At 39.7% G+C, this 71,012-nt stretch overlaps 6 protein-coding genes across 9 annotated transcripts; 3 read left to right on the top strand and 3 right to left on the bottom strand.

The window, feature by feature from the left end:
• Positions 1–5,618: 5,618 nt before the first annotated feature.
• LOC137803747 (zona pellucida sperm-binding protein 4-like) lies at positions 5,619–7,441 on the top strand. The gene is given in 9 exon segments (XM_068602463.1): positions 5,619–5,763; positions 5,865–6,049; positions 6,137–6,234; positions 6,320–6,456; positions 6,459–6,479; positions 6,555–6,747; positions 6,933–7,080; positions 7,163–7,238; positions 7,320–7,441. Coding segments are annotated over 9 exon segments (1,095 nt in total). The 3' UTR covers positions 7,412–7,441.
• A 4,517-nt stretch (positions 7,442–11,958) lies between these two features.
• LOC137803942 (uncharacterized) lies at positions 11,959–23,432 on the top strand. Its single transcript, XM_068602809.1, has 20 exons — positions 11,959–12,122; positions 14,017–14,175; positions 14,264–14,370; positions 14,451–14,559; positions 14,948–15,064; positions 15,144–15,205; positions 17,516–17,668; positions 17,747–17,938; positions 18,042–18,141; positions 18,240–18,381; positions 18,500–18,683; positions 18,784–18,883; positions 19,659–19,783; positions 19,878–19,909; positions 20,343–20,455; positions 21,202–21,347; positions 21,425–21,519; positions 21,591–21,669; positions 21,758–21,866; positions 22,403–23,432. Exons 1-20 carry the CDS (start codon positions 12,053–12,055, stop codon positions 22,474–22,476), a joined length of 2,268 nt encoding a protein of 755 aa, XP_068458910.1. The 5' UTR covers positions 11,959–12,052; the 3' UTR covers positions 22,477–23,432.
• LOC137803941 (kelch domain-containing protein 10-like) lies at positions 23,019–29,992 on the bottom strand. 2 transcript variants are annotated; one of them, XM_068602807.1, is made up of 10 exons: positions 29,767–29,992; positions 28,748–28,849; positions 28,261–28,482; positions 27,169–27,323; positions 26,888–27,036; positions 26,084–26,168; positions 25,939–26,005; positions 25,809–25,856; positions 25,579–25,718; positions 23,019–25,155 (listed from the first exon to the last, which is right to left on the bottom strand). In XM_068602807.1, the coding sequence occupies exons 1-10, from the start codon at positions 29,849–29,851 to the stop codon at positions 24,946–24,948; spliced, it is 1,263 nt and encodes a 420-aa protein (XP_068458908.1). In that variant the 5' UTR covers positions 29,852–29,992; the 3' UTR covers positions 23,019–24,945. The 2 variants fall into 2 exon arrangements, with proteins under 2 accessions (XP_068458908.1, XP_068458909.1); XM_068602808.1 differs by having other exon boundaries at positions 28,757–28,849.
• Positions 29,993–33,153: 3,161 nt separating this feature from the next.
• Positions 33,154–42,798, top strand: LOC137804111 (ubiquitin-conjugating enzyme E2 H-like). The gene is made up of 7 exons (XM_068603132.1): positions 33,154–33,455; positions 36,801–36,877; positions 36,998–37,072; positions 37,170–37,209; positions 37,526–37,578; positions 39,857–39,985; positions 40,725–42,798. Exons 1-7 carry the CDS (start codon positions 33,403–33,405, stop codon positions 40,847–40,849), a joined length of 552 nt encoding a protein of 183 aa, XP_068459233.1. The 5' UTR covers positions 33,154–33,402; the 3' UTR covers positions 40,850–42,798.
• Positions 42,799–52,506: 9,708 nt separating this feature from the next.
• LOC137803873 (putative adenosylhomocysteinase 3) lies at positions 52,507–60,080 on the bottom strand. Of its 3 annotated transcripts, none has more exons than XM_068602690.1 (16): positions 59,817–60,080; positions 56,303–56,414; positions 55,704–55,841; positions 55,394–55,494; positions 55,211–55,313; positions 55,035–55,129; positions 54,344–54,450; positions 54,140–54,256; positions 53,998–54,061; positions 53,801–53,889; positions 53,621–53,691; positions 53,439–53,533; positions 53,250–53,348; positions 52,935–53,003; positions 52,740–52,818; positions 52,507–52,631 (listed from the first exon to the last, which is right to left on the bottom strand). In XM_068602690.1, the coding sequence occupies exons 1-16, from the start codon at positions 60,078–60,080 to the stop codon at positions 52,507–52,509; spliced, it is 1,728 nt and encodes a 575-aa protein (XP_068458791.1). The 3 variants fall into 3 exon arrangements, with proteins under 3 accessions (XP_068458791.1, XP_068458792.1, XP_068458793.1); XM_068602691.1 differs by lacking the exon at positions 59,817–60,080 and adding an exon at positions 58,717–58,791; XM_068602692.1 differs by lacking the exon at positions 59,817–60,080 and adding an exon at positions 58,771–58,791.
• A 3,679-nt stretch (positions 60,081–63,759) lies between these two features.
• Positions 63,760–67,545, bottom strand: LOC137804226 (muscarinic acetylcholine receptor M2-like). Its single transcript, XM_068603342.1, has 3 exons — positions 67,375–67,545; positions 66,349–67,191; positions 63,760–64,071 (listed from the first exon to the last, which is right to left on the bottom strand). Exons 1-3 carry the CDS (start codon positions 67,543–67,545, stop codon positions 63,760–63,762), a joined length of 1,326 nt encoding a protein of 441 aa, XP_068459443.1.
• Between the last annotated feature and the right edge of the window lie 3,467 nt (positions 67,546–71,012).

The following is a 71,012-nucleotide window of genomic DNA, read 5'->3' as shown; positions in this document are numbered from 1 at the left end:
GTATTGTTATCAGAACAATATAACAGCACTCTGGAGCAACAGCAAGTTAACATACATACACACACACACACACACACATATATATAGATATAGTTTTTGAACAGGTACTGTTCAGTAGTAAGGGTCCCTGTTCGGGATAACCCACTCCTTCTTTTGTCCATGTTCAGTCTGTTGCTTACCTTAAAGATGTATGTTAAAGACCAGCAACTGATTAACTTTATACAAAAGCAATAAGTGCTTTTCATATTTATATAGTTTTTCTTCCTCAGTGAGAAAAGTCCAGTCTGTGTTGTCTTGAACAAGTGCACTGAACATCTTGTGATGTGAGGAAAGTTCTCCTCTTTGAGAGAAGAGTAAAGATCCAGAAGTGATGCTGCTTTAAAGTGCTCTGCATGGATCAGACCGCGGGGTCAGCAGCTTTGCTCATGCGCGATTAACTTTCAATCTGGACGCGGAGCCTGCCGGTACATATATATGCAGTGTATTTGCCCGCCTATGAATGCGTGTGAAGCGGCTCGCGGCAGCACCGCTGCTTGTTGAGAACAGAAGTTACAGAACAATACGTGCTTTCACGTCAGACTCACTTCGTCACGCTGCGTGTCGGCGAGGCTACTGAAGCGTGTCCGCTCGCATTTACATGAATCACATTCAAAGTCAAAGCAGTATCGCTGCAATGCGTTCACGGCGTTTATCTTATTTATTTTTCATGTTTGATTGACCTCACACAGGCAGGACTGGGAGAGCTGTAAGACGCTCAGATCTGAACTACGCCGTCTGGAGAGATTTAAAGCGATTAGTCCCTCCCAATGCAAAAAAAAAATCATGCAAAAAAAACCAACATGCTGTTAACGCATGATTAAATAGTTAATGCCGTTAAAGGATTGCAAGATTAATCTCCCGTCAACGTGTTATCGTGCCCAGCCCTAATATATACATATATATATATATACACACACAATGATATGTGTGTGTGTGTGTGTGTGTGTGTGTGTGTGTGTGAAACCAGAGCAAAAAAGCAGGGTTGTCATATTTTGTTTGACTGTAAAAATACTTTATCAAGTCTGCTGCTGTTCCACTTGCAGAAAGACCATCCTGTGTCCTCCCGTCCCTGGACTCCCAAGGACGAAATGGCCTGAGAGTGCGACCCAAGTCTCTAAATTGCCCGTTTCCCTCACTTGCGTCTTTTCCTTGCGTCTTAGCTCCCCACTAGGGATGCATAGAGAGACGCAAGGAAACCAAGCTAGGAGAGAGGACACAAGGAAGTTTTCTATTTTAAACATTCCAATAAAAATGCACTTAAAATATTGATAAAAAATGATAGTATGTTTTAAGTTGATTAAGTGGTTTTAAATTACTGTCACAGTGTTATTTACATTTTACTCTAGGACTAATTATTACTCTTCATGAGTGTTAGACCTACTTGACACTTAAGTGTTGTTTTAACTAACTCTTGCCATTTTTAAAAACATATTGACCCCTGTATTTACTCCCTATTAGTGTACTTTGTATCCAACACTTACTTAATTTCAATAGACTCGTATTTAACTCTTCAACCGAATAACTTTGAAGTGTTTTGCATTTTCTCACTTTACCATGTTCAGGTAACACTTAAAACAATAAAATAAAAGAATGTCTGCAGGGGGGAAAAACAACAAGCACCAGTAAATCCATGTCTTAATAACAAAGTATTGAAAATAAAAGCATTTTAGTTTAGTTTGCATACAATGTTCATTTATGTTTATGAGGTACCAGTGTAACTCCATCTGTCAGATCTTTTGTCCAGACAATACGTCTCCACCAGGTTTCTTACTGACAGATTTTCTGTGCTGACTGTCAGACAGCAATACAACGCTCACGTTACTTAAAAAAAACAATAATTCAGTTAAACTGGACATAAAAAGAAACGATTGCATGGAGTAACTGATTCCATCCATTTTCGACCGCTTATCCGGGGTCGGGTTGCGGTGGCAGCAGGTCCAGCAGGCCAACCCAGGCTCCCCTCTAACCCGGAACATGTTCCAGCCCATTCTGAGGGACCACGAGGCGTTCCTAGGTAAGCCGGGAGATATAATCCCACAAGCGAGTTCTGGGTCTTCCCAGGGTCCTCCTACCAGTTGGACGTGCCTTGAAAATCCTTTAATGAGAGGCATCCAGCAGGCATCCGAATTAGATGTCGAAACCTCCTTAGCTGACTTTTTTCTTTGTTTCACCGTGGCTTAGAGGTGTGACCCTCATCATGTATAAAGTAGGGCTGTGACTGTTTCATTAAACCTTGTGTCACAGACTGCTCTGAGTGGCTGTTGCATATTTTTCCTTCTTGCAAGAATAAACGGCCGAAAGACAATCGTGATTTAAAGACTCCATTCCTCCTTAGCAGATCAACAGAGAAAATCCTCCAATACAACAGTCATTACCCACATCAAAAAGACAATCCCAGACGCCGTAGACCCGTTGCAGTTTGCATATCGCCAGAACCGGTCCACAGACAATGCAGTCAACATCGTCATCCACACAACCCTCACACACTTAGAGGGCATAACACACAAACTCTCTGTAAAACCCCTCACTCTTGGTCTGACACCTGCCCTCTGCAACTGTGTGCTGAACTTTCTATCAGAAAGACCCCAATCAGTCAGATGGCGACCGCACATCTGACACAAGAACTGTTAGCCCAGGGACCCCCCCCCAGGGCTGTGTACTGTCCCTTGCTGTACTCTCTCTTCCCATACGACTGTGTGGCCTCCCAGGAAAACACCTGCATCATCAAGTTTGCAGGTGATACGGCAGCCATTGAAACGATCACTGGTGGGGCTGAGACGGCGTACAGAAGAGAGGTGGAGTAACTTGTGGCCTGGTGTCAAGGTAATAATCTCTCCATGAACGCAGGCAAGATAAAGGAGATGATTATCGATCCAAGGAGGAAGAGGGTGCAACACATACCACTTTACATTGGTGGGACAGAGGTGGAAAGGGTGAAAACCTTTAACGTTTATCTGAACACACATCAGCGAGGACCACATTTGGTCTCACAACACACTTCAGATCATCAAAAAGGCACAGCAGCGACTGTATTTCCTAAGAAGGTTGAAGAAATGTGGCATGCCACCTAGGATTCCCAGCAACTTCTACAGATGAATGGTGGAGAGCGTCCTTACCAGCTTAATCACAGTCTGGCATGCAAACTGCACTGCCCAGGACAGGAAGGCACTCCAGCGTGTAATAAAAACTGCACTAGATCTCAGCAGCAGCCTTTCGCTCTCTTAAAGATATTTACTCCATCAGAGTAAACAGGAGGGCACACTGCATCATCAAAGACACAAAACACCACCAACACAGACTCTTCCCACTCTTGCTACCAGGCAAACATTACAGGAGTCAGAAGTCCAGAACTACGAGACTGACAAACAGTGTCTAGGCAGGCCATCAGGCTGGTGAACAGCTCACGTATACATCCCTGAACTGTACGCCTGCTGCTGTGACTTTGTCATGACCACACTGTACATTTGTAGCTGTACATAGTGAACTTTATAGACTGTTTGTGCAATACTGTCATCACATTCTGTGCCTTATTCTTGTGCAATACCTTTACCATATTTTGTGACTTCTTTTTTTATTTTTACCTTTTAGTGTAAGTTGGTTTGTAGGAGGACACAGCCAAATAAGCTAAAAGAAGTAACTTTGTCGTATGTGCTAAAATATCTTGAATATTTACCAAGAGTTTGTGGCCATAGGTGAGGGTTGGAACGTAGACATCCAGTAAATGGATAGCTTTGCCTTTTGGCTCAGCTCCCTCTTAACCAAGATGGGCGATATAGCGCCTGTTTTACTGTTGCAGCCGCCCCGATCCATCAGCCGATCTCCCGCTCCACCTTACCCTCACTCGTGAACAAGAACCCGCATTACCCGCAAGAACTCCTGCGCTTGGGGCAGGCATTTTGTCCCTCTTGAAGGGAGCAATCCACTGGTTTCCGGCAGAGCACCATAGCCTCATTTTGGAGGTGCTAACTCTCATGACTGCTGCTTCACACTCGGCTGAAAAACGCCCCAGTGAATGCTGGAGGTCACGGTCAGAAGAGGCAAACAGGACCACAGCACATTACATATGATATGGAAACATCCAAATGGACTCTGTGATCGCTGCCTGGCGCCTACAAGTGTACAACATGTGATCACCACCTGTACTAGGTACAGCTCAGAAAGGAGGGACATGAAATGGAAGGACAAGCAATTGAAGGAAGAGAGCTAAGGAATGTACTAGAGTGGAGATCAAGTAAGATGGGAAGTTTTTGCAAGCAACAGGACTGATTGGGAAATTGTAGGAGTTTGGAACCGGAAGATGGCAGTAATGCAACAGAAAGGATGCAAGCTGCCGTTAAAAACCACAGAAGAAGAATAAGAAGGATTCAGTTTAACAAAAAGGCAGGGTGGACTCTGATCCAAATATCGTGAAAATCAGTTCATGAAGAAAAGCTGCATGCAAAGTAGTCAGGGGAGGTCACGCGAGACAGCCTGTACAGTACCAATGTGAATAATAATAATAAACTGCTTGAGAACTACAATTCAAATGTGTTTCCCTCATTGTACACGAGACTCATCGGAGTAACGAAGTGTTACACTCATTTATGGAAACAATTATATTTTTGTTTATGCACATTCAATTAATGTAATTAATAAATTAATTCTAGTATAATAATTTGGTAGCAAAAGTTACAATAGTCACATAATACTGTATGTATGTATTATGTTGTACGTCATACAGTCTTACTAGATTTTGCATGTATTGATGTATTTTGGCTTGCAATCAACTTCAGAGCATGTTTAAAATTTACTTTTTATACTTTACTTTTTTATTTTTGTTTAAAATAATGTGTTTGTAATAGCACAGCGGAAAGGTATACATATGAACAGACCTATTGGGCTGAAGTTCATATTATGGCAACCTCTGTTACAGATACAGAAAAGAAAAGATCAATATATTTGCCATTGTGCACGAGCAAAATAAACATTTGGTGACAAACAACTCTTGAGGTCACGAAGACCTTTAAAGAAAGGTTTTTGTGACCGAAATAATGGATGTCATCCAACCTAGTGAACTGATCTAATAGGACACACATGTCTGATCTTGAGAAGTTGCCAAAAAGCTTATCAAATTATCCCCAAAATAATAACATGACATAATACACCCCTGAAGCTTTTCAGTGGCTATTAAAAAGACTGGATGTTGTAATTGGTGGTTATTCTGCGTCAAAGGAGGGTTTTAAAAAAACATCAAGCCTAGTCAGGTATATAAATGTGGCAGCATCTACAACACAAGTTGTACACTTGTGGACTTTCCGGTTCAAACTGCTGTTGAACCATGGAAAAGCACTGGAGTGTCACCTTTTTTAGGAGCACTAGCGCTGCTAGCAAGCTTAGCTGGGACAGAGGTAGAAGCTCAAAGTGTAGGGTAGATGCCTACAAAGAGCCGTCCAGCACTGGGCCCTCCAGCACTCTGGCCTCCGAAGTCACCACTGAGCCCTGGAGGGCCGTGGACAGTTCCAAAAATTCCTCAATTGGCATTCGATTTTCAGCAGCAACAGAACCCTTAAATTCCACAGAGACCTCACATTTCCAACTCAATGTTGTCAAAGCCTCCTCTTGCCGAGAGTTGTGAAGTGTCAAAAAGCACGAGAATCCCTTGTGGACTTCCTGACATCACTGCTGATGGATGCAAAGACAAAAACTGCTGTTTTGATGGCCGAAAGTGCTACGATGGAAAGGCAGGTGAGTTTTGAAAAGAATGTCATGCAATAGACCGTAATGGAGGATGTAAAAAAAGGTGTTTTACATATTTAACCTGTCAATGCTTGTTTTTATGCCACCAGTGACCGTTCAGTGCACCAAAGACGGCCATTTCATTGTTGTAGTAGCAAGAGATGCCACGCTGCCCAACATTGACCTTGATTCAATCTCACTGTTGAGCAACGATCAAGGCTGTTCAGATGTTGACTCTAATTCAGACTTTGCCATCTATTACTTTCCCGTTACTTCGTGTGGCACCGTTGTTTTGGTAAGACCTTGAGTTTATCAACTTTTTCACCGGTTAAAAAAAGGCAAGTTTTTACCCCATAATGTCTTTTTCTTTTACATTTTGTAGGAGGAGCCTGGTGTTATAATCTATGAGAACAAAATGTTCTCCTCATATGAAGTGGACACCAGGTGTCGTGGAGCCATTACCAGGTACAGTCACTATGAGTAGGTGATGCTTTTTTATGAATATTTCGTAATATTTAAATAACAGATCTGACCAAGCAACATAATGCCAGTTTTCTCTTTTTAGATTATTCTTCCAGGCTAGGTACATTGGCACCACTGTTCAAACTGTGGTTGCAGAAGTATTACCGTTATCAACTCCTCCTCTACCAGTTGCTGCTCTGGGACCCATCAGAGTGGAACTGAGGTTGGGTAATGGACAATGCATGTCAAAGGTTGTAATGAAGGTAAGTGAATGTCGGCTTGGCAGCGCTGCTGTGTTTGTAGATGGCTGTCATACTAACTGGTCCCTGCTCTCACAGTGGACGTGGCCTATACCTCGTGCTACGCGGAGGCTGACTATCCTGTGACCAAAGTACTGAGGGAACCTGTGTACGTGGAGGTTCAACTCATGGAAAAGACTGATCCCAACCTTGTTCTGACTCTTGGTCGCTGTTGGGCGACCACAGGCCCCAACCCTCACAGTCTGCCCCAGTGGGACATTCTGAAAGACGGGTAACTAAAACACCAATTTAACACTCTTGTTCTGTTTAAAACAACATGTTCAACCATTTTTATCAGAGTTTACACTTCTGCTCATCCGGATAAGTGAAAGAGAAATGACTGCTATGAAATCACTGGCTTCCCTATTTAATTGAATTACAGAGGAGTTGCTTTGATGCCATTTTCTTTTCATCCAGGTGTCCATACAGGAATGATAACTACTTGTCCTCACTGGTTCCAGTCGGCCCCTCCTCTGGTCTGGACTTACCCAGTCACTACAGACGTTTCTTGTTCAAAATGTTTACCTTTGTTGACCCCAATTCAATGCAACCTATGAAGGAACAGGTAATAATTTAATCCACTGATGATAAACTGATTCAACAACATATGTGTGTACTGCTCTACTTACATGCTTTTCTTTGTTCAGGTGTACATTCACTGCAGTACAGCTGTGTGCACTCCTGCAGCGGGCTACTCCTGTGAACCAACATGCTACAGAAAAAGTAAGAGATGAATTTATAATCTGCAGAATTAAAGGAGCAAAATGCACATAAATCTGACCATGTTTGTTTGTCTGTTTGTAGGGAGAGATGTCACGGCTGTGGACCAGACACATCCTGAGCCGATGGTTGTGGTTTCTGTAGGACCAGTGAGCATGGTTGCCTCTGTGGAGTAAAACGCTGTCAAACTCAAGAATTTATCCAAGATCCTGAAGTAAAATATTGCATATGACATACTGTGTATTGTAATGATTGCAAAAAGACTATAAACGTGTGCTTCGGAAGAATGAAATAATATTTTATGGTTCTTCTGAAACAAAATACAACAAACGTTTCTATCGATAGATACCTGTCTTTTAAAAAATTTAAAAAAAATTAAATTAAAAAAAGTTAAAAAATTTCTCCTTGGAGATTAATAAAGTACTTTTCATTTTCATTCATTTCACCTCTATTTTCGTATGATGCACATAAATACAGAATATGTTTTTGTTTATGCATGAATTCCAGCCAAATCATTTGGTAACAAAAGAAACTGTAAGTGCTGTTAAAAAATATTTACTTCTCCCATCACACACTCAGAGCAGCCACGAATACAGCTCCATGAATCAGAAAGCTACCACACAGTGAGGTATAATGATAATAAACGATAAGAACGGTGGTATTGACATCAGTAAAATAGCATTAGCTCTAGTGTGAGGTTGGTTAACAAATTAATTCAAAATCAACTGAGCTATATTTACAAAACATTTTTGTCCTTTGCATTCTACAATTGCCAGTGTAAAGATAATTGTATATTCTAACTTGTATTGTATTGTCCTATCTAAGTGGAGCTGTATATCAATCCTTGTTGTATATCAATGTCTTTCATTCCTATTGTGCAATAAACAAACCTGGAAAATGACGGCGACGGCTATGTTTGAAGAGAGTGGTGTGCACTAACCTCATTAAAGAAAATGGTGTCAAAGACCAGGTAAACTCCGCCTGAAGAATCCAATGTCACGTTCATGAATAATAATTACTGAGAAAATGGCTGTCCACAACTGAATGAATGGGTTAATAAATGTGGGTTTTTCTGTGGTAGCACTTAGTAATTAGGACAAATAGAAAAAGTACAGGAAAATTAAATCAAATAAAGATTAAACAATTGGACATCATAGAAAGTCACAAAAGGTATTTGAAAATCTGGACAGATGAAGCAGAATATAAGGAAAGGAAGAAAAAGACAAAGTAGAACAGAAAAAAACTTCCCTCTGTGTACATGATGGTTTACGATCTTGATGCATGTCCTCCTCCATATGCACTTCCACCCCCTCAAGTACAATAACCAGATGCACCTCCACCTAAACAGCTGATGCCAAACTCAGAAGTGCTTACCAACCGCTGACAGCGATGCATAGACACATGATTTTTGCGTTGATCGCTACACTTACAACAGCTTTCTAACTGAGAATTGACATGTCATAGATAATGCCATGCTAACAACAACAACAACAACCTAAAGAGCCAAACTCCATGCAACACTCAACGAGCACAGCGGCCTGCCTTTGCCAGCAAACAGAGGTGATGAACTATTTTATAACTGTAGGGACATGCACCAAATATTCCACCGAACCATTTAAAAGGTTGCCAAAAACCACTCTTGGAAATCACTTTTCTCGTAGACTCAGGGCACATTTCGTTGTGACAAAGAAAGTGTACTCTAGTGTGTAGCCGCACTGCATTTCTGCTTGAATTCTGTGTGAGCGCTGTCTATGATTTTTTTCACAGGGAAGATTTATTTATTAGCTTTATTTGCTTACTCTAAATGCTTTACGATGCCGTAAAGCATTTAGAGTAAGCAAATAAAGCTAATAAATAAATAATAACTGTAATAACTGAAACTCTTGTGTGGGTGTATATGTGAGCTAATTACTGCAGTTTGACACACATACACAAATAATACACAAATTCTTCAACACTTTCAACAGCTATTTTTCCATTGAATTTTCAGCAGGAAATTAATTTTTGAGTTTTGCATATTTTCTTATGCCTATATACTCTGCTTCCTCTTTCCACATTTTCATACAGCCTATGGAATTTTCAATTATTTCCAACTATTTAACCTTTATTTCCTTTTTCTATCTTATTTCCTTAAAACATTTTTGTAACTTTTCTATTTGATTTAAACTAAAACATCCTTCCACAGGAAAACCACATTAATTAAATCGTTGGCAACTCACTTCCCCATATTAATTTTTCATGAATGTGACATAAATGATATAATGTGTCATGATTTTTTAAATAATATTCGGGGGTATGATTTGATGAGCCTTTTGGAGATGTCAAAGATTAGTTGTATTGGTGAGACAAGGGAATTAAATTGCCGGTCAAATCAGTCCACTGGGTGATTGACAGTTTGACATTAAAGTATTTGACAATCTAGGTCACAAAAACCTTTCAAAAAGGTCTCTGTGACCTCAAGCTTTATTTGACACCAAATGTTTACTTTGCTTGCGCACTATTCAGTCAGACATCTCCGATTTGGTTTAGTTAGCAGTTGGGTGACATGCACTAAAAGCACACACGTCTGCCCATAATTTGTCGGCAAAAAAAGGAGAATAACAGGGAGAGCACCATTCTTTCCTTAAGTAGATATTAATCCACTATACGTTGCTGTATAAATATTCAGAATGTTGAATACAGCTTGTTTAATTAGGGAGGCTTGCCAACACAAACCTCTCCAAAAAGTATTGGGTTAATAGGTTAATTTTAAAATCAGGTGTTGGTAAAAATTTTAACCAAGCTGAAATCAAATGTGTTAACAAATCTTCTTGAAAAGTAATATTTAATATTTTTTACTTCAGAGGCCTTCATCAAAAAGGTTACAACTATTCTAAACTTAAAGAACGTGTCATATAAAAGAGTCAAAGTCAACAGGAATGTCTGTTACTCATCAACATCTATCTGAAGTTTGCCAACATTAGCCTCCTCAGTGTAAAAAAAATCATTTCATTTAAAAACCATTTACAAATTGACAAAGTCATACAAAACTCCGGCGCCTTCCTGTGCTAAATCGTATCTTCCCAGGAGAGAGGAAGACAGACTGCCGCATTACAAAGATGCAGCATCAACAAAGCAGGTAGGAAGAAAGGAAGCCATCCCTGAAGACAAAATTGGGTAAAGTCATAACCTACTGTGTCTGTGTCAAGACCAACTTGTGAAATATTCGGCTGCAACTAACAATTATTTTAATAATCAATTGATTGGTTAATTATTTTTTGGATTAATCGGATAAAAAGAATGTTTTTCTCAACAAAAAAAAACATTTGCAACCTTGTATTAGAAAAACAGAACTGACAGTGCAAATGAACCATACAAACAATCTTAACAATAAAGAATTTATAAAAAACAAAGAAATGCAAATCAGAAAACTTAACAGGAACGTCAGAACGCATGCAGACGCTCATACACACACACACTCACAGACACACACAATCACAGACACACACACTCACAGACGCTCATGCACACACACTCACAGATGCACAAACTCACAGATGCACACAGTCACAGACACACATTCACAGACACACACATTCACAGACGCACACACACATTCACAGAAGCACACTCTCACAGACAGTTGTTGTTGCAGCCCTACAGCTAATGCAAATATTAATTTTCATTATCAGAGAAAAATGTCAAGTTCAAAAGTCACGAAAAGCATGAAAATGGGGGAAAACTAAAGAATCCGTTATATAATTTAAAAAAAATATTTCAGTTAATGAGCTGCTCTTTAAGAAAAACGGAAATCCAGGTGCATAAAAGTCCCCTCATGTCAAAATCTTGGTTTTAAATTTGTTTGTTTCTGCTTTTATTTTGAAATTCCCTGCCTCCCGTTTCCTGTGGTTGTTTTGACTTCCTCTCCTTGTGATTTTCCTTAATTTATTTCTGTGATTAGTCTTATTAGCCTTTCTCTGTTCCTTTGTGTTTCTTCCACCAATCAACTTTTTGCCTGCCCTTCAGTCTGCTCACCTGTGTCTTGTGTATTTATATTCCTGTCTTTTGTCTGCTATGTTTATATCACGCATACACAATTACCTGGCACAGTTTTGTGTTTTGCCTGTATTGGTTTGACTATTGCATTTTCCGTTACACATTTTTAGACTGTCCTACTTTGTAAGTTTTCGACATTTGTTTATTAAAATTACTGTTTAGCATCTTTCTGTTCATCGTGTCTATCTGCATTTGGGTCCAAACGCTGCTGCCGTTTTGACCGAGCGTGACACATTATCCACATTTACGCGAAATAAAAATCCACAAATTCACAAAACCACCATGTTGCCACCAAATGAAACGTTAGGGTTTGGTATGAGGTTAAATCATTCTTGTTGAATGAAACAGCCGGATGGGGACCAAAATGGATTAGTTTAGCCTTACCCAAGACATGTTCTCTTTCTAAACCTACACGTTGGTTAGTTGCCTAAAAGCTAACATTGTTTTTGGCAGAAAGCAAACTCCTCTAATGTGCAAATTTGGTCAGAATCACACTTCACAAAATAATCAACTAAATTTGAATAAATGGTGCATACTTACTATGCACCATTGCTTCCCTCCACTTCTGTAATCTTTATGCATGACTTATTTTACAGCACCGTGTGATTTACGTTCGAGTTTAAGGCCGGTTTTTTCCCCTATTGGAGGAACTACATTTCCCATAATTCCAAGCGGTCTAAGCCTAAATCCGTGCGTCTCCTTAACATGAACGCAGTGAAAGGGACGTTGAGACGAGAAGGGAGTGTTGTAAGACTTAACGGTGAGGTGTTTTACTGAAGGAGATGTCTCTCTCAGCCGCACACAGCTCGTGTACGAGCAGCCGCAGGAGGAGGCCGGCGGAACAGACGCAAGGTGAGCGGCTGAGGCTCATATTTAGCTTTTGCTATTAAAAAAAACTTTATTTGTAACAAACAGACTGTGTCCGTAACAGCGCTATGGATGTATTCTCCATTTTATATAAGACACCATCGGCTGTTGTGCTTCTTCAGCCCACCGTGATATCATTACATGAATCAAAAGAGTAAACACGGTCAGTTCGGTGCTCTGTTGCATGTCGGTCACGTCGTATTGATTACACGCTGCGTGTGCGAGCGTGTTGGCGCGCGCATGTACCGTCTCTATTTGTGTCAGCGAAATTCCCATGTTGAAAAGTGCATATAAAGTAATCCGAGATTTAATTTAGTGTCTTTTGCTGCTATAAGAAGAACTGTAGTTGTCTATACTGGGCCTGCAACTAATGATTATTTACATAAATCAGAGTTTTTATTTTATGAAAAATGTGGAAAATAGGGATATACCAAGTTTCCCAGATTACAATATGACATGTTTGATAAAATCAACTGTAAAACAACCCAAATACATACCTTGTACAATAATATAGAAAAAAGAAAAGCAAAAAATCCATTTCGCTGTAGAACCAAGGAAGGTTTGACACTTGATTGATACATGACAAAAATGATTATCAAAATAGTCTAATGTGTCTGTATATGTGAATTACCCTTGGTGGGTAAATTAATTATATCTTGCATTAACACATTTTCTGTAAACCTTAATGTGTTCTTCTTCTTCACTGATGACACAACTATGAGTAATGATTTAAAAACCTGCAAACAACCTCTTCTGTCAGTGCACAATCATTAACACGATCACTAATACTACTTATTTATTTATTTTTACTATGTTTGGGCTTCAGGAAGCAAATACCAAAACAGAAAGAGGAAATACAACAAGACTCAAAAGTTTTGAGCAGTTAAAAGGAGAAGTAAAGAATATTGTGTTTCTTTTGTCTCATGATGTGTCATGAGACAAGAAAGCACAATATTGGCTGCACTCTGTCTGCACTTATTCATTCATCAAGTTACTGTCTTTTAAGAATGAATCAATGGAAGGGCATTTTAACCCTTTTTTCCATTATTAGAGTCATGCCTCTGGTTTCCCTGCAGAACAAATTCAGCTATTGTCAGGCTGTCTGAGGCAGTTATCAGTTCAAAGATAACATTTCTGCCCCTGAGACGTGTGTCTGTGTCTGTAATGCAGTGCAGGTAGTCAGCATCAAGTCACTAGATGTGGATGTATTTCTCAGAGACAGACTTTTTCGATTCATTATAGCAGTTTAGATTTCTCAAGTCTTATCTTTCTTATTTAATGTGGCTTGCTAGTTCAGGGGTATAATTTTCGTTTAGGTGTGAGTGCCCTATACGTCTTAAACCAGGTCATATTGTATCCTAAGTCCCCCTCCACTAAACGTTTGCTGTTGGTGGAGGGGGAAGTTAATATGTGTACAAATGAGCAGGAATAACACCGATGTGGCGTGGAAAACTGACCGACATTTTTTATAGATTATGGATTTTTAAATGAGACCAATGTAATATTAGGAGTTTTTAACGAGATGAATGCGGAAAAGCAATATCACAAACAAATTATTGATCAAAGCAGAATCTCTTTGCAAGTCTTATAACATGTCAGAATGGGATCTTTCAATGAACTGCCATCGTGCAATTCTATATGAACATAACATAAACATAAGACTGTATGATTGAGCAACATACTAAAAAGCCACAGGTTAAAGCTCAATTTTGCCAACATGTATTGTACATTCACTTTTATGCCAATATAATAGATAAAAATCCATTTTCACTAATTAAAAATAATTCATTCATGTTGAAAAGAATTTTTACCACTGACTTTGTGACTACAGTAAACATCTTTTAGTTATGTGTAATTAGTTTTTCGCCTGGTATTGCAGATCTTCTGTGGGAACATGAGCCCCTGGTCGGTCACAATCATGAACAGATTCATGGCCAACTACGCGACGATCCACAACCTAATTCTACAAACACTCTGTCTTCACATCAGTCAATATGTCCTGCACTTTCCACGACAAAATGCATGCCTGAACATGCATGTGAGTACTGACTTATTTAGATTTTTTTTACAACAATAGTGATATGTTTTCAAACATTTATTTGCCATCTTATGGCTTGTCAATTTAGGTCAAAACCATCATGCCTGCGATGATAGCTGGGAGGAGATCCAAAGCAAGAGAACCATTAGAGCGGAGAACGAAGTGGAAGCCAATAAACTGGTTAACAACTACAGGGTAAGTATCTCAAGCAGTTTGAGTGCAGCACAACAGGTAGAAGGGCCTATCCCTCTAACTCTGTATTTGGTGTCTGTCAGTTTGGTTTCAGAAAATGGAAGAGTCACGTAACGGAGCGTCCATTTGAAGTCAGGTCGGAGGTTGTGAAAGAGCTCTACTCGGAACTGAACGTCATTAAACCACATGCAGGTACAGTAGTGTGTTAAGTTTGTGTTGGAAGATCGTTTTGATTTATCCCAACTTGGGAAAAGATTGATAAGACGATCAAAGCACCAATAGTTCAGACACATGACACATGATAAATCACAATTAATTCCCCATTTTAAAAAAAAAACTGTGTTCACAAGGCAAGAGTGATCAGTCTGACTTGTGACCAGTTGATGAAAGTTTGCAAAGTATTCCAAATAAGTTTGCAAACCTGTTTGTTTAAAACCTTTTATGATCATCTAACCATGTGTTTTGTGTCCTGTTGAACTTGTTTTTATAGATTTCACTGTGTTGCATATGTAACAAATTGTTACTGTGGCTGCGAGAGAACGTGTCAGCCTTTCACTGATGTTTGTCTTCTTGGTGTTAGGTCATCTCATCACATGCGGAAACGTAGCGTATGTGCTTCTCTTCGGCTGGTGGGTGTCTTTGGCATACATCTTGATCGGTCTACTCATGTTCACCACTGTCACTGGTGTATCGTATGGTGAGTAAGCCAGGCCAATAAAGATGAATGATTTGTGTTTTTTTTGTTGCATATATTCAATTGTTCTCTCACTCTTTAGGCAAACTTTGCTGGAAGTTGTCCTGCTACTTCCTGTGGCCGTTTGGCAAGTCAATCCATGAGGTACATTTTGATTTCAGTTGATTTTCGGGACGTTTACTTGTTATAGTAACTGAAATGAGGAAGATGGAGTAGTAGCCCTGTAGTTTCCTCATAGTCCCTCGCACGTGGTCATGAAAGCAGTGGTCTTGCTTAGCAACACCACATGTCTGCAACACTACACATTTTGCTGCAACTCGTTGTTGCACATACATCACTGATGTTAGCGTTGACACTTTAAAAATGTAAAACAATTAGACACAACAAGATTTGTAACATTAAGGCACTTTCAGTTCTTTATGTTGGTTTGATATTAATACCAGTGAATCAGTTGATACTTTAAAAGGAGCAGATGAATCCACACTGAAACAAACCTTATGGCATGTTTTTATCCCAGTGATGGAGGACCGAGCCATGAGTAGGTGTTTGGTGTTATGTAAATACCTTTTTACTTTTGCCAAACAAGTATATTGTATAGCAGTGACATGATAGTAGTCTTTTTACCACTATATAGCCTCTTGGGTGAAGAAGCGCCCCAGCAGTGCTGTCGAGGTGACACCCCAGTGCTTTGCCATGGTTCAACACCAGTTTTACCCAGACAGTCCCTAAGTGTAGTATATGCTGCAACATTTATAGGCTTGATGTTATTAAACCCCTCCTCTGATGCTGAATAACCACCAATTACATCTTCCCCTCTTTTTAATAGCCGCTTAAAAGCTTCAGGGGTCTATTATGTAATCTTTTTGTAATATTATTAAGAGGTGTGATTGGATGAGCCTTTTGGAAACTTTACAGGATTAGTTGAATGGGTGAGACAAGGGAGTCAATGTCCTGTCTGATCAGGCCACCGGAGTGATTGATAGTTTGACATTAAAGCATTTCTTGACAATTTAGGTCACAAAAACCTTTTCAAAGGTCTTTATGGCCTCAAGCTTTATTTGTCACAAAATGTTTATTTGCTCGTGCACTTTTCACAGGACTTCTCTGATTTGGTTTAGTTGGCAGTTTGTCTTCCACCTATAACTAAACATTCAAAGAAAGGAGACAAAACACATGACGGGACATGTAGATCCCTTCAGAAAACACAGGTGACACAAGCTAATAAAGTCAGAGTTTCTCCAGCAATATAGCATCTAAAACAGATATAACTCTTACAAGTGGCTGCATTTTAGCGACACCTTGAGCAAGAACTCACATTTTGCTAACCTGCCCAATTACAAACATTTTAGTGGGTAATATAAAGAGCCCTGTCAATACAAACCTCTTCATCTGTTATTGGTTCAATAGGCTTACCTGAAATCAGTGCACAAAGTTATAGTTAATGATCATTATGTTTTCTTGTGTAACTGTTAAACCTGTTTAGTAGATTGTGTAGATGTTCCCTGTTGTAAGAATGGGACAGTGATTTGTGTGACCTTCGCAGTACAAGCTGTGCCAAGAGTCCCGCTCTGCTAATGCAGTTCATGGATTCCTATGAGGTGTATGTGCCATAGTTACATTTGTTAATGCCTCTTTCTATCCTACGGATCTCACAATTTTAGGCCCAATAAGTTATTTCAAAGTCTGACCCTTGATTTAGTATTTGTACATTGTTGTCAGGGTTAGGTTCTTTCTTTCTTTAACTTTTTTTTAAAAAACAATTTTATGTATTTTTTTTTTTACTGTACTTTTAAACGTATTCTTTTTTATAACTGTACCTACTTAATTTACTTTTAAATACAATTATTAATTAACTACACAACCTTTTTTTGTATTTTATATTCAATTTAATTTAATTTTGTTATCTTGGCTCTTTCATGTTTTTATTGTATCATAGTTCATGTTTTATGTAAAACACTAAAATATGCTATAAAAGTGTGTTACTTAAAAAAAAAAATATTTCAACTGTCAGCCATGAGTAGGCCACATTTTGGAAATATGTGTTCCATTATTTGATTTCTTACTGTTTAATTGTATGCTATTTATTTTTATAATGTAGTTTTGACGACAAACTGATTGATTGATTGTTTTTTATCAATCAAGCAGAAATGTCAAACCACCACCTCCTCCAGCTTCTCAAATGTGAAGATTAGCTGGTTTCTCTTTTTTATATCACTGTAAATGGGATCTTTCTCTTTCAGAAAACTTTGCTTTGGGAAATTGTAATGGCCATTTTTATCCACTTTCTGACATTTTATAAACCAAATGTTCATTATTTTCATGACTTGAAGGAATACCAGAGCGATAAGATAAACTGTAAATAATAATTACTTACAGCAGGCCGCCCGTGTGATTGAGAAATTGATGCTCTAATGATTCCAGAAATAACACTTTCCTCTGGTTGTGTTTCTTCAGATTGGAAATACATTGAGAAGATGCTGTGAACAAGCACCAGACTGTGAGTGTAACATAGACGGCACGGAAGATAATTCACCAGTTCTGTTGCCTTCACCCACAGAGGTGCTAGTCCCAGAGCTGCCTGGACGACCGCAGCGTACTCCTTACTGGGTAATTTAGAATGCATGTATAAAACATATCTATAAAACACATTTTTGCTGCATGGAAATCATTCTCCTTGTTACCCAGCATCGTTTCTCGACTTACGTGTGGCTGCTGCTGGGATATCCTCCCCTGGTGGTCATCCACTCCCTGGCCTGCTTCCTCTCCTGGATCCTGGTCTTCACTATCCCTGTTTTCAAGATGAACGCACGCACACTCGGCGTCATCCTTCTCTTGGCTCCTGAGGACGTCTCTGTCTCCACCTGCTCACAGAGGAAGGCAAGAGAGATTTTACATGAATTGCCTACGACACAATAGAGATATATTAATGTTCAGCTTTGGTTTAATGCACCAGCTTCTTTATTTTCCACTTGACCCTTAGCCTCAAGTGTATGAAAGCAGAGCACTGCTGTGCTGCTACCACGCTGCAAACTGGTATTACTACAAGTACACAGTTGATGGGATCAATGTGTTTGCTGTCAGTATCCTTTACGTGTGTGTGTGTGTGTGTGTGTGAGTGTGAGTGAGTGTGAGTGAGTGAGAAATGAAGACGTGTTATCATCTTTGACCCCCGTCTCAGACCTCCTCCCTTTAGTAATAGTTGCCATGATAATTGGATATATTGACCGGGAAAACCAGTATGCCAGCTCTAATGTCAAGTTCGCCATAGCAATCTGCTCCATCATACCTCTGTCTTATTACATTGGTATGGGCATTGCCAGGTGAGTTGTTCACTTTGAAATACACCTGTAAAAAAAAAAGTTTTATAAAATGTATTAGACGTTGCCTGTTACGTCTAGTGTACTATGTTAACTGTCAATCGTTTTTGGACACTTGCAGTATCTCAGCCCAGAGTAACTTTGCAGTGGGTGCAGTGGTGAACGCCACTTTTGGCTCCATCACAGAGTTGACCTTTTACATCACAGCCCTACTAAGAGGTCACAAGGCCGGCAACCCGTGTCTGCAGGAGGTTGTTAAGGCAGCGTTGACTGGCACGCTGCTCGGATGCATCCTCTTCATCCCTGTGAGCCATCCTGCATTTACAAGAGCCACATTAAAATACACAACACACAAATATTGCATGTGCAGTATGAATGTGGCTTCTTGCTTTGTCTTTTTCTTAGGGCATCTGCATGATAATCGGAGGGTTGAGACACAGTGAGCAAAGATTCAACAGTCGCTCTACAGGAGTGAGCTCTGCATTGCTTTTCATCTCTGTTGGAGGCAAGTCTTTCATAGATATGGACTGTATGTCTGTATCCAGCCATACAGTAAAAGAAAAGTGTCCTTTTTTTTAAAAAAAGAATAAAAAAGAGAAACCATTTTAAGATGCCAACTACATCAAGAAACTGGCTCTTGAGGTACTCACAAACTGATTGATTCACATTGAGTCAGTTACATTTATTTTTGGTGAAGTTGTTTGGTCTCTGCTGGACACGTAACCAGCAGCAGCAGTTTCGACCTCAAGATACAAACATGTGTTTTTTAAATCCTGAGTGCAAAAAAAAAGAGTAGTAGCTGCTTAAATTTGGACACTTGCTCCACCTGCAGGCAACACATGTTACAGAGCTACAGTTGCTTTTTGCAGATACTGTTTTTATTGTGTTTGTATGTTAGCTGAAATAAATTCAACAGATTTACTTTAATTGTCTCTCACAATTCTCCAGTAGATCTTAAATTATAAAAGAAAAAACCTGTTCAACTAGTGGCTGTAATACATCAAATGTTAAATGTTGTCCTATTTATACACTTAGCTATCAGAAAAATAATTGTCTGAACATGTAACTTTCTATTCTTCAAAGATATTTAATCGATAAAGAAGAGATGTGTAGATTATTCCAATAATGACCGAGTTCATACATGTGTCAAATATTCAGCTCCAAATGACATCAAATGTCTTGCTGATACTCAGGTGGTGGTGGCAGCAACAGACCCAGCTGTACACTGTCAAAACTGAAATAAAATTACACTGACTAATCCCCTTTATTGTCAATGGCAGGTGTGTTTGCCCCCACGTTGTTCTCCAAAGCTTATGGAAATTTGGTGTGCGACGCTTGCACCAACTCTACTGGCGGAAACGGTACAAACGGTCAGTTTGTCTGCCACAACTGCCACTACGATCTGGTCAGCATCTCTTTGTAACAAGCACATTTTAACAAACAATATATTAATTACTTACACTCTGTTATGAATAATATATCACCATTTTTCCCAACAGAACAACGGTACATTATTCCACGACCATGTTGAGTAAGACTTGTTTTACTTTATATACATATACTGACTACTACATTTTTTTTAAGTCTCCTTGTTGCTATATTTAATGTCAAGAGTTGACGTTTCCACAATGTCCAGGTTTGCCTATTATCTGTCTTTGTTTAAGTTTCAGTAGCAGACTCCAAAGGGGAATCTCGGGCTGATGCAATGACTTTTCAACACGTTTCCCTTAAAGATAGTTTTGATTCTGGTGAAACGACTGCAAAACAGTAACTGTCTGGAAAGCGATGAATCAATCTAAAAGTAGTGGATGTTGTGTAAAGTTTTTGGCACACATATAAGGTATAAAAAAGACCAGAGGCAAATAAGCTAAAACCTACTAAGCCAACATATAGTCTTTGGAATTTCCCTATTTATTTATTTATTTAATTTCCCTTTCATTTATTGTATGTGATCTTTTTGCCAGGCCACTGGTGTACACAGTATGTGCCCTCTTGCCAGCTGCCTACATCATTGGACTGATATTTACTCTGAAGACGCACTCCCACATTTATGACATCCATGTTGGAGATGGACAGGGTAGGAGTCTCCCTCTCAGGGATCACAGCTAAAGGAATAGTTTGGTTTGAAGTGGCGTAGTATTAGGTACTCAAAGTCAGTGTATACAGTACCATAGACAGCGGTTTGGACGGCACCAATTTGGAGAAATAGACAGAAGTACCAGCACTGAAGCCAAGTACTGTACTGCTATGGACGAGTACAGAAGCAAAACGTATTTGAGGCTCCTGAAAAAAGGCCGACATGAAAGAAATCTTAATCTTACATTAATTTATAATATATTTTCACCGCTTACTGTACTGTCGGACGGCCCTTTTTTAGACGGCGAATTAAAGTCGTTATCTACATTACATTGACAAAAACTGTAGTTTTCTGTCGCACAACATAGGAGTTGCTGGTTACAGCTGCCTCGATCGGTTCATTTGTTTGTTTATTTTAGGGTTAGTTTAAATTCACCAAACACAATAACAATCCCACAATAACAGCAACAGAGAGCAGAATCACCTTTTTTAAGTGGCTAAAATACATTTTGCTGCTGCACAAATCTACTGCAAGACATTGTGTTGCTCCTGTGCTGGTACTCCTTTCTGCTTCTCCAAACTGGGGACATGCCAGTGGCCATCTTGGTAGGTAACACACAGACTATGGATGAGCACCTCACACAACCCCACTTCAAAACATCCTAACTGTCCATTTAACTTGCATTATCCCACTACTCGACAGTGAACAGTTGTCAAATGCTAAAATCTCTTTGTTTGTCTGTGCAGTGATGGGCCATCAAGGCGCAGTAGTCCACTGGTCCCGGTGGAGGTCTCTGGTCATCCTCATCATGGCCACTGTGCTCACGTCTGCTTGTGCTGATCTTGTCACCGAGCACATCCAGCCAATACTAAACCAGCCCAACATCTCTCAGGTCAGGAGATACCTCTTAAGTCAGGTTTTATGTGGTCGTTTCCGCTGCTGGCCTAACGTTTGACTGTCTTTCTTCAGTATTTCATTGGGGTGACGGTTCTCGCGATGGTTCCTGAGATCCCAGAGATTGTTAATGGAATTCAGTTTGCTCTTCAAAACAATATCAGTCTTAGGTAAATCATGTCTTATTAAGTTCTTTGCACATTTAAAAAAGTGAAATTTATAAAGGTTTGTCTTTGTACAGCTTGGAGGTGGGAAGCTGTATTGCTGTTCAGGTCTGCATGCTGCAGATTCCAATTCTCGTCTTATTTAATGCCTTCTATGTAAGACACCCTACATTTGATCATTGATTCATTCATATAAATGCCTGCTGTTAGCTGTTAATTTCTGTAATCTTCTCCGTTTGGACAGGATGTGGGATTTGTGCTGTTATTCAGTGACATACACCTGTGGGCCAGTATCTTCAGTGTGATTCTTGTCAACTACATCTTCATGGATGGCAAGTCTGATTATTTTCAGGGTAAGTTTTTCCTTTTTAAAAAAATAAGAGATTGAACATCAGGCAGAAAGTGAAATTAATGTATTAATATTAAGACTACACAGATGCAGCTCTCCATAAGGGAGAGCAAGCTGTTTTCCAAACACACTGTCCAATAACGATAAAAACGAGTCCGTACAGGTGGTTTCGTTAGCCATTAAGGCAAATGCATTGCAAGCTGTTATCAAAGATGCCACATCACAAAGACGTTGCATTAAAAACATGTTGGTTTGAAATTATGTCCACTTCCAGTCTCCTCAGTGGGCGTGGTCATTGCTTGATCATACAGTTTTGGATTGATTCCCTTTTTGCTTTGAAAAACAACTTGAAGATCTATTGTCCAAGAGGCTGGTTTAGTCATTCATCTGGATAACTTTGCTGACCAGTCGATGATTCTCTTTTTTTTGGGGTCTTATTCTGTGAACCAGCAGGATGTCTCCCTGCAGGAGAAATCCAGTATGGTGGTTTGATTGTATTGAATTGTATCTTACACATGACGTGTTATTCTCCTCCCCCAGGTACAGCTCTGGTGGTCGTCTACCTTATTCTGCTGGCGCTGTATTACTTTGCTCCATCTCCACCAGGCTGCTGACTGGGCGACTAAAACTTTGGTACACTTTTCTTCTTTTAAGCCTGGAGGACTCGAACACCACTCCCTGTTAAAACTTTTTCCTGACAAGGTCATGACTTGGGCTTTTTATTAAGTGTTTTATTTCTCATGCTATTTCTTAAATTCTACATTTTATAAAATGTTTCTCTCAGGTAGGTACTTGTTGCATGACTATATTTGTACTGTAAAATGTAGTTTGTAAGCTAACACATTTAACTGTTTCCTCAGAATGTTGTGATCTTTGTAAACTGGTGAAAGAAAAAAGAAATGTATTTTTACAATGCAAATTAATATAATTAAATATCTGCACTGATAATATTTTGTTTAGGGTACCGTTATATATTTTGTATACTTTTTAACTTAAACGAGTGAATCAGCAAATGTCTGGAGGAGATAATGTTGCATTAAACACTGGCACCATATGTTTGGAAAACCTGGCATAGCTGGCTGTGCTAAGTAAGAACAATAACTACAACTGTCAATACAATGGTTTGAAAAACTGACTGTTTTTATTGTTTGTACAGACAGGAATTACAAAATATAATGTATAGCCATAATTGCTTTTGAGACATTGAGCTTTTCTCCCGAGAGTTTGTGTAAAGTGACATGCACACCCCAGCTTCATGCAAGAGATAATTCAACTTTCATTAACATCACAAATGATGCAAATATAAACATCTCAATCTAAAGCAAATTGGTATATTTATTAAGTCTGTGCACGTAGTAAAGCTGTTGCTTCAGAGTAAGATAAATAAGGCCATAATGTCAAACATAAGAAAAAGTAACTAAGGGGATGTTTTGAATATGAAATGGCCATTATGATACAATACGTTTCAAAAGAGTTAGCTTAGAATGGTACAGACAGTTACAGTGATTGTTAGATAAAATGCAAATGTGTATATATAAATTAAAAAAAGGTAAAAGTTGACAAAAGGAGACGAGGCAACGGTGTGACTAAGTACAAGCAGCTGGTGGGTTACTACAGTATTTAAGATTTACAGTCAGCAGAAACCGCAAAAATATTGTTTCATTAGTCATCTCTGTATGCATAAATCTGCTTTTAGAAGACTGTTTGTGGAGCTCTTAGTTCAGACTGAGTCTGGTCACAGTATTTCACATCCTGAGTACACCTCAAGACTACCATGTTACTAGTTTAAGAAGTCCCATGCCACATTTTTAGTAGTACCACAGCACAAAGCAAAGTCCTCCATAAAAACAAGAGCAAAAGTCTTAAACGATTACAATACAACTTAATTTACAGTATAAAAGGTTAATGGACCAGGCATGAACTGAAATGACAATGAACCATGCAAAAAAGAAAAGCAGCTCACGTTTTGCTACAATTCAGAGTTTTGTAATAAAATAAAACAGCAGTACAGTGAATCAAATAAATAGAGAACAAATGGGTATTTAAGTTAATGAAAAATCATTAGCTGCACTTATTACTCAAAGTTCAGCAACAAAGGCTCATGTGGCAAACACCAGGTAAATAGCATTGGGCGGGGACGAGAGGACGGGTGGGTGGGAGATTCTACACGTAGAACAACTACTTACTTTACTATTGTCTAATAACAATGGGACATTTAGGAAATTCAGAAGGCACCAAATGTAGAAATAAAAAGCCAGAATCACTGGGGAGCTAAAGGTGGAAGAATTCATTTATAATGTTTCCTGAAAGATTAATAACTGAAGAGTGATTAGAAGATTCACAGTGATACCATGTCCCAGATGTTTTTAAAAGGCTTTTGGGGGTTTCAATCTGCTCACAAGGCCTAACGCGACGACTGGGATTTTAAATTTGTACTGTACCTTTTAAGATCACAGCTCCATATCAGCATTCAATCAGAAAGCCCTTGAGGCAAAAACATGATTCTTTGAATAATGGACTGACTTATCACAGTTATAACGTGTCCATGCTTTATCAGCAGCGTGCCTCTCTTCAGTTAAGATGGCTGGTTTGTATCAGAAATGTTTGATTTAACGTATGACTGATGATGTAACTGAACATCTGTAAAAGATGCCAATAGTGTGCAACACGTAATCACTTAGACAGTGAAACAAGCAGAGTTCAGTCTTGGAATTTAATCTAAAATTACACTAGCAGAAGCAACATTTAATTTGCCTGGGCCACTTCCTGCTCTTGCGACAGAAACGTGTGGTTAAAAAAAAATAAAAAATTGGGGAACGCACTATAAAATTGACCCAACATATTGAGTGCAAAGCAGAAGGGAGTGGTTCTGGTGTCCACACTGATGCAATCATTCTGATGGATTCATGCAAAAAACAAATTACACTTTCTTTTTTTTTTTACAAGCATACATTTCCATAAAAATAAAGTTAAAAGGCTTTTGAAGTTTTTTTAGTCATCTGACTGTCTTTTCCTAGTCTTCAGGGATTTTAGAGTTAGTGCTGTTTCACCACATACACCTTTCTTTAGTCTTTGTGCTTCGTCTATTTCAGCCGCTGAATTAGGGTGTGCGTCAATCCCATGCTATGCAACTGAAGTGTAGACAGCTGAGCTAAGCGAGGGAACGTTTTCAGCAGTTTCTCCCAGGTGAGCTCCAGCAGGCTGGGCACCACCAACCACACTTTGTACAACGAGCCAGTCCTTCTGTTCCCAGACATGTTGACGACACCGCCGTGTACATACATGCAGCCAGCCTAAAGGATCCAAATAGTTGCAGAAATTAGAGCTGAAACAACTCGATTCATTATTTGTCAATCAACATAAACTTAATGCACAGCTATTTTGCTACTTAATAAATAATCTGTCATTTTAAAAGCAAGACCCTGAAATAGTGAAGTAGTTTCAGCTTTGATTTGCTGTTTATAGGATTGACTTTTTTATTTGACAAGCAGGATATTTGGAAACGTCAACATGGGCTCAAGAGACATTTTTCCCTTTTTCTCTGATAATAAATAGTTAATAGAACAAATATTAATCTGCAGAATAATTCATAATGAAAACAATGCTTTGTTGCAGCTATACAGCACAAATAAACTGATTACAGAACAGATTTCAGAGCAGAAGAGAATCTGCCGACCAAGTCAGACGTCAACATGTTGGACAGACATTTTACGAACCGGAGTGACTGCAGCACAGTGAAAATAGGCTGGTTCTGGCATAGCGGCGGGGAGCTTGGTCCACTGAAATGTCTGCAGGTTGATTTTCCACAGGTCTGATAGGATTAACTCGCCGTTATAACCCCCACATATGAACACCTCTGGAGGTAGAAACAGAGCAAGACGTGGTCATAATAAAAAAACAGTTCAGACAGTTGTGTCCAGAAAATTCTACGTTAAGTACTCCTTACCATCTTTGACCTGCACACAGCTGTGACAACGTCGAGCAGCAGGATATCCTGTCGTGATAATGACAAAGTAAATTCATTTTGTCTTTAAATACCATAAAAGCACACAAAAAAAGCAAAACTGATCATGAACCTATTTTTTCGTGGGGTTTGGTGACCATTTCCTCCCAGTAATTTGTCTCCAAGTTATACGTGTGAATCTGATGGAGACAAATAGTACAAGTAAATAATAAGTGGTAAATAGTAACACACTCTCAAACTATGTGCCTGTTTCTCACCTTATCCAGGGGATATGACGTCCAGGAAGTCCCACCTCCTAAAATGTATATTCTCTGTCCATCATGAGCTAGTTCATGTCTGTACCTGTAAGACCATGCAGTCATTTTCAGTCCTTTCTAAGGTTACTGTAAGAACTTTAACTGATTATGAAACAGTATCAAATGAATACTTATGCCTCTGAGACATTCATTCAAGACAGACCACTGGTGAGAAGATTGGTTATTTCTATATAGTAGTATCGTAATAGGTTATTAGCGCTCGTCATCGCCGCCACAGGGTCAGATTCTGTGCAAAATCCGATGAAATCATGCAGGTTCACCAGGGCCTCCAGCAGGGCCTCCAGCAGCAGGCAGATGGAGATCCGGCTAAGTGCTGCAATCGGATTCTCCAGCGGGACGAAGAGAGCTTCGCACCCAGCCGCAGTGTCTCCTACCCTAAGCAGAAGCAGTGCTACACCTCACTGCTCTGCCGGTCCAGCTGCTGGAGATTTAGTACTGCTGGGTCTGTCAGACCCTGCTGCAGTAAATCATGGTTTCTAAAGTGCCACCACTTTTGTCCACAGGGACCGCAAAGATCAACACAAAATTAAAAGTTCCTTGTGACAGCTTTAATTTATATTCTGGCTCAAACACATTTTCCATTTAAAAATGGCAGAACTGGGGCAATAGCCTGGAAACAGTTTTCCATACTCTCTTTTTGATACTTAGCAAGATCTAGAAATTACCATGATCAAATTCAATACATTACCGTACAGAAAGGACCCGGCTATTCTGTAGTTCTCAACACAATGCTTGCCGTCTCACCTCTCCTCCGGTAGATCTGAAGGTGCATTGTTGGGTTTGAGGTGGGTCCACTCTCTGGTGGTCAGGTCCAGCCTGTGCAGGTCAGTACTGTAAAGGTATCCTGTCGTCCCACCAAACATGTAGAGGTAGCCATTAATGATGATCATGGCCTGGAAACAGAGCACACTTATAGATGTTGTTTGATGGAATACACAGCTACATAATCTTGCCAAATCCTTTTGAATAAATCAAGACAGAGAAACATTTTACGACTTCATGTCGATAGAGACACACACTGTTACCTGTCCATAGATCTTGTTGGGTTTCTTCCCTCTGCAGTTGAGCAGGTTCCATCGTTTATACTGAACATTGCAGACATGGACGTCATTGCCGTTGTTTTCCCCAAATGGAATCCCAGTGCCACCAAATACCAGCAGGTTGTTGCCATGTAAAACAGCTGCGAGTGAGAGACACATGAAAACAACCCGTCTGTATGACAGTTTCACATCTTGCCTAGAATGCCTGATATGGTTGGTTCAAAATTACATACTGGAACATTTCACTGACTGAAACTTGAAGTTGCAGCTTCAACAATACAGTATTAAAAGTCTCCTGTGAATTTTGACCACTAGTGACACAATAGATGCAATGTTTTCATGAATTGAGTCTCCATGTTGTTTGTTGCCTATGTTCAACCAGCATATACAGTCAGGGCCATAAGTATTTGGATTGTGACGCAATTTTGCTTATTTTCCGCTTTCCACGGATTTGAAATGACAGTCAATATGTGGTTAAAGTGTAGACTTTTAGTTTAATTTCAATGGATATAACATTGAATATAGCATTAACTGTGTAGGAATTACAACCATTTTACACACACCCCCACATTTTCAGAGGTTCAGAAGTAATTGGACAAACTAACAGAATAGTCAACACTGAATGTTTCCAGTGTGTCAGCCAACTTAGAGCTTACTTCAACAACCAATGTTTATGTGTACAATCAGTTTTTTTTGCCAAAACTCAGTGGGCACCTTGAGCTTTAACAATTGTGTTGATTACATTTCCTTCCTCAAACAATTGAAAAGCAAACGTTTAATTTGAAACTAGCACTGTTTACACACTAGCATTAGCAGTCATCTTCTTCCCTGGCTTTGTTTGCGCATTACTGCCTCCTGTAGTTCAGTGGAATAGTTTGAAACCATTGGCAGGATTGTTATTTTTCACCTTTGTGCAGATACCTCATGAGACTTGACGCATCATAGTCTTATTAGTGGTCAAAAACTCAACAGGGAACCTTTCAATAAGACCTGTATATGGCTCTAAAAGGACAACATGCATTTGTGTGCAGGGGTTTAAGTCTGATAAGAAATGAAGGTCAGTACACCAATCCTTACCTGACATAGAGGCCAGCTCTGTGGGCATGTAACCCTCTGTGCGGATCTGCTGCCAGGTGGATGTAGCAAAATGAAACCGCCAAAGCTCCCTGAAAAGAGGGTAGTCTTCATTCTCTGACCCGCCTGCCTCCTCAAAGTCTGGGTTGTAGCCTCCAAACACATACAGGTTGGTGCTGTCTGCAACACAGCGGTGTCCGCTCCGGGCGGGGGGTACACGATGCCCTGTGAGAGGAACAGGTTCAAGACAGACCAAATGTGAGAGTCCAAGATGTAGATGTTAAAGGAAATAGAGATAATGCGAGCAAAGAATGTCATAAAGCACAAATATCAGACAACTTGACGTCCAAAATACTTTAAGTGAAACAGCTAGCACTTTGTGGATTTTACAACTTCACAGTTACAGCACACAGTATGTATTTAACATGAGCAGGATCACTCAGTAACAGTTTCTTGTTTGAAGTATTACAGTCTGATGGGGAGGTCATACTTTCAGCACCTTCTCTCAGAAACCTGTTGGGGATCCGCAGGTTAGGGCAGGAAGGGGAGAAAATACGGCGAGCCTGAAGCCACCGTGCCCGCTTCTTGGAGCCTGTCAATCAGTCATCATAGAACAAGTAATGTAGAGTTAATGTACTGCCTGTTTGTCAAATGCTAGACTGTTAACACAACTAAAATATGCATGGTTTTCCTTTTTTGAGAATAAATCTGTTTAGCATTAAGAACTACCATACAATTGGAAACCATTCAGCAGTGGTGGGCCATGCATTTTCTACCTGGGCCTTCTGTGCCAACTGATATCGTATCGGTCCTAATCACAGCATGTGTGATAATTCTGTAGCTGAATCATCATTAACCCTCGTACCGCTTTTGTTGTTTAGTTAGTCACTGTACATACTTCTATTTCACTGTGTATATGCCTTGCATTTTTTCACTCTATTATTTATTTTTCTTAAATTTAATTTGCCATTTTATATTGAGTATTTTTCATAATAAATATTTGGATGTTTCCTATTCAACTTTGCTTGCTGCTGCCACAAACAAATCTCCTGCTGGGGATGAATGAAGTCTATAAATAAAATGTGGCGATGAAGGCTGTTTGACACAACGAAGTTAACTTTTATAAACTTCTCAATTGCATCAGTGTGGTGATGCTACAGTTTACAGTTATCTGTCCAGTGTCCCCTGCATGAAGCCAATGAAAAATATAGCAAAAAAAAATATCTCTTTCGTCAGTCCTCTATATTTTAAGACACATGTAAAGCAAAATACCGTTTAGATGCCTGCTGGGGGTTTATTCCCTCTCTAATGTCTGCTGGCTTCCGTAGCCGCGTTAGCTCGCTGTGTCCTGGGAGCTGAAGCGGCGCGGCACCGCATCGCTGACTCAGACGAGACGGTGAACACAAAGACTAAACACAAGCTAACCACATTAACATTTGGTTTGCCGTTTGCTTTGCTGCCTGAGCCGGTTTACTTGTTCTTGCAGCGCAGTGGGTTCAGTCTACAGACCTGAGTCGCGGTTGAGGGGCCTCCACGACAGTTTCTCAAACTTATTGAGCTGACTGAAGGTTCCGTCGTGTTCGGCTGACGACATCTCGACAGTGGACCACACGCAGACAGGATTCACACCCAGACCTGGACCGGAACCCTCTGCAGGTTAACCACACGGTGTGGCATGGGCCTGCGAGCTGCTGCAATAACACCAAAATAAAGAAATAACACAACAGACCGTCCACACCTGCTGCTGCCCGCAGCGTCACAGCCAGCTGGCCTGAACTGACCAATCAGAGGAGGGGAGGCCCTTCGAGTCGTGTTCAAGAATCACATGGGGATGTTTATGTGTTTGGAAAAACTGCAGTGGCTCTAAATATGGAAATACAATATGTACAATATATTTAAAGAACAGCCAAAAGTGGTCAATGAGTATACAAATCCTTCAGTTACCACAAGTAACCAGCAGAAGTGTCAGAGGATTATTATTGGAAATAAACTTAAGCTTAATCTTTTTTTTAGTAAAATTCAATAGAAAAAAAGAGAAAATACCTATTAACATTTGTACAGTCCAAGGTGATGTCTTGGACGTGCTTGTTTTATCCAACTGTCTAAAATCCACTAATATTACATTTACAATCTCACAAGACAAAGAAAAAGATGTCAATGTACAGTTTAGATGATGAACAACTGTTCAGTTACTTTGAGAGAAATCTGTGGTCGGAGTGACTCCTTTTGATTAACTAAACCAAGAGTCAACCTTTCCCCCAGATCTTCTGGTGTCTGCTTTGCTGACATGTGATAATCTGGATTTGAAGCTCATTGGGATAGGCTAAAGAAGCAAAACAGATCAATCACACTAGAAACTGCATTGGCTTTTCCCACGTAGACTGAGTGAAAATAAACAGAGTATAATCAAGAGTTGTATTTGAGAATTGTGTCAGTGACAGTCCCAGTTTAGATAGTGATTGTGAAAAGATTGAATCAAACACATTCTTTTATTTGTCTTTTCAGTGTTGTTTCCCTGCAGTTCACACTCTTACAACTTGGCACAAAAAACACTCACACAGTAGTGTTATTTTGGCATGTGTACGCAATCATGTTAATGTTTAACATTCGACCACATTGCTGCCTGTTAGGGCCCCATGATTATTACGATAAAATAACATTTAGCTTTGAACTCCTAGCATGTTTCTGTTGAGATAACTGCACACGATGCACCAATCAATCATCTCGAGATCCATGCCAATCACCGTGTTCTTTCACAAAGCTTCCTGGTAGGGGTACAAATGTTAATCAGAGGTTCAGTCATTTGCCAACAGAAAGAAAGAAAGAGGTCAAAACTCCAGCAACATTTGTAATATATAACAACTTTATTGTTTAGACCAACTCGTATTGGCCTGTGGCCTTTATAAGGGTCAGCAGAAACAATATCAGCCTCAGTTAATAATGTAACATTGCCTCTCAAAAATAATTCCTCAATAGAAATGAAGCCAGTTCATGAAATATCACTGACAGCAAGACATTCTGAACAATAAGCAGCAGCTGTGTTGATGAGATTAAACAGAACTTTGGTTCATTGGATCTACTCACAGATTCATGGAAGTCATCACTTGAAACCATCTCATCCAAAGAAATGAGTCTTACTGATGCACAAAAGTACAATCATGACTGTTGTTTGTTGATGCATGAATAGATTCAAATAGATAAGCAAATCATTCCGAATTATGTTATTCAGATCTGCCATGTAAAATAGGCTTAACAAAGTATTAATTTTGTATTGACCTGGAAACATGGCAGGCCATTAAAAAAACTTCTGGCATGAAATGATGGATCTGACTTGAATTTAAGAATGCGTCATAGTGTCATTAACAGAGACTTTTGCTGTGTATACGCTAACAAGGTTGACAATATTTTAAATCCACAATTAATACAACATTACAACACAAGCAACATTTGAGTAGGGAGATACTCTTGTGACTCGGAAAAAGAGCGGCTGTTGTACGTCACATAATCAAGTGAAACGAAAAGGTATTTCCCAGCTTAATAATGTCGAGTCAAGTGGTGCGTTTACATTTGTTAGAAGTGCGCTCAGACGTTGTTGTTTTTTGTCGCATTTATGGCTCTATTCTTGGCTTCACATGGCTGGAGAAACATAATAACATCATCAAAACAAAGAATTTTGGTACTGTATTGCTGTTGTCATCATATGACAAGCGAGGGTCTCATGGCCTGACAAGGTCATCATATGACCACTTAAGAGCCATCTCTGCTCATGTGCGATTCTCAAGGCCTATGTGACATTCCGATCCAGCATAATGTGCTTTTTCACTCATCTTAAGTGTGTTTTCATGTACTGAGTGTTTACATTTACAAGCACACATTATGTTTCTGTCTGCACAACCCTCTTTAGACCTTTGATGTGGTTGATAAAGTATCATAACAATATTAATGAACAGTATACAATACAACACATACTATACAAGGTTAATAACCAAGCAACATTTCCCTGTAGTTTACAAGTTAGGGAGCATTTCTTGATTTGGCTTCAGTTAATCTTCTCTGGATTCATTCCACTTTATTTTATTTACATTATATAATTTGCTAATTGTTTATTGTTATCTATTTTTTCTCTCATGAGATGTGGAGCTTTGGTTTATGATGACTTATGAAAATAAACACTTTTGTGGCACTTTGATGCACCCAGTGATTTTGTTTATGCTTTTTCTTTTTACGACTAATACAAGAAATGCCTTAAACTGGGAAGCAATATAGAACAGTAGGATAAACCATATCACCCCAAAATAAGCATAAAGTCAAAACAACATTTCTTTGAAACAGTTTCAACAAAAAAACTAAACATCATAAACTTCATCGACATCTATAGCAGTAAAAGCTACTTTTGTTTTGGACTGCATTAGATAGCTATGTGTAGGCTACTCGTACTACCATGTCTCCTTGTACTGACTGTAGCCTATACTGTGTGTATTATGTCTTCACTAACTACTGGATATTAACCAAACTAAAGTGTTGGACAAGAAGCTTAAAAATTCATTAACTAGTTCTATCAAATATTGGACTCTGTGCCTGCGAAAAAACACAACTTTGGCCTAAAGTGCTTCATCGAGCCTACAATAAGTTGATTCATCATAGATGTGGCTATGGTAGAACGGCACGCAGTTATATATACATATGAGATAGGACCTGTGACCACTATTTGACCAGCCCCACTTCCAAAACAAGTCAGAAATGATATCGTATATAAACATCGACCTCCATCTTCGCGAGAACGATCCAAGCCCTTTTATTCGCCGTCATGAAGAACCCACTCGCAGCGTCCTCGCGCTCTGTGGAGTGTATTTCTAGAGCGAGCCCCTCCTCTCGTGCTTCTGGTCGCTGTAGGTTGATGTCATTGGCAGAGAGAGAGAGTCTTCAGGACAGGACGCACACAACTAGGGAGAGCTGATCGGGGAGACACTAAGGACCCACTGAGAGGAGGACAAGTGGGCGATGTTGCAGCTTGGATCTTGTTTATGGACGATGTGGAAAGGTCGTTGATACAGTCCAGAGGGGTTGTAGGTATTTTCAAGTTGAAAGGTTGAGGTAGCCTCGTCGCCGCAGTATTTTTAGATTACTTCTGAAAGGAATACTAAAATGTCGTCTCCAAGTCCGGGCAAGAGGCGAATGGATACCGACGTGGTGAAACTGTATCCTTTTTCTGAACATAAAAAACAAGCCGAAATAAGGTTGTGTTTAGTCATCGTTGATTAAACGCAGCATATGTCCCCGATGGCTGCTGTGAGGATGTGTCTTCTGTTGTCGTCGCTGTGTGATATTAATAGATCGTGTTAGAAGTGTGTAACGCAAAATAAACACTTCGATATTAACGGGTCGCTACGTGTCTAACGTCAGCTAGCTCGCTGTTAAGTTAGCGGAATAGCGAGGAGGCTAAGTTGCACTGACGCTGTTTGTGTGAACTCATCCGCCTGTTCGCCATCGTTAGCTTGCTAGTACAGCAGCGCTGCTGTTCTTGTTTGTCTCAATCTGGATTTAGAGACGGGATCTGTCGCAACATAACGTCGGCTGGAAACCATAGTTAGCATTGAACGCTGTTAGCCGCAGCTCTAACACGATAAGTTAGCTTGTTAGCCAACAATTTATGGTCCAAGCGGACTGACAACGCGATGGGACGGATCGGCAAAAGCTACTTTACAATATGGAAGGGCTTCTTTGGGAGACATGTTTATTTGTTCACGAGTTAGTCACGTTAACGTACATGTAGCTAACTAGCTGTGTAACGTTAGCCTGCTGTCGCCAAGAGCGAACCAGCAGAGTCGATGCAACGTAATGGAGACGATCTTTGACTAAGTCAACGGCTAACGTTAACAACATTAACGCTAACGACATTAACGTTAATTAACTGTCGAGAATACAGTAGCCATGTGTTGACTCTTTGTGTTCTTTAAAGTGTTGCCTTAATGCAAAAAAAAACATCTTGCTAATTGTAGATAAACAAACACTAACTTGATTACACGGAGAATACGTCACGGTTCGCATGTTTACCACAAATAAAGAATATGAAGCCAAATTATCATTTTACATCGAATTTTAACGATGCCAAAAAGGGAGACAAAAAGAAACGCGAACGGATTTGTATTGCCATTGTAATTACACATTTTCCTCAACACGCCTTGATATCCCATTATGTTTTTTGTTTTATTTTGCTTGTGTATTAATTCTAATTATTCGCAGTTATCAGCTGAAGTTTGCGTGAAAGGATTTCTGGCAGCGTGAGCGGAATTGTTTTGTTTTTGTCCTGCAGCTAGATGCTGCTCTCTGATTGGTCCGCCTGTTACCATCCGGAACATGGTAGAGGGCGGGGCTTCACACACAGCTGATCGAGGAACAACAAGCGTGCTGTAAAGGGCACATGCAAGGATCGTGCTGGGAACATCCAGTCCATGGCAGGGACGGTGCTATATAGTGTACTTACGCAACAACATGTTAACAGAACTGGGTAGAACTACATTTACTTGTTTTTTCAGTTGTCGTTTTTTGTAAACTAAATATCTAAATTTTTGGTCACCTTCGAAGACCTCACCATGGCTCTCCTATGTAATGAATTTTTTTTCAAAATTTTCTGACATTTTCCTTGGTTTGATTTGATTGAATAATCCAGTTTTTAGTTTTTTAAAGATGTTCGACATTTTGAGTTTTACATTACATTTTTTTAGACTTGGACTTAATCACACAGACACAATTTTATCATAAAATGATACCGAATACACCCAAAGATGTATTTAGTAGGGATTGATGAGATTTGATATATTGACTCCCTGAGTCGGTATGATAATGTAACACTTCATTGTATTCTTAACATTTACATATGAATAACTAGTCATTTAACATATTTTTTTCAATAGAATAACAATGTTGTTAACCCTCAGTTGAGACCAGTAGTAAGAGCTTTAATACAGGTCTGGTTCTAACATGTAAAATGCTCAACTGGTATCAAATGATATTCTTAAATTGGTTAATGTACTTTAGAGAATATGTCGTAGAGGCAGCGCAACATGGCGATAATAACATAATACATTTTTACGACATTAAATTGTCATATACAGTTTTTGTCATTATCACGTATAGATGAGAAATCTAAGAATAGAAGTCGTCAAGGAAAATCATGTTAGGATCTGAAACTTCTTGTTGTTATGGGTGTTGTTTCAGCGATTTCAAATCCTGAGTATAGGACCACTGTTAAGCATGACATGCTATACATAGTGTCATGTTGTGGCTTTCAATCAAATATGTTAGATTGAAACACTGTGACAGAGCACAGCTGTGTCTGGCCTGCCAGAGCTGCCATTCCTGTGTACAGATTATTTTACTGTCCACACAACCTAGATCAGATTTATCGCCACACAGCTTTTTGAATGTCAACAGGACAGGATGAGAGATGACAAACGCAACGTCACGAGAACTACATGTATGGATTGGGTAAAACAACTTTTCTCTTTGTAGCTGAAGAGAGTGCCCATAAATCATTGTGCAAAGGTTTTCCTTTTGTAGTTGCATTACTCTTGAGTGAGCAGATGCTTTGGTTTCTATTAAAAAGCCTTAAAGTAATCGATTATTAGAGAATTACATTTTTAATGCAGAAGTCTACATCTATATAGTTTTTTTTAGGACCCATTGCCCAAGATCACTATTAGAGCTACTCTGTCTTCTTGCTCAATGATTGGCAAACCTTTTTCTGCGGACTGACAGCTTCTTCTTTAATAAGCTGTTTAATGTTGTTATTTGTGCTTCAACAGTTTGGCTAAATTAGCAGACATGTGTTTCCTTGGTTAGATTGTTGGGAAAGAGGTGACAGAATGATTTACGACAGGATGACGAACACTTCACTTATGGGGCTTTTGTGTTTATTTTTCCTTCTCCACCTGTCATTGTGTCAGACTCACACAGACTGAATACGCCCAGCCTTTCTGACTCAGTCTCACATTTCTCTCCGTCACCTCACACTGTGATTGTGACACATCCTTTCCACCCAAGTCACCTCCCATCTTCTCCAGCGGCAGTTACCTGCAAGACACATGCAAGTTCCCATCAGTCCCCTTCATAGCAAAGGTGGCTGAGGGCACCACATTGATGATTAAGACACTGAGCCTTTCATGAGTGTGTTTACGAATGTGTTCGTATAATAATAGTTTCAGTTGGACAGCTGGCGTTTTGTCTCTTCCCGTGTAAAAAGAGAAGATGTGGTCATTAATATCATCTGCAGTCTAGTTGTTGGTTGTTAACTTTTCCACTGTAACATTGTCAACTATCTTCATGTTTAATACTAAGTTCTTATCTTGTGAGGTTGTTTTGTTGGTTGAGTTTGTTGGACAATGCATTATTGATCTCACTTTCATGGCTCATATTATTGATCCTATGTTTGACCTCTTACCAGTCCAGAGAGAGAGACGAAAATGTAAACACAGCATCCTGTTTTTGGTAAATTTGTGTTGAACATGTGTTTTGGATGAGCCTTTTCCTTAACCAGACGTCAGCATTGAGAGTAAGCATGAGGTCACCATCCTCAGTGGACTGAACGAGTTTGTGGTCAAGTTTCACGGACCACCTGGATGTAAGTTTAAAGATTTCACCAGTCTTCTGTATATTTAATCAACATCGAGTCTGTGTTCTGGTGTTACTTGTGTTAGTATATATGGTTATCATGAGTGTATCGATCCATGTTTTTGTCCAGCATCGTACGAAGGAGGTGTCTGGAAGGTCCGAGTTGACCTACCAGATAAATATCCCTTCAAGTCTCCTTCAATAGGTATAAAATATTTCTGCAAGTGTTGTCTTGAAGCCTTGACATTTTCATATAAAATATTGCTCTCCAGCGACTAAACCTGTTTTTTCTTTGTTTGCAGGATTCATGAATAAAATCTTTCATCCCAACATTGATGAAGCGTAAGTGGTCCCACTGTATTTTAGATATTACTCTGCAGTGATTGAAGTATATCTTTATTTCCTTCATTAATTAGTTCACATGGCACATACTTATTTATTTTTATGGCAACAACCTCAGAGCCGCATGCAAATCATTTCATACTTGTAAATGTTGCTGCCTCAAGCATATCCCCATGTTTAGCATATAATAAATGATTCATGCTACAGAGGACAGGCTGATGTTTATTTCTGGTTCAGGTCATCAGGTCAACCTGCTTTGCTTTAACAACCTCTGCTGAGCGATTACGTTGTACTCACAGTGTTGTATCTTTTTCAGGTCAGGAACCGTGTGTTTAGATGTCATCAACCAGACATGGACAGCTCTTTACGGTAGGTCACACAGCCACAGCTCTCATCGTGGTGGCTTTATGGAGTTTAACTAGTCACTTGGTTAAACTGACAGTAATAGGCAATAAAAAAACACACAAAAGGAGCAGCTTATACCTTGACAGCGCAGCTTCAGGCGGTTTAATCGGCTTACACTTTAGTGATAACTGCTGCTTGTGTTGAGGTCATGTACTGAGTACTGATAGATAAAAAAAAAGTCCTGAGGCTGAGAGGTCTTTGAACAGAATGTGAATACATTCATTTTTCTCACTTTAAGTCAGTGTTTCTCAAACTGTGGGGCGCGACCCTCTACTGGGGCGCGCAGGTATTACAGGTGGGGCGCAGGGGTGAGATGCAGATTCTTTAAAAAAAAAAAAGAATCCTTCATCAATCCGACAGTGGGGGAATTATGGTTTAGTCACTCTGCATTTTACCATCCTTAGTAATTAAGAAACTTTGTGCTGCTGTGAAGCACTGGGGCTTCAGTGTCTTGCTCAAGGACACTTCAACAGGAAACTATAGCGAGAAAACAGGGACCCAACCGGCTTCCTTGGTAATCTTTTTGCTAAATTGTTTTTGCAGATATATAACTTTATTTGCGATGTCTGAACAAAGGTGATTGCTCGTGTTTTTAGTTTTTGTCTGATGGAGCCATCTGGTTTACTTGGGGTATCAATTTTCTTTAATCTAATAATTAAAAAAGCACAGATGGAGGAGTCTCAAAGGGTTGGATCATTTTTTTTACAATGTTGTTGGGCCGGTGGGGCCCGCACATTTTGCTTCCTCCAAAGTGAGGCATGACAGAAAAAGTTTGAGAACCACTGCTATAAGTGAACAACAAAGAAGTTTATCATGAACGTAACAATCTTTCAAACGTGTGTGCAGCGACCCCGTTGCCTTCCAAAAAAATGACCACTACGGTTGCTGCTTGCTTCGTTTAGATGCGAGCAGTTAGCGACAAAATGTCCAATTTCCAACATAAAGGCAATTTATTCCTTACAATTGCACATTTTCCAACATGAACAGAAGACAGACACCACATTCTCTGTCATAATCCATTTTCCAAAACAATAAGACCAAAACAAATCATAACATTCATTATCACACGGTCAAAAACTGTTTGCTCCTGCCAATACATCAACACCGGTCTCTGGTGGTCGTCCTCATTCATATTGACCTTTTTGCCTAATTGACAACGGGCCTACGCCGCCAAGTAGTGGGAGGTTTAACAAAACAAAATAACAAAATGGCTCTTACAGTATATTCAATTTGCCCTGGTTTGCATTTGAAGTCATAGTTCATGAGATCAAGCTATGAGTCATATTATTAGTTTTCTCAACAATACATACATATTTAATAAAAGGAACTTAATGGCAAAGGGTTCATTTTTATAAAAAAAAATAGTCTAACCATCTGTGTTTCGAAGACAAGCAGTGTCAAGAGGAGATTGATCTCAGCTGAAGGAGGACAACTTTGTTTATTTGATCGTATGTGAAAACACCTTGTCGGCATTTGTCCGTTTAGTAGGGATACGACGGTGTAATGTGCGGTTAGCATAGATGATAATCTTACACTATGATGACTAACAGATTGAACACCTGGATTTATGAAAGAATGTAGTCAATAGCTCTCAACTGAAGGAGCAAAACTTATCATTTTGTTAGTGTTATTTAAACCGTTACATCATAATAATACATGTTTTCAGTTGTTTCAACAATTATATTAATTGAGGATTATCCCTAAGAAATACAATAAGTCAGTACGAGTTAATGTATGTAAAAAGTTGTTTGATGCCTACAAACCAAAATACGTCAAGCTCAAGACACATAAAGATAGTGGTAAAGTCTTGAGAATGCCACATGAACTTGAGTTATATTAGCATGTCTTTTTACTTTTGTGTGTTAGTGTGTTGCGTCGTCAGCGCTGCCAGAATTTGGGTGACCTTCATTTCAAAATGCCTACTATGTGGACATTGTTGGAGGTCAAGCTGTTTCTATTCTTCACAACAGTATAAAGTATATGTATACAGCACAGTTGAGAATACGCTCTGCCTTTAACTCACAATTTCAAGTAATGAGATGAATGACTTCTGACCAGAAGACAACTCTTCCAAACTGCTGTTTGAATTCAATATTTTATCACGAGAGAGACCTCTAGTGGATCATGTTGAAACTACTCACACGATCTGTTTCGGAGTGATGTCAGCTCATCCAGCTTGCTGATATTTTTCTGTAGTTTGTGTCTCTCGGTACTGACTAGTTTTTCTCCCCATATCCACCAGACCTCACCAACATCTTTGAGTCGTTCCTCCCTCAGCTGCTCGCCTACCCAAACCCCATTGATCCCCTGAACGGGGACGCAGCTGCCATGTACCTGCACCGACCGGAGGATTATAAACACAAGATCAAAGGTAGGACACAAGACTTTAACACTGAAAATGTGTGTGTGTGTGTTAGCGTAGGGTATCCTTGCTTTTCCTCAGTTTTTCTGCATTTGGGGAATATAACATCTTGTGATGTCCCAAAATGCAACTTTGATTTTGCAAGGAGCTACTTTAGCTAAGTAGATTCAACACAAGTTGTTAAAGTCCAAATATAGTCACATGTCAGGCTTGCTTGATATTCTGCAAGTCAAATAGAGTGTGTATTTCATAGAACAGGCAACACAGCTGCAACCGCAACCTACAATCTGGAAAAGAAAATGGGAATTAGTGTGTTTCTCCGTCAACTACTGTTCTGCAAATATAGGAAGATTGTTTTTTAAGATAAAAGATCGTTGGTGCTAATTCTCGAGTCCTGTACATCTCCTTGTTGAAGGAGAGGGCTCAACGAGAGGATGTTATGAATAAAGCACCAGTCAGGCCTCAAATGGTGGAAAGTGATGTGGAAACTGGGACAACTTTTTTTTATCTTCACAAATTATGAACAAAATTCAAATGTGCATAAAAACAGGTTAATGAAAATGCACTTAGTGTCACAGGTTCTTTGTTCTTTGCTCAGGAGTCATGGAAATGCAGATGTCCAAACTCTCCCTTAGCATTTCTAGAGCTTCTGATCATTATTGACATAAAAGTTTCATAGATGAAGTATTTCCATGGCAGCAGTTCCGGTGGGTTTCTCACACATGTCTCTCTTGTGTGTCTTTTTCAGAGTACATCCAGAAGTACGCCACAGAGGAGGCTCTAAAGGAGCAGGAGGAGAGACGGGGCGACTCCTCTTCCGAGAGCTCCATGTCGGACTTTTCGGAGGACGAGGCTCAGGACATGGAGTTGTAGTGAAGGGGGCGGTCCTGTTCCCTTCCTCTCACAACAGACAGTCATTTCCTAAAGAGCATAAACTCAGTGCTATATTCATATTTAAACAAGAACAATTTTTTTACAGCAACACAAGGATTTTTATTGCTACACAAGGATTTGCAGTATGATATTGCAAAATATTAACCCTTACTTAGGAATTCATGACCATCTGCCCTCTTCGCCCTCCTCTTTGCCCCGAAAGCCTGTTTAGATCAGAAAGGAGTGCATCATTCATTTCCACGATCTTTGGTGGCTTCACTCAAGGCTTTCACGATGCATGTCCAAACTGAGCAGTGAGACCAATGCAGGACGAAGGAGGACTGACGTCACACGCTCAAGTTTATTTTCTTGTCTTTATCAAACACTTTATTGCTTCATCGGGCATCTCTCCGTCGCCGACAGAGGACTGCAGGATGACCCTAACCCCTCGGTTTCTGAGCAGTCTCAACTGCTGAGAGCGTGGATTCCCATTTGTGTTTAAGTGTCACCGTGAATCTTTTTTTTTTTTTTACACCCATCTCCCGAGGAGTCGCCATTACAATAATCACGTCCAATGAGCTGGAGACCAAAAGGCCACAGCGCGTTAACGTGTTCGTCGTGTAAAAGACTGCTGTTGCTGCAGAAGGCCTCTCTGACAGGACTGCCCTCTGTGCGAGCCTGCTGACACATCACACACACCATCAAAAAACCAATGCATCAAACCATGGCAACACCACAGCATGTGTGTGAATCTAAGTGTGTGTGTGTGTGTGTGTGTGTGTGTGTGTGTGTGTGTGTGTGTGTGTGTGTGTGTGTGTGTGTGTGTGTGTGTGTGTGTGTGTGTGTGTGTGTGTGTGTGTGTGTGTGCATGAATGTAATCCAGGGAGAATCATGTGGTGTATTGAAAACCTGTGTTGTACCGACCCCTGAGCAGAAATTACAAGAGAAGGCTCACAACACCAACGCCTCTTTTCTCAAACACCCATCTCCGCCTCCTCTCCGTTTTAGGAAAGTGTTTGTCATTCTCTGAGTATCTTTGTATATTATGGCATGACACAGAAGTAAAGTTGTGTAGCGCTTTGTGGAGCTGTAGAAATGGGGAGGGTGCCTGTGTGCAGGGCCTCTGTGAGCTGGGCAGGTTCAGTGGCGATTATCCAGGTTCTTGTTGAATAATTGAATTTATTAACTTTGCCTATTGCTTGTGTTGAACTATAATAGGTGTTTGACTTGCGTAGGAATAGTTAGTTGTTTTTCTTTGCGGGTGGTGAATCCTATCATAATGTATTGTTTGATACGTATATAACACAGTAGTTCCATGACTAATTGTCCTGTAAAGATGAGGAGGATTAATACATCTTTGTCTGTGGGATGACTCTTCAAAAGACGTGTTGCACCCCGGCTCCACCTGCACCCTCTTCTTATGCAAATGCATCAAAGATAATTTACGCTGACAGAAGTGCTCTTTGTTTCAGCCATTCAACACTCTCATTTACGTCTTTTCATGCTGTTGATGGCCTGTTTTCCAAAATGGTGGAACCACAATCTGATGTGTCCCCAGGCTTAGTTTCTTACCCCCCCCCCCCTTCGCCCTCACCCAAAAAAGGATTTGGGAATGAACAGTTTTCAGTTTAATTGAGAAGATAAATTAATATTGGTCCTCTGTGTCAAACTCTACAGAGTTTCAGATTAGTTCACCCTTTCATTTTGGCACGGGTTTCTTTTTCAGAGGACAGTTTAAAGGCTTCAGTCCTGGTCTACCTTGTTTACCTTCCTGTTAATTTGATGATGGTACACAGGTATGTGTTTTAAAGCAGGCTTGAAGCTTGATACATGTTTGTAATATGCATCCATTGCATTGCAGATACATTTGTATTATGTGTTATTTCTGGAAGGGAACAAAAAAATCGGAATTGTCCTTTATCACCATTAAAATGGACTATTTCTACTTGTTTCGAGAGAAATGGATTATAATCAAAGTTAACTGATAACCCGTTTATTTATATATTTATATATATATATATATATTTATATATATTTATATATATATATATATATATATATTTATATATAGATAGATCTATATATATATATAGATCTATCTATCTATATATATATATATATATATATATATATAGATCTATCTATATATATATATATATATATATATATATATATATATATATATATATATATATATATATAGATCTATATATATATATAGATCTATATATATATATAGATCTATATATATATATAGATCTATATATATATATAGATCTATAGATAGATCTATATATATATATATATATATATATATATATATATAGATCTATATATATATATATATATATAGATAGATAGATCTATATATATATATATATATATATATATATATATATATATATAGATAGATCTATATATATATATATATATATATATAGATAGATCTATATATAGATAGATCTATATATATATATATATATATATATATATATATATATATATATATATATATATATATATATATATATATATATATATATATATATATATATTAAAGTCATATCAGGATCTCTTCCATGGTTTTATTACAAGAGGGTTTACCTTAATTTGAGAATTAGCACATAGGTTGGTAAAACTAGCATGTCACAATTTTTGAACAGCCCAGTTAAAATGTCCCCATTTAGCCTCAATAACCAGATGTGTGTGTTTGTGTAGATCTTAGGACTACATGATCCTACAGCCAATTGTCATTCGCAACAAAAAACAAACCACTGTCCAGCCTGGATAATCAGTGTATTATGCTTTTTATTATTATTAATAAGACACATATATTTGATGCCTATATTGTGTTTGAATGTTTTTATTTTTTGTCTTTTAAGCCCTATCTCCAGGAAACAAGTCGAAATAACCCTGTTTTTTAAAAAGCAAAAAAATGAATAAATGTGCTTCCCTTGTAACTTGAAGAAAGAAATAAACAACTACAAAGTGTCACTATTTTGCTATGAAACTCTTTATTCTTATGATTTTGATTTAATTCACATGTGAAATGTCTGATTTGTTGAAGCTTATTCTCACAGGACTTGAGGCTAATCACAGACAGAATATTTACTATCAAAATGGTTATGTTTTAACACTGAGCGACTGTTTCTCGTCTGTCCACTAGGTGGCAGTCACACTCGTCTGTCCCACTAGAAGTCTGTCTTCATGAGGAGGGCCACTCACAAAAGTTTATTCTTTCATTTATTAAATATAACCCCCTTTATGTTTCTTTAATTCATTTTTTGAAGAGCGTGCGTAATTTGTTAAACATATATGTTGGAAATGAGCCGGATAAATTAAATCACATCACAATATACATGTGTGGTAAATATTACATATCTTCTGTTTTTAATACAGCTGTCATTGTGTCTTCTTGTGTATGTAAGAGAGGGTTGTTTATGCCTGTTGAAGGGCCTTCTGACATGTCACAGGAGGAAAAGCCACAATGAGAGCATTTGTGGCCCACATGCTTCATGTTAAAGGCCTTTTGAACGAGCAAGATAGCACTATTTAGAAATAGTTGTATCCTCATGATATAAATACAAATAAATGGTCAAGTTAAATAAAACATAAAATTGAGTATGTCAAATATCTGGCATTTCATGTCATGATTTTGACATACTGCCTCATCACAAACCATAATCCTGCTGCCTATCTTTTCATCTATTTTCTTTCTTTTCCTGTTTTTCTCCCCACGTTATTGTCTAAGAGCCCAAGGCTTCCTTTTAAACTGAGGTTTCTCTTATCAAATGGTTACTGGTAACCATTAAAAACGTAAAGGACTGAATGGACTGGTCCTCCTGCACCTTGCTGGAGCATGACGCTCCTATCAGACAAGCTCATAATGATCTTATGAAATATTCATTGTTGTGTGGCCATGCAGCCTCTCTGAGCTTATTCAGGTTTCTTGTTTCACAATCAACATTTAATTTGGCCAGAGGGTAACGACTCGTAGGTTTTAGACTATTGCCCTTATTTTCTCTGAAAACCTTAGAAGTCTAAAAAAAAGAAGTACTTTTATGATAAATAATCTTGGATAATCAGCTCATATATTAATAACACTTTTATATATATATATATATATATATATATATATATATATATATATATATATATATATATATATATATATATATATATATAGATAGATAGATAGATAGATAGATAGATAGATAGATAGATGCGTTCAGCCTCATTCATCATATTTTCCTTTCTGTTGTGGAGCTCAGATCATCAGTTTATAAATGCAGCCTCTTGAGGTAAATATATTTTCTTTGTACTTTATTGTGGAGCTGTACTTTTTATGGAAGATCAACAGATGCATATTTATCGAGAAACGTGAGTAATGATGAGTTTCAGAAGTAAAACAGAGGCATCATTTTTTTAACATGTTTTGAATCTAAACTATGAGTGATGGTGAAGTTATTTCAGAGTAACGCAGCAGCAGCAGCAGCATCAGCAGCAGCAGCAGCAGCAGCAGCGCAGTGCAAAGGGCGACGAGACGCTGCTGGCCGGCTGCGCCTCCTTCATAATGTATGGAGAGGACAAAGGCTGCGCGGGTGGATTTCAGCATCAACTTTGAAAGAGCCGTAACCAAAACCTGTCCTATCCCACTCTGACGGATTCACATCAGCTGAAAGGATGATGCCTCTTTTTCCACCTGCAATCTGTCTAATAATCACCGACAGCCGGTAAATGAGCCCTGCAGGGACATTGGGTGCCCGTATATAACGAGGAGGCCCGGAGAAACTTTTAGTACCGTGCAAGGATGAGACCGAGCGGCGCGGAGCTTCAGGTCTGGCTGCAGCACGGTGCCACACCCGGTGGATGGTAGGTCATGCTGTCTGGATCAGGGTTTTATTATGTAACGGATGGATGACTGTCTGAGTTTACATTTGTATACGTTCTACATTTTTTAATTATATTAATTTTAAAGATGCATTTACATCATTATTATTGGCATCAATCTTTTTTTTTATTTTTTTTTAAAGGTGTTTGTTGTTGCTTTATTTTTATATGACGATGATCCTGATTTTGTTGTCAGTCTAGAAAACTAATTTGGGCAACATTCAATTACCAATCAACCAGTTTTCCAGCGACCCTCATCACGGTCACTGCAGCGCGGTGCGTAAAGGCGCAGAGGAAACGCGCTGTATGGCCTGCTTCAGAGGCAGCAGAAGGAGATAGAGGAGGGCTGCGTGGATTACTATACCGCCAGTGGGTTAAGATGCTTAGCAACTAATTACCTGTCTACTAAAATCCCCTGCCATACAGCCCAAACAAGCTGTGTGAGGGACAGAGACATGGAGAGTTGACTGTGGACCAGCGGACTGAAGAATACCAAAAATGAAGTCAGTTCTCCTCCACAGGCCCAGTTCATCCAGCTGAAGACCACCGCTCAGTACCGGGCTATTTGTCTCATCTTCGATGCGAATACGAGGATGTCTGGACGTGAAGATACTCTACTGATTGGTGCTTTCTGTTACATTTCTAATATATATATTCTTATCTTTTTCTGACCAAAATGTATTTTTCTACAAATTGAAGGTATTGAATCATCTTTATAAGGTAAGAGTCAGATCATCACTGGGTGTTTAAAAGCAATCCACAGGTCTCTGCAATATGTGTGGCATAATCCTGATCCTGGTACCCTTGTTATTATAATATCTATGTGTAGATTAAAGAGCTATTTATGTTGTTTATATATCGTTGGCTGCTCTTAGAATCATCAGACTAATTTTCATAATGTAAATGTTTGAAGATTTAATTCATTTGAACATTTATTTCAAAGAGTTTTATTATCCACCACTGCAGCATTTTATAATGGGAAAATACCTGATTGAAGGATGTGTGTAATACTTTTCCTTGTGACTGTCAGAGAGCAACCAACATATAAGCAGCAATTTAATGCAGCAATTCCAGGATCTCTCTCTCTCTCTCTCTCTCTCTCTCTCTCTCTCTCTCTCTCTCTCTCTCTCTCTCGCTCTCTCTCTCTCTCGCTCTCTCTTTCTCTCTTTCTCTCTCCCCCCTCTAGCTTTTTACTCTATTGATCTCACCCGGAAACGGGAAGATGAGTCCTGCTTTGGGACCCATTTGGAGCATCTCAAAAATCACTTAGCACATCATTCCCCACAGCCAGAATCAATCTGAGCAGCAAACCTGCTCCTCCACCAGCATCAGGAGGGATCTCAGGAAGGCCAGAAATGTCCCAGCAGCGAGCAATAATCCTAGACTTTCAGAAAGATATAGACACAGGCTCATTTCAGTGAAGATTTTCATGAAGAAGCTGGGTGACTATAGCACCTGCCTGTTGTAGTAGATGGCATGGTTAGATTTACTGTCCGTCCTGTGTGGGGAATGAAACAGAAATGAGGGACGGTACGCCGTTGACTCGGATATTGATCATTTCGACTCTGCACAGGACTGTAAAGACAAGACTCCCCAAACTTTAAAGAGGTCAGTATCAGTTCTGCTGGCAGAGATCAGATGTCAGGATTCACACTTGAAGGAAAAGATGATCAGGTTAGAAGATGCACATGCAATGTGGGACTATATCTCCTCCTGTTCTGTGTATGGCACTGGTAGAATTCACTGTCACAGCACACTATCAGTGAATTACCATAGGGCCATAAACAGAGTAGAGACAGAACCACAGTGCCTGCGTCCGGGTCCCCCTCTGCTTTACCTATAAAACCAGCAGGCAGGTCAACTTATTTCTCATCTTCTTTGCCCATTTTGGCACTAGCACATTTTTGCTTTGTTTCTTGTTGTTTGAGCAAACATGTGTGGTGCCAATATAGGACAAGACAGACACTCAGCTGTTCATACATGTTCTGAAACATAAAGAGAAAAGAGGGAGGGATGAATGAACTATGGATCTCATCGATTGCACCATCCCTCTCAGATATCACTGGTCACCAGGCCCGTGTTTCATCTCCGAAACGCTGTCCCGTGTAACCTGAACCCTACTTGTCACTCAGATCTGGTGGCTGTGATGGCAGCACTCTCCCACAGTGTTTGGCAATGGTAGAACTCACTCTGGTGGACTGGAAGGATCCAGTGGTTCTAGACTTGCCGACAACTGACTGAGAGCTTTCACCTGCCGTCCATCAGTCCAGGATTCATCACAGGATCAGGATTATTTTTTATGATTAGTAGTGCGTGTAAGAAGTTGTCATTTCAGTTACAAAAGGTCACAGGGTCATGGTGGCAGGTTTAGGGTTAGGGAATGGCTATTTGGGCCATCTGTGGCTCAGGAGGTTGTCCACTAGATTGGCAGTCCAATCCCCAGCTTCTCCAGCTCGTGAAGCGTCAAGTTATTCTGCTGGTTTGGAATACCCCTAGAGATTATAAATAATTTTTGTCCTGCCTGTTTCCTCTCTCAGATGTTAACTACAATGTCCCATTTAGCTGATCGTAACACCAAAGTGTAAGGCCTTGGATTCTTTTAACTATTGGGCCATAACCCATTAATCCAAAGACCATCAAGCACTGGGTTGACCATTATCTGCTCATATCAATAAATCAATCGTGGTCATGCGTTTGGCTGTGAAACCAGCAGCTGAAGGTCTCGAGTAGATCCTCAGTGTTGGTGTTTTCAGCAGAAGCAACAAGCTCAGTTGATGGTGCAACCTGATCCCGCTCTGTCTGGAAAAGGTCTGAGAGGAGTTCCTGCATAGGAGCATTATAAGTGATGTAAGTGCTGCGTCAAACCATTAAAAACTCCACCGGTGCTTTGAAAGACACATCACCATAAACTCCTGATACAGCATTACAGCAGCATTTGTCATGAAGTACTTTACAGAGACATAGCTACCAGGGACTTGGCTTTCTGGGAATTTGAGAGGTTTTAATGACCTGAGGATTAGTTTACCATCTCCAGTTAAGGGCGATACACACTCTTGCAACTACAACTGCGGCTGGCCACGCAATTGCATCGACGGACTCGTTTTGATTTATAGTTCCCGCCTTTTCCATACGCCAGAACAGCAGGTGGCGCAACGACCGCGGAGTCGACCTGCACACCGACATTCACCGATATCTCCCTCCAGGAATTCACCGCCATCTGCGTGTCCTGGTACTCCGTCAAAGACGGGTTTTTATAAATGCTCATATTTGCGGACCTCTTCAGCCAAACGTCCTTCAACGGGATTCATTGTTCGTGTTTCTGCGATGGCTTTTTAAAACAGCGGTATTATGCTATGAAACCGGAAATGCGCGAGCAGATCAATCACAGCCTTCCGGGCTGCGTACGGCTCGCGTAGCTTTGACGGATAGTCAGAAATTTGGGGTGACGCAAGCACGCAAAATGGCCGATTTGACCACGCATGGTCGGCCATGCATGTCTTGTGTGCTTGCGTCTCTGCCTAAAACCTGAGTATAAATCAGCCTTTAGTCAGAAATTTGGGGCGACTCACGCAGGCACGGAAGAGCGCTGACGGGACGACGCAATGGGCCCTTGTGGGTCTCGCGTCTCTGCGTAAAACCCGAGTTTAAAGGACCCTTGACACACATGTTAAATGTTCTCACCCTAATTATAATTATTCATTGTCAAGTTTCTTAAATTTAGTTTGTTTTAGGCCTAAAACATGAATTAATTGCGAACATTTGGTTATGGAGGTAAACATTTGAATCAATTAAATTAATTTAGACATTTAAAAAAAAAAGACTTCAGTAGTTCAGAAATTCTGGCCACGTTCTTGGAACTTTATTTTACATTTTAGTGAGGAAGCCAAGGTTTCCCAAGATGCTAATACTTCTCCCTCATTACAATAAGATGTGCAGTATGTCTCTTGATTTTATACAGTTCTATGCTGTAAATATTTCACGTATGGTATCTTAACTAATGCAGGTAAAGAATATCCTTTCTGTGATTTAAGGGAAACAGTGTGAAAGAAAAATATTAACAAATAGAAACCAGAGGAGAAAAACAAAAGCAGGGATGAGGGAGGATGGAAAACACACCACTGGCACTTGGTTGGATTGATCAGTGGCTGATACATTTTCATCATGTTTCATATAAATGCTGTGAGTCCATTATGGCCGACTGCAGAGGATGTGAGGTTAAGTGGGGCCAGCTGACGCACAGAGAGAAAGAAGGAGGGAGGCCGACACGCTGACAGCTGGTACGAGTGATTAGTACCATGTAGTGATGCAGGGGAGGCATCAAAGCTCTTTAGGGAGAATCCCTAACAGGGAGGAGGCAAGGACACACACACGCATACGCACACACCTAATACACAACTTCTTTGTTGCTAAAACTGGTATTAAACTAAGCACACAGGTTCAACAGTGTATAGACTGTGAAGGCCATCTGCTATTCTCAGATGCATCACTGGTAATAAAGGGGAATGAGTGGTGTTATTAGATTAGATGGGTGTGGAAGTCAATGGATCTCCTCATTTATCTCTCACCCTAATGGTTGTTTAATTGCTTTTGTCTCCACTGTTCCTTTGTACTGTGTTACCCGCCTCTGTTATATTAAAGTTATTTTGCACAAATCGCATCCTTGGAGTGAGTGACATTTTATTCAGCATGTAGAAGATTAGCATACAATACAGAGACTATGTGAAATGTGTCAGATGGCATGAAGGACGAGACAGAATTAGATACAAACACTGATTAATTTATTGGAAACAGGCGTCAGGGAATGAGACGTTTGATGTAAATTAATACAATTTGTTTCACTCGTTAGAAAGAGGAAGAAAGAAGAGGAGCAAGGGAGCGACTGGTTGCAGTCACCCTGCATGGTGTTGTCCTCCTGAAACAGTTCAATGAGGATCTTCAGCTATGGCTCTCACACACAAAGACTGGGAGACACTGGATTACAGTAATCCAGGGACTGTTGGGTATTTATAGGACTTCATGATCAGAGACAGACAGGATACAACAATTGAGGAAAACAGATAATGATTGTCATATATATATGACTGGCTGGATTTACTTGTTTACGAAACCGACAGCGCTTCACGTGACGCTTCAGAGGAAAGGACGTCTCGTGTCTCTTAAAACATGTTTCCTCGCGTCCTCTCTCCTCGCTTGGTTTCCTTGCGTCTCTCCATGCATCCCTGGTGGGAGGGACTAAGACGCAAGGAAAGGACGCAAGTTAGGGAAACGAGACTTGGGATGCATACTATGTGTTCCAATAGTCATACTGCCATACTATTTAATGCCAGAAAAATAGTAGTATGTTTCAATACATGAGGTCCCAGAAGGTTGCTTTTCTGACTATTATGATCCACAATACCCTGTGCATTGTATTTGTGAGCAAAGTCATAGAGTGTCAAAGTTCAAGGTGCATTGTGATGAAGTATAATGTCCCAATTGAATGCTCACTGCATGCAACAGTATCCACTTTGTAAGGGCAGCTGCAGAATGTGCTGAAAATAAAAATAGAAAGTCCAATCCAAAAAGTGTTACATTAATCAATAAAATAACTATGCCTGGTTTCCTAAATAGATACCTGATACATTGATAATGTTGTATTTGCATCTTTCAGATGTCTGTGTTTTACTGTCTAATCATTGACAGCTTGTTTGCATCTTTAAGGGAGATGATTAACAGAATATAAATCGCAGAATAGATTGCATTTTTTGTATACCGGAATAAATTAAGTTGACGTGTTAGCTCAGGTAATACTATTTCTCCCATCTGGACTTTTAGTCAGAGAAAAATAACTATATGAGGTGTTCCTGTTTGGGTCGGAGATTCATTTAAAATATACTGGAGCTAAATAATTGATGACAGAAAAAACGGCGAGGCTCTAAAATGACAAACATATAAGAAATGATGCTCATTGCCAGTGTCACTTTAAGAAAATAATGCTCTTACGCCCCCAAGTGGTCAAACAGTGACTAAGCAGGCTGCTGAGTGAGCTGACTGCAACCAGCAGGTCCAACTTCTCAGTTTTATCTTTAGTCATTGTTTGTTGAGGGCAATTTAAACAGCATCTTTATGGATGCTTCTTTATTTATGGGGTTGTGTTATGACCACATGTGAGCACAGACATTAAACCATAAAATACTGTTCATGCAACATTTTGGATCCAATCCTAATTTTCTGAGACAGGTGCAGGGAAAAGCTTTGAGAAAGAGCAAGTTTAAAAAATAAAAAAAAATCCTATTATGTATGCTTTATTACAACCATCTTTTAGAAATCACTTTGGGTATTTCTTTGTCTTGATGGTCCACTCAACAATAAGCAACTTTTGCTCTGTTAGTTTTAATATATGTTACTGCTTCAATAACTAATGGTGTTGTTATTATTTCATGCAGAAGAATTGCTACAAAAAAAAACATTCAACATTTTGTGTTTCTCTCAACATTAACTAATTAAGTTTCAATTCAGAATTTCCTGTGATTACATTGTGAACATTTAAAACCAGGAGCAGTGTAACACACAATAACAATTGAAATGGAAGTCAGAAAAAACAGTGAAGTTCAGTGTCTCGCCACAATAATGCGGCGGAGAGGTTGTCGGTGCTTTGTCTGCAGCACTGAGAGGTTTCCACCAGAAGGTTAGTACCTGTTTAAAAAAAAGATTTATGTTCATATGTTCAGATCGTAAAACTCCTATCCCCATGTTGATTTAAAAAAGAAAGAAAAGTGCACATGTCCTCACCTGTAGTAGTTGGGTTTGAAAGGTCCATGTTTGCTGATGCCCAGGTACTTGGCCTGTTCCTCAGTCACCTCCGAGAGGTGAGCGTCAAACGTCGGCAGGTGAAGACTGGCCACATATTCATCTGAAATTATGAGAATGGAGTGTTTGTCATGTCTGAATGATATAAAATATTAATGTAGAAAACAAGAAAGGTAATGGCTGTTTCAGTATATTTAAGAGGAGGACTTGCCTATCTTCTTCGGCAGCAGGTAGACGTCCTGTTTGTATCGTCCTTCTGGAGCGCTGTACAGCTCTATGAGAGCCAGAGCCTGACAAACAACAGTGAGCGTTAACCACCAGCCTCTACGTGACAGAGCCAGAGATACTTCCTCTCTAATACAAGTAAGGAAGAATAATACCTTGAACATGAAACATATAATCATACCTGAGTTGTGGCGGTGATGGAGAGGACAAATGTGGGCACCGTGGAGCAGCTCAGGTTCAGCAAGCGGCCCTGAGTAAAAATGAAAAGAAACTGACATAAGCTAAAAACATCTGGATGTGTGTTATCTCAAATAATGATGTAGAATAGACCTCAAGTATCCTTCTGTTATCAGGTAAATCGTATGTGTATGTAAAGCCCTCTGAGGAAATTTGTAACATTTAATTTAATTTATATCTGTTTCAGATGCTCAACTCATCATGGCCTTCATTTGGCATATAATAACATTAATAACAACAATATTATCAGTATTATCACCTCAGCCAGCAGCACGAGTCTCTTGCCATCAGGCCAGATAACATGATCCACCTGCGGCCTCACGCGCTCCCACTTCAGCTCTGCACTCCGCAGACTCACCTGAGAGGAAAAAATCAAAAGAAAATGTATGTATACAGGTGTACATACACACACATAAAATAAAAATACAAACACACACAAAGTTCATACCAAATCTATCTCGGTGCTGGAGTGTCCCATGTTGCAGAGTATGCAGCCATCCTTCATTCTGTCCAGATGTTCCCTTCCCACCACACTTTTATTGCCTGCAGCGAAACAGAGATGAAGCAAACTGCAACAGTATCGATACTTTTAATAACAGATAATATTACTGCGTAGCAGACAGCAATTACCTGTGCAGGTGATGACCATGTCTACCTGTCGGGCCACTTCACTCAGTTTATTCACTCTGAAGCCATCCATGCTGAGAGGAGAGAAAAAGGGGTCACATTTACTAAAACATATTTCATAATGTTTTGCTACAATGTGCCATTGAAAGAGCGCTGATAAAAGCTTCCTCCATTCATTCATACCAGGCCTGAAGGGCACAAATGGGATCCACTTCCGTGACGTACACCACAGCGCCCAATGCTTTCAGAGCAGCACAGCAACCTTTGCCAACCTGCAAGAAGAGAGAAAAGAGGTTAGTCAAGATGCTTCCATGTGTCACATGTGCACATGTATGTCACATGTGCACAGCAGCAGTGGGAACATTCATTATTTCTCTGACCTCTCCATATCCACACACCACCGCCTGTTTTCCTCCAAACATGACGTCCGTGGTTCTCTTCAACCTGACAGAAGAGATTAACATAATCAGGCTCTTTACTGCACGAGGGCTTTCGCCAAACGTTCACAATGTGATTCATTACCCGTCCAGTATGGACTCCTTGCAGCAGTAAAGGTTGTCGAATTTCTGTTTTGTCACCGAGTCGTTAACGTTAATAGCCGGGACACACAGCCGGCCCGCCTTCGACATCTGATATAACCTGAAACACAGGTGGGGAGGCGCACTTCTGTGATGTGGAGAAGGACTTTGTAGGAACATTGTTAAAGATTTCATGTAAAAAACAAACCGATAGATTCCTGTCACACTTTCCTCCACGATGCCTTTGATGTTTTTGAACAGGCTCGGGTGCTTCTTATGGATCCAGTGGGTCAGGTCGCCTCCATCATCCAGGATCTGAAGGGGAAAGAAGCTAAAGGCTTGATCAATGCAATCTTTTTTTACATTTTTATCTGTCATAGTCAAACAAAGTCATTAATAGCGGATTTGAACCAAACATGAAATAAAATTATAATCACACTTATCCATGCAAATCCAATGCGTTGAAAATAGATTTTTTTACTTGAAATCTTCAAATAAACAGTGTATTTTTCAGAATTAAATATAAAAATATTGTTTTACCGAATGTCACATAATATTTGTAGTTTTCTGTCGAGAAAGAAAATATAACAGTTGTTGTCTAATGAAGGAGACAGTCTTTACTCAGGAAGGTAAAATGAGAAAAATGCCAAATTTAAACACAAAAAAGATTAGAAATTGAGAAATAATGAGACAAAATACATATCTAGGAATAATAATAACATTTCATACTCTCAAGTTTCCTTGAGAACATATTGCTTTTATTTTAATTGTCAAGATTCACTGTTCAAATGCAACCAAACTTCATTTCACTGTGATGAACTACAGTTAAATATCTTCAAACGTTGGCCCATCAACCTTGAAAGGAATTGGGAGTTCTGTCCTTTCATTGATGACCGTACCATGTTGGGCTGCCAGGTCTCAGCACCGACACATCGGTCAATACACCACCAGAAGTCGTCCTCTGATTCTCCTCTCCATGCAAACACTGGGGTGCCTGAGAGACAGAGCAGGCGATGTGATTAAAGCCAATCAGGACGAGTCAGGTTGGAGGAGTCGGCTGCAGAGACAGTCGTACCTCCTTCAGCCAGAGCTGCAGCAACAGCGTTCTGAGTGGAGAAGACGTTACAGGCCGCCCAGCGACACTGAGCCCCCAACGCAGACAGCGTCTCAATCAACACCTGCACGAGACAGTACACAGCGTCACCCAATTTGTTTAAAAAATATATATATTTTGTGTGTATGTGTGTGTTGAACTGACCGCTGTCTGTGCAGTGATGTGTGTGCAGCCCACCACTTTGGCTCCAGTCAGAGGCTTCTCCCCACCTGCTCCTTTCCTCAGGATCATCAGTGCTGGCATCTCTAAATATCACAGTCAGTGACAGAGTCTCATTCAGTTTGAGAGGCATGGCGGTTCCAGAGCAGTCATTTCAGTTTGCTAGCTGGTCTGAGTTCAGCTCACTTTATGTATGTTTTTTTTGTTGTATTTGTTACAGGCACATTGTGGACTGCAGTGAATGCCAGGTAGGACATACATTGTTTGTATCTTGTTATCGACTCTTTGTCTTTACCTTGCTGTGCGATTATTATTTCTCTGCGTCCAAATTCTGCCTGTTTGATGTTTTTGATGCAGAAGTCAGAGAGGCCCTTGGAGGTCCTCCGAGGCTTGTCTCTGGGAGAGGACTCATCCTCTGAGCTGTCGCTGCACACTGTAACACACAAATACAATACAGATACAATACAATACAGAAATACAATATAATGTCAAAAAAATAAACTGTTGAAAGATAATAGAGTAATACAGAGATACATGATTTGTTGGAAAGCATGAAAGTTATGAATTCGCTCTGGTTTTGCTCAGAGATAAGACTGTAGTCAAATTAAAGAGTCTTATCTTTGAGCCTTTGAAGTCTGTATAAATGCTGGCAGTGAATGACACATTTTAGAAAGCCTTACAGAGCCGATTATGACCAAATTAAAGAGACTTAATTCTTCAGAAAGACTTTTTCTTTTAATTAAGGTTTAGCTGAAGTAGAGCGCTCCCAGGCTAATCCCCGGGGCCTCTGGTGTTCATGCTGCTGGGATCAGAACAGCTCAGTTTAGTTTATTATCAAAGACATGTGATCAGACTTGAGAGCGTATGGGTGTCGTGTGTCGTGTGTTTTCTTACCTGAACCGTAGCTATCTGTCGACGACTGTGAGATGGAATGAGCCAGAGAGTGATGACCAGTGTTGGACGTATGGTTGTTGAATTCATGCTTCTGGTCAGTGATCTGAATTTGCTTTGGAGCCCAAAAAAACACAAAGTAAACCAATTATATCGGTTGTTACTTCCCTGTCACCAAACATAAAGTCTCACCAACTATATGCTTGAAACCGACCGGATGTAGTCATAATAGTCAAAATTACACATAAGCACCGGCCTTCACTGCAGACTCTCTTGTAAAGTACCACCTCTTTGTTCACAGCCTGTCGTGATCACAAATCCCTAAAAGGTCCCATATATCTGATGCCTTCTCACCGTGCAGTGTGGCTGTTTGAAGGCTAGGCTGCTGCCACAGGAGTCCCACTTGTCCATGTCCGCTCCCTGGCTGCTTGCCTGACTCTGCTGCCAGAGCTTCAGGTCCAGCTCCAAAAAACAATTCAGACACACCCGCTCACTGACCCCACCTCCAGAGAGTTAAGATGTGCATTGAGAGTTTGAACTTTTAGGCCACATGTTTGATGGGATCACTTAGTTAGCAACTCTGCATTCAAAAGGGATTACAGGGAAACTCATACACACGCGTGACCCCGTTGGTAAAACCGTTTTATCATGCATATGTGGCTCTGAAGGAACCAGAAAAAATAACCCTCATGAAGTCATGGTGATGTCATCAAGGTTATCTACATTTTTTTAACAGAAAGCTGAAGTTACAAACTGGACGAGGAGGTTGAACGATGTGGACATTTAGATCTGACAAAAGTGGCTTTTAAATAGCATTCTGGGATATGTAGGATCCAGTTCATTCAGAGATTGGCTAGGGACTAAAATACTTGATGTTAGATCTTCTTTTTCTAAGTTCCCCATGAAAGTGCAATACAAATCAGTTGAAACCTCCTTTCAGCAGCACAATGTGTAGGCGTTGTTGCTCTTCTTTTCAACCCCTTTTTAGACATGTTTCGAACAAAAGATGATCCACGGTTACATAAATGTGAAATTTGGGCTGCGTAACATGACAACACAAGGTGAACTCGTTCCAATATGAACAATGTGTGCATAATGCATGTGCATCTCATAAGTCAAAGTGTAACTGTCATTGAACATTTGAAGGCAGCAATTTGATTCCGTACTTGCTTTTTAGAATATATATATATATATATATATATATATATATATATATATATATATATATATATATATATATATATATATATATATATATATATTACTAATCTAACCAACTTCCGGGCTTCGGTCATCAACAACCGCCAAACTCTTAAAGGGACCGCGATGCCGGAGCAGTCACTACGAACAAAGGTGAATTATGAAACCACATTCACTACAAGGGTATACTTTTCGGTTTCTCATAAAAGTCTCCATATATTCAACTGATAAGTCTTTCATTCATAACTAACTTCGTCACAGATGAATTGGAGAAAGGCTTCAAACACTATCAGGCAGGATTATGAGACGCATCTTTCTTTTCAAGATGAGTCCTCAAATCCTCATTAGGAGCAATTACACATGAAGTGCTCCTGATCGCTTTGTAACGAGGATCTCTGTGGGAGATATTCAGCCCTCTGCTCTCCTTTAGTGAGATGCATCACTGTTATAACGTAGTTACAGTAACTCCACATCATCAGTCATATTTTTTACAACATATTTTTCCTGAATAAATCATATTTTCTTCTACTTAATCTCACTGATTTATTATGGTTGAAATTAAAATCTAAATGAATTTTGCTTACCTGATTGATAAATTCAGAGACTAAAAGATCGATATGAGAAATCTTGATTTTTGGACAAATGACTATATTCACACACCCTGAGATGAAAAGAAAGACTGGTCTAAAATCTAATTATTTTTGTTCTAAGTATTGGCTTCTTGAAACGATCACTTGAATCCAGCCTGCGCTTACTCAAACAGATGCTTAATCTTTAACATGAGAAGACATTACGCTGTGACTTGAGACAATGTGAAAGTTAACTTAATGATCACAAAGCCGTCTCCCATAGGGCTCAGGAAACAGGATTGAATCCAAGTCAGCTACTGTGAAAGTACAATGATAGTCAATAAAGCTAATAAATAGCTGTAATGTGTAAAAAATGTCCTCTTGGGAAACCATTTGTGCAATAATATGTAATCTGAAAAGATCTACATTTCTCTTTAACTTTTTGTTATTTTAATCAATCAAACTCAGGTAATTCACAGTTGTAGTGGCTACAAACAGGTATAAAAGGTTAATCGTAAGGTTTCTTAAAGTACCCCCATAAAAACACTGTAATGGTTACTAATTATAATCCAACATTAAGACCTGACTCGCTGCCTAAAAGGCAACTCTAAAATAAAGAGAGCGCTCCTAAAACAAAAGCAGTGCTACCTTGATGCAGAGGGACTGCACTGCCTCCTGGTCCTTGGTTTTAGTTATGTTCACTAGACTGTACATTTTCTTCATGCTGGTAGAGCTGCTCTCACTCTGACCACAGTCACTCTGCAGGGTCGTGCAGTTGCATGCAAGTTGAACAGATTAGAGAGTTCACAGAGTCACGCTTTATGCCACTCCTTCAGGCCCAGGCGACAGGTGTAGAGAAGACAGACAGAGAGAGAGAGAGAGAGAGAGAGAGAGAGAGAGAGAGAGAGAGAGAGAGAGAGTGAATGAGTCTTTGTGAGGCTTGCAGAGGGGAACTCTGGGAAAATATAGAAGAACAGGTCAGAGATGGAGAGAAGAAAGAGAGTTGTAAGGAAACATAAGCTCAGTTAAGTGTACTTGAGGCCACAGATGTATGTGAATATGTATGTTAAGTGCACTTTGCTCTCAGGGTATCCATTAAATAGACAGCAGAGTAATGCACATACATAAACATACAATCATGACATAGACTCTTAGTGTGAGAGAGAAATATAAAGAAGAGTGAAACTATAGTGACAACGGAAGCAGAAAGGTGAACAAACACAAGTCTTATATGTCGGTGCATTCAGGGACACAGGCAGCAGCATAAGCGTCTTCAAGTAAACAGACAGCTGGACTTAACTGTAGAAGTCATTGTTTCACTATCACAGTTACAGACTATGACACATGTCCATGCCACGGCATTTATATTCCGGGTCACAGGATGGCAAATAGTTCAGCCAATAAACTGAATGAATAAAACGTCACCATCAACAATCTCTTACATAAAAGTATCAGCAACAAGTCTCAACAATAGATTAATCAACTAAGAATCCTATTTTGACGTGTGACATCAGCACAGTCTACTCTGTCTTTTTGAAGAGACAACATCAGTGACACATGTTTGTATGAATGCTGGTCAAACATTCACAGACGCCTGCACATCTAAAATCATTAACAGCCTGAGTATATGCAGATTCACGATTCCTGCTTAGAACACGGACGCTCACACCATCTATCATTTCTTGGTCTTGACAGGTCTGACCTACAAAGCAGTCAAAGTCATGACATGCAGCAGCTTCCTTGCTCACCATGTCAGTCTTCAGAGCTTCAGTCACCAGCTCTCCTGTCCGAGACCCCTCGGGGACAGACCACCCGTCTCTGTCCCGGCCCTGAGGTGTCCTCCGGCTCTCTGCTGCCTTCAGCATCTGCAGTAGGTTGGGGCTGCATTTTACCGACTTATGTTTTGTGTTTTCCTCTTCTGCCTTTTCATTCACCACATGAGGTTCAGGATATTCATCGGGTAACGACATGTCCTCCCAGGACGCTCCTGTCTGGTCCCTTTCCTCGGCCATGACTCCACTGGCAGCCCGTAATGCAGTGAATTAGCTTCCTGCTCAGGTGATCAGGCCGCAGAGCAGCTGCTGACTCGGCCATACCCTGCCCACATGCACACGTGTGTTTACTCTAAACAGCAGCAGCTCCTGGGTAACTTTAACTGAATGTAAAGCAGATAATTTGACCTGTATGCAATGTGTACAAGGTGGAATTACAACTCACCTCCACTAAAGTGCCATGTCGGGAGAGGTCAACATGTGCCCTAATGTAGTCTTTTGTATTAAAGAACTCCAGTTAATGGAGAAGCACTTAAAATCAAGACCTCTGGCGTAGACTGGCAGAGCCACTTCTGGTTTTGTGTTGTCTTTGATAACATTTGCTCAAGTCACAATGAGCACACAAACATGAGTGCAATGCAAACAGTGTTACATTATAAACAACCGGCCGGGTCAGGTGTTTATATTAAGCCCCACCAGCATCAATAGTGTCTTCATGGTAACCCACCAATGCCCTTCAAGCGTCTACTGCAAGGCTTAAAGACGAGAGGCACACAGATATACAAACATCTCAAATGGAAATACATTATGTTGAGATTTTAAGTTTGATATAGTTTTACCTATCAGGGTTTGATGATTGTTGATGATGTATGATGACATTAGTTCACAGTTTTTAAAGGTTCTCCTTTAGAGTATGCATGGGGAAGGGAAAACGTCTGAAGAGATCAAAGCTCTATATAGACCAACGTGTTTCAGTTCGTGGCTTTCATTCAGGTCTTAAAACAGGTTCTTGTCTGAACGTTGCAACACGTTTCGCCAAATAATTTCACTCTTTGTATTTTTTTTTACTGCAGTGGAAGGATACAAACAAAAAGAGTAATGTTGTACCCATGCAATGTTTCTTCCTCAGATTGCTGAAGCATCATATTAGGTTCAGACAATATTTCCTAGAAAAAAACGTTTTGTTCTTGTCCTCCATTAGGTTTAAATTGCATGTTGGGATCCCTCAGTGGCTGGCGGGAACAGGAGGAAGGATTACAAGCAAACCTGTTTGTTCATATGAGACCAGCTGGTGTTGTTACATTTGGTGAAAAGGAAGTGGATAATAATTGTGGCGAGAGAGATTATAAAAGATAGATTTGTCATTTTAATTAAGAAATTGTGTTGCGGTCGTCGATCTAATTGTGCAGTTTGCAGTGTGTTACACATCCCAAATGTTTAATAAATGCATGTTGCTTATGGTGTTGTAAAGGTTAGTTTAGCGTGTTTTTTTTAGTGTGTTTTGTTCCACTAGAGGGCGGAAGAGCTCCACAGCGAGTTTCCCACCGCTGAGACAGAGAAACCTCTTGTCCTTTCTTTCCCGGGTGAGAGAAGTGTGGGAAGAGTTCAGTTTGTTTTCTTCTGTTCGGCCTCAGTCCAGAGGGAGGAGAAACAGGAGGAGAAGTTAATACTCTCTCTCTCTCTCTCTCTCTCTCTCTCTCTCTCTCTCTCTCTCTCTCTCTCTCTCTCTCTCTCTCTCTCTCTCTCTCTGTCTCTCTCTCTCTCTCTTCCTCCAAATATTTCTCTGTTCCTCATTTCTATCCAGTTCAGGAATTTCAAACTCTGGTGCTAAATTAAATTAGGAGAGGTTTAAAAATGGCCTGGTGGCCAGTAAGTTGTTTACTATGTGACCCTTTAAACTTTTAACTAAGTGTTCTTAGTGGTCTAACGTTGCTCACTTTCCTTCATCATCTTTATTCTTGTTTAGAATAGAGGTGGTAAAAATAAGTGAGTCAATAACAAAAGGAAGAATTAGTATAGCTTGTATAGTTAGATACAAAAATGTAGGCAACAAAAGTAAAAGTATTTATTGCACTTGTTTCTTCTAACTAGGTCAAATGGAGCTATAGTTTTGATTAATCATAAAAATAAAAAAAAACTCTTGTTTTGCTAATGTAGAGATGACACAATTTGCTGTGAAAGATGGTGACAGGTACAAAAAGGCATTCGTGGTGCATTATTACAAACCTCCACTTGCTGTTTTTTGTTTTTTTTACTGTAAGTGTTGTTTTCAACTGTGGACCAGGCCGTCTGTCATTTCTTTGAAGATTAAGAATTTGCAAACTAACTAAAGTGCAGCTCTATTTTTCAGATATGCTGCTCTGCTCTTCACGATTTCCCCTGTTTCCTCCAGTGCACACGCTACTGCAGAACAGCACTTTTTTTGTGGTGCAGTGTGTAATTCCTCCTGTCAGGCAGCAGACCAGCAGGTATTGGGCAAAGGTTTTTATGGGATGGCGGAGCCAATAAATCAGACTGCATTGACTCTTTGCACTAACCCAGTTCAGAGCACATATCAGATTAAGACAAAGAAAACACAAAAATACATTTTCCATCATTATCTTTTATTCATGAAAAACATGTATTAATACACAGAAGAGGAAAAGATATGGACAAATATCACATTTGGGCTAATTTCACAATAACATGGACAACGGATGTCATTATCTTAATATGAAAAATATCAGCGGACACAATTTTTTCCTGTTTTGCAGATCCATGTCAGCCCCGAACACTTAAAATAAAGTGTCTTATTCCACAGTATATTATCTTCTTATATTTATACATCTTATAATCAGTGTTTTGCAGTGGTGGAATGTAACAAAGTATTTTTACTACTTAAGTATTTTTTTTACGTATCTGTACTTTACTTAAATAAAAATAAAAGTGCATACTTTTTACTTTTACTCTGTTACATTTTGCAGTTATTATCTATATTTTGACTCCACTACATTTCTACAATATGTGTTGTTATTCGTTACAGTTTATGAACACAGTTTTGCCAAAATGTTGCCTACACAAAAATATGGATTGCGTTGCTGTTTTGGAAGTCCAAACCAATCAGCTGGCTCCATCAGCTCCAATGACAGCAGAGTGTGCATTTGGCAGCAGCCTGTTTTGCTTAAACGTTCGACAGACAGCCTGACTAACAAACAACTTTTCAACATGGATCCAGAGTCAGCCTCATCTGAGCCCTCGGATATGAGCCACCTTTGGCCCTATTTAAAAATATTGATTTCCTTTCCAATAAACAAATATTGTTGCTTATAGTTATGACTAGTATTGACTTTTGTAGAGGCATACGTATTACCAGCTATATTAGCTATATCTGCATTCTTTATCGAAATGGTACTTCCCTAGACATTGAGAGACAACCCATTTATTTCACTTTTGTTGATGTAGTACTTTTTCTTTTACTTTTAATTTCCTGGGTACTTGTACTTTTACTTAAGTACTAGACTTCAGTACTTCCTCTACCACTGCTGTTTTGGTCCCAGAGCCATCACACTTAGCACCATTTTATGGTTAAGGTAAAAAGAAGTTATATCAAAAAACATAATGCACAAGCTTGAGTAGCAGGATCTAAGAGGAAAATATATTGTCTAGTAAATCCCCAACTGACACTCAATCAAATTTACTTCCTCACAATAAACCGCATCTCTACCAGAATGCCTCGATAGAGAATACAATAGCATGTATTTCAAAATCCTGAAACGTTAAACAGTTTCCTTTTCCGTGACAGTTGGAAAACGTTCCATTAAAAAAATAAAAGAAGTGCACAATAAGAAGACAACTAGTCTAAATTTTAACGACATTTTAGTCATCTCTCAGTCATCCCATTAGATTGACTCCATCACAAACATAGGTCACTGTTTTGCCATCATCGCGCTATACGTATGTTCTTGTACTGGCACACGAGCAGGTGCTTGAAGGTGTTTTTGAAGGTGGTGTTGCAGAGAGCGTAGCAGGCTGGGTTGATGGTGCTGTTGATGTAGCAGAGCCAGTAGCCGATGGTCCAGAGAGAGTTTGGGATGCAGATGGAACAGAAGGTGTTGATCAAGACCATCACGTTGTACGGTGTCCATGTGACAACAAAAGCAACCAAGATGGCCATGATGATGCGGGTCACCTTCTTCTCCCTGGAAGAAAGGCCCTTCCTTTTCCACTTTGCCACAGCACTCTGCTTTGTCACCTGGACAAGAAGGTAGAAGAATAGGATGTTTTTCAATTGAAAGTTTTTAAACTGATTCTAGTTCATTTTGTTTGGTAACTTGAGGGCATTGGAACAAGCTGCAAACAACTTTTGACACTACAAAGTGTTTACACATTCTGCAGACATGGAACAACACTCTCAACACACTTTGTTTTGAGTCACCTGGCAAATGTATGTCCAATCTTTACTCTTTCAGCCTGGTTTTGGTTTAAACAGTAAACTAAATGCATGACAACGTTAGAATGACAATGGATATTTGTTATCTTCATCATGCTAAAAACAAACAGAAAGTACACTTGAGGCTGAAGTTTTTCAGATATCTAAATAAACTATTGGACAAATATAAAAAATGTAATATATATATATATATATATATATTGAAGTTCAAGGGACCACCAAAGTTATTACAGTTCATCCCGAATGTCTTAACCAAATGTTATGACAACCGATCCAAAAGAGATGTTTCGCAAAAAGAAACAGATGTAAATGTTCTGAGGCCGGTCTCACGAAGCTGGATTTCGGCTTAGCGGGGTACCTTCTGGATTAACTCTGGGTTTTCTGTCTCATGAAGCTGGTTTACTTCTTAGCGGGGTCCGTTTCCCCGGTAACTTACGCTGAACGCCTAACCTGCTCCGGAGCAGGTGAAGTTCCCGGATAAGATCTCAGCGGGGACATAAGACGCCGACTGGCCAATCATTGTCTTGGAAAAATGGCCCGCTCATTTCTACAGACTCCCGTTGAGGAAGGCGCACGGATAGCAAGGCCCAATCCCAATCTCCACCCTAAACCTTCAAGCCCTGAACCCTCAGGGACTCACTGACGTCAGCTGCTAACTGGTTGAGTGTGAGAGTCTGTGAGGGCGTGAGCTGGTGTGAATATGAATGGGACAGCACTTTGCTGCAACATCACGTGACAAAAAATATTGTGTACAACTATGTATTTATTTTATACTTTTTATTCACTAGTTTAAACGTCTTCCTCACAAGATGAAAAGTCATTTTTATTGATTTATTTACTTGTTTTTCTCAAAATGAAATGTTTGATGAATGTACAAATATATATATATATATATATATATATATATATATATATATATATATATATATATATATATATATATATATATCAGCCTAAATGCCCACGTGCCTCTTTGCTTACCTTCTTTTTTTTTTACGTCTACATTCTTTCATTGGGAACTGCGTGTTTAACCTCATGTTGCAATGCATTATGGGTAATTCCCTTAGGCAAAGTCAGCATCTAATGTTGACTTACGGAAAGGGTTCATAATGTCTGCCACAGAGCCCTCAGGCACTCCTCACTTTGACAATGGGAGATCCCTAAACCCTCAAGACGTTTGCGAGAGCGCGCCTCAAAGTCTGTGAGTCCGTAAGGGTGCAGATTGGGATTGGGCCTAAGAGCAGCGCTCCGCAGAGAGTGCATGTTTCGTGACCAGGAAAACCATACATCACACATGTAGCCTGGAACATATAATAAACTCACTGGCCGCTTTGAACTGTGTTCTTGTATTTCGTTTTAACTTGCTCCCATGTTCTTTTAGCTCCACTGGGGTTGCAACTGAGATGAGGTTAAATTGTTAAAACGTCAAAATAGGCACATACATTTGAGACAGTGATTAAAATTACAATTCCAGTAATTTATGCATTGACAGAGTTGCTGTCGTTTTGCCACGATTCCTTGCGGCTTCTGGCTGCTGCAGCAGTGTTGCTTTTTGCTTGAATTCTTTCTCTATATTTTTTGTACATTCTTGAGATCATGGTTCGCTCCTCAGTTGTGAAATACGTTGCTCTCGGCGGCTTCTCCATGGTGCACGATTGGTCTAATGGAGTTAACTCCGCCCCTTTTATGTGCACGAGCACAGATCTAGACGAGACACTCCTGGGTTGACTTAATAGCCTGCTTTGTGATACCAAAAAGCGAGGCAGCGGACATCTGGTTAAGTGCAGCTGGATAACTGAGGGAAACCCCGGGTGTGTTAACCCAGCTTCGTGAGACAGGCCTCAGGTGGTGCTAAAGGATCAGTGGTAAGTAATTAAGCTTCATCCTCAGGGGACAATGCACACACCTTCACGGCAATTCTGATAATTCATCTGCTAATTGAGAGATTTCTGTGTGGACCAGTGTGGTGGACCGACCGACAGCCATACCGAGAGGCCTGGAGCTGTAAGTCTCATTGAATTTGGGTTTTCTTTAGTCATCTGAATCATGTCAAAGCGTTAAAACATTAAACCACTTTACCTTAAACATTGTCTTTGCGGCTGGACTTTGTCTGTCAACAGCTGAGTTTTCTGGAGAAGGTGTTTGATCAGTTTTTTCCCCACCATTGGAACCTTTCTGTAATGAAGCCGGCGCCACAGTGTCCTTGGACGTTGACGCGAGGTTGTTGTCCTCTCTAGAGTCCACCTGGTCCGTTCTCTCCTCCCGACAGGGCCCACTTCCATTCTGCTTCTCGTCGTTAGCCTCCACCTGAGTTTCTCTTGTTGCGATGCAATTGTTCTGGCGCTCACAACCCTCCTCCTGGCTGTGAGAGGGGCCTTCTCCCAGACTGGTACCAGAAGTCTTCCTGCTGTCCCTCCTCATGCGGCTGCGGCTTGCCTTGGATATGCGCCAGTAGAGGTAGATCATGATGGCCACTGGGAGGTAAAAAGCTGCTATGGCTGTCCCAAACGTCACCGCAGGATTTGAGAAGAACTGGATGTAGCACTCACTTGACGGCACGGTTCTCCCGCCCACTATGAACTGCCAAAACAAAATGGCTGGAGCCCAGAGGACGAAGGACAAGACCCAGGCCGCAGCAATCATCAGACCTGCCATCTTGGTGCTGCGGCGGGCCGGGTAGCTGAGCGGTTTGGTGACACAGAAGTAACGGTCAAAACTAATGATGAGCAGGTTCATGACTGAGGCGTTGCTGACAACATAATCAACAGCTAACCACAGGTCACACACCACTGCTCCCAGGGGCCAGTAGCCAATCACTATATAGACAGTGTAGAGGTTCATGGAGCAGACGCCAATAATAAGGTCTGCACAGGCCAGGCTGAACAGGAAGTAGTTGTTGACAGTCTGCAGGTTCCTGTTTACCTTTAGAGAAACAACAAGGGGCAGGCTGTCAGATGCTAATCTTTTGTTGTGCGATATGATGTGTGTTTTCTCATATTAGATTACCTCTCTGCACACAGTTGCACATGCTGTATTCTTAACTCTAAGTCTTGGTATACTTTCAAGGTGTTTAGAGGTGAAACTTTAATCACAGATGAAACAAACCTTTATAGACAGCATGACCAGGATGTTTCCGATGATGGTAATCAGACTCAAAGATCCAGCCACCAGGATGATGAGAACAATCTCCACAGTCGAGTACGGGCTTCCAGAGGGGAGGCTGGTGTTATTACCACTGCTGATGTTGGTGGAGTGGGAGAAATTCAGAGTCGCCATGGTGTCTGGTTTTGGATATCCGTCTCAGGCTCAAATAATATCTGTGCAATACCTGATAAACACAAATATTATGAAGTAATCAGCCTTTTTAAATTGCATTTAACCTTTTTGTGATGCTAGCTTGTTCGTATTTGCATGTGCTTCTCTCTGTCTGCACAGTTACAGATGCAAAATCATGCGTAGCTTTCAGCGGGTAAACATTTTGCAGGTGTTTGTGGGTTTTTGAGCTCATGGCTTTGCCAAGGTGTGAAGGATGAACAGGTGAGCAAATATGGGCTGCAGCAGCTGTGTTTAAATTATACAGCAGTGTCCCTCATACTCATATCAGAAACAACACATGAGGAGGGCTGGAATCTGCACAGTCTGTAAATCAGCTGATATTGTATAATCAGCTTGGAGAGGTTATTATCTCAAGTGACTTTTGAAAACCATGTTTGATTCTTATACTTGGTTTGAGGTATTTTTATGCTTGTATCGTTTCTTGGCTAAGCTACTCTCTTCAACAACATCACAAGTGACCTTAAAGTCTTAATTCTTCTTAACTATGACCCAACAGGTTAAACGAGACCATAGGACAAGGTCACCGACACCTCGACAGAGCTCTTGAAAGACCCAAAATGCCTCTTGAGAGTGTAAGCAGATAAAACAATAGCAAGGCATAAAGGAGTCATTCCTAACATCTCTTAGTTATTTCAGTTTGTGTTCAGACAGATTTTTACCTACGCTAAAGATACAAGCTCTGCAAAAAAAGTACCCCCTGTTCTGTTGTGTATACACACATACATATATTCTCCTCTGAGTATGATATATATGTGACCCGGTGATGAATCCCGCACCCAGAGTAAACTGGAGCCAGAGACTAAAAACCAAACAAAAGCTTTATTGACAACTGGAGCTAAAATTATTCAAATCAAAAGTGCACAAACCAAAAGTAAGTCCTGTGGTACTTAAACTGCACGGTCAGAGAGAGGAGGATGATGGAGCTACAGTAAATAAAAACGGTAAATAATCACACAAACAAAATAGAATGTATTCAGGCACAGCAAACCAACCAAAATAACACAATAAAAAGATGTCGACGTAAAATCGCTGCCCTATCACTCAGCCCCTCTCCTCAGGCAAACACAAAAAACCCACAAGCTCAAATCAAGCATAAAAAGGCCTGTGCTAAATGAATACTTTAAAAAAAGGACATGTTACTATAAAAAGCCTGGGAAAAACAGTGGTGTTCCTTTTAAAGGCTCTTTAAAAACAAAGAAAGAAAACATTACAACAACACATTAGAACAACACTAAACTAAACACACTCAAATCATGCTATTAAAAGCTGCATCAAAAGAAAAGAGAGCTCACCAAATTAGTCTCCAGACGGCTGGCCTCAGCTGCTCTCAGGTGTGCTCACTAACAAAAGGCGCAGGTGTAATGGATTTGTTTTCAAAATATCCCCAGGCAAGCAAACAGACAGCAAAACACCACAGTTAAGGCAAAGTATCATCGGTTACTGTTATGTTAAAAACCAAGAAATATCATGAATTTACACAGCGTAGTAATGTGATTAACTGATGTATTCCGATCAGAAAATCAATCTAAAGACACTTAGTTGAGACCATGGCGGTTGTTGCATACTGCTAAAACCATGTAAGTGACTCCATTAGGACACTTGATAACATCATACTGTACCTGAGATATGTTTACTTCCTGCTCTTACAGACAGATGAAACTTCATTACATCATCTCTAACTCTATCACTTACTCATCAAAGACCCATTCTGGGCCTTTTCTGTCGCAGATGAAAAAGAGTGCGTGTTTGTGTGTTTGGTTTCGCTGTAATTCTCAGGACATCGTCTTGACAGCCTGTGATTCTTAGGTTTGACTTGTTAAGATCTTTTTGTCTCGATTTAAAATTACTGGATAAAATTTGTGCCAAAGAATCAAGGTTATTTTAGGGTTAACCAGCAGATATTGACCATTTGGAGTCGTGCGTCTGGCCACCTGATCAATGTAGCTCAAAACATTGCTCTCTTTCAGCTCTGTTTTTGCTATATGCTCCCCTATGTTCACCAGCTTGATCATTGTTTCTGTCTTATTTTTGTTTCCCTAAAAACAGCTGTAGTCCAAATCCACATCATAATAGTAAAACAATAAATTGTGGTCAGTAAGCTCACAACTTTCTGTTTTTTACAACAAAAACTTATATATATATATATATATATATATATATATATATATATATATATATATATATATATATATATATATATATGTATATATATATATATATACGCATGCACACATGGCAACAATAAACATATAAACAAGCGGTCTAATAAGCTTGTGTGAAGATGCTACCATTTGATTGATGTGAAGTTTGTTAGTAACGGAGTAGGAGAGCACTACCTGCTCACAAGTCCGTCCTCACTTCCTCCCTTTATTCACACTAATAAGACCAACATTACTGGACCTCCCCAATTATAATAGAGGGCTACTGGAGAGAGTCAGGGAGGCAAACAGTATTTCTCTGACAGACACAGAAACACGGTAATTAGATCCAGCAGATGCTGCCTGCAACAGCTGTACCGGTAATATGTAGTACTCATCTGGCAGGCTGAGCTCGGCTTTAAAAAGTCTGCATGTCTTTGATATCATGAACCATACAACAGTCTGCTGCAGTCAGTCGTGACTGGCAGAGAGAAGGGGCTTGTTTGCAGAGACAAGCGTGTACGTTATACAGTTTCATCAAAAGGAGGAGTTTACGATTACAGGGATCTAAGAGTTTTAGTATTGTAGTATAGTTGAAAAAAAAGAGGTTCCAATCTCATAAATATTTCTAAGGTTTAATATGTTTTTTCAGGACAAACATATTTCAAACGAGAAGTCTGTAACATCATTTTGGATGTTTGCACAGATGGCATCTTAACTCAGCCAGCAGCCCTAAAGCTTGTGTGCTTATGACATTAAAAGAAAGACCAAAACAAATACAGTGCATACACTTAGTTTCAGGCATTGTTTGAGGTCACACACTGTCTAATTTGTGAAAGCAACATTTGACTAATTTATTTATTTGTTTTTATTTTGAAGCAAAGGTTCCTGAGGTTGTTGCACTAGTTAACCTTCCTCTTGTGTTAGCTTTCTAGAACCGTCTTGTGAGTCGGTGCTGCTGACACATGTCTTCAATCAGCTTAAAATACACTAAAAACAATTATCTATTGTCCAATTAGTTTCTTATCTCTTGGTTACCTTGTTAGGCTTCTTTATCCATGAAAATATTATAGGTTTTAGTATTTTTGGTGTGGGCCTCTAGTCTTTTTCTTTGTCAGGACACCCATCGATTTCATTTAAGAAAATGGTAAATTAAAGAGAATTTAAATAACCTGTCTACTAAGGGGTATTAGAACACATCTAAATAAATGTGTTTTATTATTTTTTTTAATCTTAATATCATTAACTATAGTAACATCTATGGTGTTA

The sequence above is a fragment of the Clinocottus analis genome, unplaced genomic scaffold, assembly GCF_023055335.1.
Source record: "Clinocottus analis isolate CAN_PGR_092001 unplaced genomic scaffold, fCliAna1.0.p SCAF_6, whole genome shotgun sequence".
Lineage (NCBI taxonomy): Eukaryota > Metazoa > Chordata > Actinopteri > Perciformes > Cottidae > Clinocottus > Clinocottus analis.
This window is presented reverse-complemented; position numbering and strand designations above follow the sequence as displayed.

Bases quoted from the DNA above. Each gene is read 5' to 3' on its own strand.
- LOC137804111 (XM_068603132.1), top strand. From the start codon at position 33,403: ATGTCGTCTCCAAGTCCGGGCAAGAGGCGAATGGATACCGACGTGGTG. The intron at 37,073-37,169 runs GTATAAAATATT...CTTTGTTTGCAG, and splicing joins CTTCAAGTCTCCTTCAATAG to GATTCATGAATAAAATCTTT. The intron at 39,986-40,724 runs GTAGGACACAAG...TGTCTTTTTCAG, and splicing joins TTATAAACACAAGATCAAAG to AGTACATCCAGAAGTACGCC.
- LOC137804226 (XM_068603342.1), bottom strand. From the start codon at position 67,545: ATGGCGACTCTGAATTTCTCCCACTCCACCAACATCAGCAGTGGTAAT. The intron at 67,192-67,374 runs GTTTGTTTCATC...GTTTCTCTAAAG, and splicing joins TGGTCATGCTGTCTATAAAG to GTAAACAGGAACCTGCAGAC. The intron at 64,072-66,348 runs GTAAAGTGGTTT...CTTCTTGTCCAG, and splicing joins CCGCAAAGACAATGTTTAAG to GTGACAAAGCAGAGTGCTGT.
- LOC137803942 (XM_068602809.1), top strand. From the start codon at position 12,053: ATGTCTCTCTCAGCCGCACACAGCTCGTGTACGAGCAGCCGCAGGAGG. The intron at 15,206-17,515 runs GTACATTTTGAT...GTGTTTCTTCAG, and splicing joins TTGGCAAGTCAATCCATGAG to ATTGGAAATACATTGAGAAG. The intron at 18,884-19,658 runs GCAAGTCTTTCA...TGTCAATGGCAG, and splicing joins GCTTTTCATCTCTGTTGGAG to GTGTGTTTGCCCCCACGTTG.
- LOC137803941 (XM_068602807.1), bottom strand. From the start codon at position 29,851: ATGTCGTCAGCCGAACACGACGGAACCTTCAGTCAGCTCAATAAGTTT. The intron at 28,850-29,766 runs GTCTGTAGACTG...ACTGATTGACAG, and splicing joins GCCCCTCAACCGCGACTCAG to GCTCCAAGAAGCGGGCACGG. The intron at 28,483-28,747 runs GTATGACCTCCC...TTCCTCTCACAG, and splicing joins TCTGAGAGAAGGTGCTGAAA to GGCATCGTGTACCCCCCGCC.
- LOC137803873 (XM_068602690.1), bottom strand. From the start codon at position 60,080: ATGGCCGAGGAAAGGGACCAGACAGGAGCGTCCTGGGAGGACATGTCG. The intron at 54,451-55,034 runs GTACGGTCATCA...TTTCCCCTTCAG, and splicing joins AGACCTGGCAGCCCAACATG to ATCCTGGATGATGGAGGCGA. The intron at 54,257-54,343 runs GTTTGTTTTTTA...CCTGTGTTTCAG, and splicing joins AGTGTGACAGGAATCTATCG to GTTATATCAGATGTCGAAGG.